The sequence below is a fragment of the Calidris pugnax genome, unplaced genomic scaffold, assembly GCF_001431845.1.
Source record: "Calidris pugnax isolate Ruff unplaced genomic scaffold, ASM143184v1 scaffold63, whole genome shotgun sequence".
Taxonomy (NCBI): domain Eukaryota; kingdom Metazoa; phylum Chordata; class Aves; order Charadriiformes; family Scolopacidae; genus Calidris; species Calidris pugnax.
The window spans coordinates 5,438,444-5,508,223 of NW_015090852.1; the positions used below are offsets into that span (position 1 = coordinate 5,438,444).

At 37.7% G+C, this 69,780-nt stretch overlaps 2 protein-coding genes and 1 long non-coding RNA gene across 5 annotated transcripts; all 3 read left to right on the plus strand.

Moving 5' to 3' along the window:
• The first annotated feature begins 5,749 nt into the window (after positions 1–5,749).
• LOC106888867 lies at positions 5,750–11,033 on the plus strand. 2 transcript variants are annotated; one of them, XR_001412211.1, is made up of 3 exons: positions 5,750–6,059; positions 6,719–6,820; positions 10,494–11,033. It is a non-coding gene; the product is annotated as an uncharacterized LOC106888867 (long non-coding RNA). The 2 variants fall into 2 exon arrangements; XR_001412210.1 differs by having other exon boundaries at positions 10,497–11,033.
• Positions 11,034–13,989: 2,956 nt separating this feature from the next.
• On the plus strand, positions 13,990–23,866 carry LOC106888909 (regulator of G-protein signaling 18-like). 2 transcript variants are annotated; one of them, XM_014943449.1, is made up of 5 exons: positions 13,990–14,309; positions 14,970–15,071; positions 18,923–18,984; positions 20,044–20,210; positions 22,686–23,866. In XM_014943449.1, exons 1-5 carry the CDS (start codon positions 14,191–14,193, stop codon positions 22,938–22,940), a joined length of 705 nt encoding a protein of 234 aa, XP_014798935.1. In that variant the 5' UTR covers positions 13,990–14,190; the 3' UTR covers positions 22,941–23,866. The 2 variants fall into 2 exon arrangements, with proteins under 2 accessions (XP_014798935.1, XP_014798934.1); XM_014943448.1 differs by having other exon boundaries at positions 14,000–14,309; positions 18,920–18,984.
• Positions 23,867–30,895: 7,029 nt separating this feature from the next.
• LOC106888913 (regulator of G-protein signaling 21-like) lies at positions 30,896–38,020 on the plus strand. Its single transcript, XM_014943453.1, has 5 exons — positions 30,896–31,098; positions 32,206–32,280; positions 35,014–35,075; positions 36,307–36,473; positions 37,443–38,020. Exons 2-5 carry the CDS (start codon positions 32,270–32,272, stop codon positions 37,644–37,646), a joined length of 444 nt encoding a protein of 147 aa, XP_014798939.1. The 5' UTR covers positions 30,896–31,098; positions 32,206–32,269; the 3' UTR covers positions 37,647–38,020.
• Positions 38,021–69,780: the final 31,760 nt, after the last annotated feature.

The window sequence follows — 69,780 nt, forward strand, 5'->3', positions numbered from 1 at the left end:
TTCCTAAATCATCTGACTGGAAGAGCAGAGTGAGGACATGCCTGACATCCAACACAAGAGCTGTGCTTCAACCACGTGCTTAGTTCAGGGATAGCAGACCCAGTGCTGATGTTGCTTCAGTGTAAGCATGGATTGATAACATCTTTCTCTCGGGGAAAAAAGCAGGCTGTCACGTGGGAAATCCCTCTGGGTTTCTATAAGACGGAAATAAATACAGTAGCACATAACTCCAGTAGAATATTTTGGGCAGGATTTAGAGTACATTCCTGCCTTCAACATTTCCTGTGAACGCCACACTAAAAAGCACATTTTAAAAGGCATGTGAGTGTCCTTGCTCAGCACTTGGGGAAGCTGGTCATTAAAACGCAGCTGTCTGATGAGCACTGATGTCATTGCCACACGCTTGTGGAGAGCTGGTTGTAAACACCGAGTGGTTCAACTGAGAAACCAGCTTCCTGTAGATTAATTGTGACAGTGATGTATGTAATATGTAAATAGAACTAATCAGAGATGCCGGCCATATAACCATGGGGCAGGCAGGAAATGAATACAGCTGAGAACTTTGCAGCCTCACTTTCTTATTTTGACCTTTCAAAAGACTAAATAAATGAATTTAGTTTAGCACAGATGTAAACATTTTCCACAGCAGAAGTTCTGCAGAAACTGCAAAGAATCCCAAGCCAGCCACAAGCTTGTGTTTTCATCATGAATGCTGTACAAAATTATTTTGAGATCCTTGACTGACGAGACCTACAGACCCCAAATACAAAACGTTACGTTCCTGTTGTCAGTGATCCATATCTGAAGCAACACCATTTTTTTCTCCTTCCTTTTAAACAGCAGCAACAAAAGGGGGTTTATATGAAGTATGTGTTGACGTTATAATGCTTCTCTTCCACTAACTCTGAAGTATCGCATGTGTCAAGTTCCTCCACCAGGATAAATCTTTCAAGTGCACCACTAAAGAAATTCACTGAATTAGCAGACTGAAAGCCCCTCTGCTTGAGATTTACAATAAAACTATTTTCCTTTTGGTATTGCTTCATGGAGCAAATACCGTTTTTTATCTGAAGATAAACAAAACAACCATATATCGGATCATATGATTATCACACTGTAGGTCTAATTATGGTTTCCAATAGGGAATAAACAACATAAATATTAAGAGGTGATAAATTGTTAAGAAGTTACTGAAAAGCAGCAGAATTATTTATTAAAGCCAAATTAATTCAAAACATGTAATTTTAATTTTCAACTCTGCAAATCCCTTTACAGGAAAGAGAAATATGGAAATACATCTTTTCAGCCCATGCTCTTCAGTGAAGTTTATTTCCATGCTTATTTTTCACGAAACAGTAAAGAGACTGCGTTACTTTTTCTCTTCTTCCCACAAAGATGACTATCACTTCCCTTCAGCAGAAACTAAAACAAATATAACCCTACAAAAGCCGTACCAGTAAAAGTGGATTTGAATAAGAACAATGGTGGAGCTCGGTTGTGGAGGAGCCTGGGCAGTGCTAGAACATGAGCATGGACATGGAGATGGCAGAGTTTACACTTACCTGGCAAGCAACAAGAAAAGAGATGTGGTGGGATTACTGACAAAGGATACCTTCACATTGTGCGCTCGTTCTTTATGCTGAGCTGAACCACTCGATCGCTTCTGTTCAGTCTGAACCTTTCATTGCTTACCTTTAAAAATGAAATATGACATTTTCAGTGTATGTCGTTATTGCTAATGATATCAGTCACTATTTTTTTCACAGAGGGCAGCTGTTGGTTCTACACAGGTCAAGCATGACTCGATCATCAGCTGTGATAGGACCTTATCAAACAGTAGCAGAAGCCAGTATAGACACTGTTCAACTGAAGAACACGCCCAAAGAGATCACAATATCATCTCAAGGAACTTTCTGCACTTTACGATCTATTCAATTTTGCTTTTTTGTCACATAAAGACTGTTTTGGAAATACATATTCTATTTATCTAACTATGAAGGCTCCTGAAAAATGTATTTATTCTTTTCTACAAATAATACTGCTCTCACTTTGCAGAAATGATCTTGTTTTGAAGGCTTGAAAATCACTAGTCTCCTTCCCAAAAGATTTGTGGTATGTTTCAGTGATTAGAGAAATGTCTGGGAATCAGGACATTTGGTTCTCATCCCAAATTTCTTTAGAGCTTTCTAGGTCTCTAGTCATGTCTTCATTATGATATTCTGGGTCTGCTTTTTCTGGCTTAAAATAACTTATTCATTTTTCTATATCGTCATCTTGCAGTATACAAAATGGCCCAGAAGCATTTATAGGTTCATTAATACTGTTGCTATAACTACTGTAGCCTGCAGTGCAAAACAGAAATAGTGGTTAGCACCAGTGCCATCGTTGACAAAACACAGACTGATTTTCATGCAATTTGGCTACTTCAGGGTCTGGATTTATTATTAGCTTTCTATTAATGGAAAAAAAAAAAAAAAAAAAGCACTGATACTACTGTCACAGTACAGTGCACCAATATTTCAAGTATCTAAGGCATAACGGCTGTAGCTTTAGAGTCATTTAAGAGTGGATTGGACAAGCCATTCAGATGTATGCTGGGGAGAGCCCACTGCTAGTGGGTGCTGAAAGAGATGATGTAATGGGTCATTTCATAGAATCACAGAATGGTTAGAGTTGGAAGGGACCTTGAAGATCATCCAGTTCCTACCTCCCTGCCACAGGCAGGGACACATACCACTAGACCAGGATACTCAAAGCCCCATCCAGCCAGGTCTCAAACACTTCCAGAGAAGGAGCATCCACAGCTTCTCCAGGCAACCTGTTCCAGTGCCTCACCACCCTCACAGGAAAGAATTTCTTCCTAATATCCAATCTAAGTCTTCCCTCTTTCAGTTTAAAACTGTTACCCCTTGTCCTATCACTACACTACCTCAAAAGAGTCCCTCCCCATCTCTCCCGTAGGCCCCTTTTAGGTACTGGAAGACTATAAGGTCTCCTCAGACCCTTCTCTTCTCCAGGCTGAACAACCTCAACTCTCTTAGCCTGTCTTCATAGCACAGGTGCTTCAACCCTCTGATCATTTTTGTGGTCCTCCTCTGGACTTACTCCAACCGGTCCATGTCCTTCCTGTGCTGAGGGTCCCAAAGCTGGACACAGTACTCCTGGTGGGTTCTCACCCAAGTGGGGTAGAGGGGAAGAATCAACTCCCTTGACCTGCTGACCACACTTCTTTTCATGCAGCCCAGGATGCAGTTGGCTTTTTGGGCTGCAAGTGCACATTGTCAGCTCATGTTGAGCTTCTCATCCACCAGCACCCCCAATCTCAATCCATTGCTGCTCTCAATCCATTGTCCACTCAGCCTGTATTCGTTCTTGGTATTGCCCTAGCCCACATGCAGGACCTTGCACTTGGCCTTGTTGAACTTCATAAAGTTCGCACAGGCCCACCTCTCAAGCCTGTCCAGGTCCCTGTGGATGGCATCCCTTCCCTCCAGTACGTCAATCAGACCACACAGCTTGGTGTTGTCAGGAAACTTGCTGAGGGTGCACTCAGTCCCACCGTCCATGTCGCTGACAAAGATGTTAAACAGCACTGGTCCCAGTACTGACCCCTGAGAAGCACCACTCATCACTGGCTTCCGTTTGGACACGGAGCCATTGACCGCAACTCTTTGAGTGCAACCATCCAGCCAACTCCTTATCCACCAACTGGTCCATCTGTCAAATCCGCATCTCTCCTATTTAGGAGCAAGGCTGTTTTGCGTGACAGTGTCAAATGCTTCACACAAGTCCAGGTAGATGATTTTAGTTGCTCTTCCCTTATCCACGAACACTAACATTGTTGTAGAAGGCCACCAAATTTGTCAGGCATAATTTGCCTTTAGTGAAGCCATGTTGGCTGTCACCAGTCACCTCCTTATTTTCCATATGCCTTAGAATAGTTTCCAAGAGCATCTGCTCCATGATCTTGCTGGGCACAGAGGTGAAACTAACTGGCTATTTCCATCTGTAAGTTACATGGTATAGTGTCAAGGCTACCATAATTCACTTCTGAGAGATGTTTCATGCTACAGATCTTTTTTCAGTCAGCTTGAATGAACTATTGAGGCTACAATTAACAACATTTTTCCGGAACTGAAATCACCAGGTAATAAAAATATGGTAGATGAACACAAACAGTATTGTATACACATAACAGGTGAAAAAAATGCTCACCTGACTACCACCATTTCAGAAAAAGGAAATAAGATTATGCATTTCATATTTATTTACTTATTGGTAAAAGGTAGAGTATGTTACTAAATACAGCTGGGGTTAAAACCAGTTTAAAATAAGCAGGATGTAATATAGAAGCCTACTCTGAAACTGAAAATGCAATTTAAAACCATAACCCTGCTTCTTAAAGGTCCTTGGGTCATAAAAGGCATTTTTGCACTGAATTTTTCCCATTCAGTCTGATTTTAAAGTTTGTGTCACATGTGTGACACATGTAATACACATGAGTTTTCTTCCATCTTTTCCTCTCTTAAAAAAAAATCACAATAGATAACACGTTTTTTTTATGTTGCAGGAATGCGGAGTCCCAGCACAGTGGGTTATTTTTAGTTCTTTTGAATATTAGTACGTCCTGTCCTCCTCAGCTCTGCAAGCCACAAGGAAAAGGCTGTGGTGGGACTCTCACCAGAACTTACCTATCTTGCAGTAATTGTGCAGAACTTATTGCACAGAAAATTACAGAAAGGTGATGAAGCCATGTCTTCCCCCCAAGGCTCGGTGTCTTACCTGAATAATTAAAATGAGACATTGGCATTAAAAAAGGGAAGGCTATTTAATTCTTAATCAATTAATCACTGTATTAAGATTAAAATATCTTTTCCAGCCCCTCATTCAGCTACCACTAAAGAAGTTTCTTTGGTAGGTGTATTGTTTTGGTAGATTGTATTGTGTTCCAACACAATTTCTACTTAAAAACAAGAAACTTGTTTCTTATTGATGTCTTAATTGATATCAAGCTGGTATGTGAAGAGGCAATTTGTGCTGATCAGCCTAAAAACTGAATACATTTTTACATTATGCAAACTGAAATGAGAAATTTTGGGTTATTTACCGTCAAAATAAATTTTAAAAAACCCACAAATTTTTATGCTGAACTAAAAACTTGTTATTCTGGGAGATTGTAAATGAAAATACAGCCACAGTTACAAAAGAGAAAGGAGGAGCTTTAGCGGACAAACTTGAAATTAGAAATAGGTGGTCATTATTTCGGAAATACAGTGCAAAAATTAAAATTTCCACTTAAAAAAATATCTGATCAGCCACAGTTTCATCTGGCTCTGGCAAGAGACTCTGAGAAACCCCAAGTTTCAAGTTAGCATACTGCAGATAGAACTGATGTTGTGCCCAGCATATGGCACCTGACGCTGTAGAAGGCAATTTAAGGTCAGTTAAAAGTTCTTTTAAGAGCCTAAGACAATGTTGCATGTTATTTTATGCAAAATGATTCTCAGTAGAATTCATTTTAGGGAAACTATATACACTTCTCGCAGGTGTTTTGGGGAAAAAAAATGGCATCATCCTAAGTCTAGTAAAATGCCAAGTTCCACAAGCAGAAGCTCAGCGGTTGCTCTCTGCTGAGAGCTGTGTTTGTCTGGAGGATCAACAGCCATTTTGCAAAGTTGCAATCTCACTTCCCTAAATGACGACTGTAAAACCAGAACTCTACTTAAAGCCCCAAGTATACGTGCAGCTGCAGTGGCAGTGAAGGTGGAGAACCTCCTTCTTCCCACTACCAGCTCTGGAAACTGCTCAACGGCCCATGGGGGGCAACCCAACCCGATACAGCATGTGAGAGCCCTCCCGAGCACATCAGTTACCAGATGCAGCTGCTCTAAGGAAGTAAAAGAAACATTTTCTGAAACTGGGAAGCTTTTTTAGAGGAAGATGGAGAACCCACTTCTTTTATTCCCTCAACTAAACATTTCTGCTTCAAAGGATAAATCCTATTACAAAGTCATGAAGTCAGCGATTAAAGAAGAGCCACATAAAGCAAGCAAGCCTGGGTAAGTTTTAAGGTCATGGTGACATTCTGAGTGTTCTTGTTTACATAGAGGAATCTTCTAACATAGCTTGTGGGTATGAATTTAGGGCACAGATTGTTTCATTTTTGACTGATACATGTGAAAACTCATGAACTGCAAGTCTAGGAATTGTATACATAAAAATATTAATTATCCTGGAATTATTTTTAAAGAACAGTAACCAAAGCAAATCATAAACAAAAGGAAGGTTTCAAGAAGTTCTGATAAATGCTTCTTTAAAGTCTGAATATGTTCCGGGAAAGTTTCTTTTTAACATTTCAAATGACAGGAAGCAATACTTCCTTTTTCTTTGCGAAATATTAAAAGTAGAAAATGCTGAGCCAACTGTTTATGTTCTCTAATGTGAAATTTCACTCCCTCATCTTTAAACTAAATATTACTGAAAATGAAAAAAATTCTATTTCTCCTTGCCAGTTCTTCATATGTAAATTTGTGCTAAGCTGTAAAGAAAAACAATCATTAATGAGAATAATAGATGTAGAGTTAACATCAATATTACTATACCTGAACATAGGGGGATCTATGATACCGAAGCAGAGACATTAGTTAAAGGAAATGTTTAAGAAAAAAACCAACAAACTTTCAAGGTTCCTTGAAAAGCTACCCTAATTCTGTTGTAGAGCTAAGCAGAAGAGAAATAGGTTCAGCCTTCTACTGCAGAAACCTGAATTCCATGAAGGTGATCATCTTGGTAAACCTGGAAACTTGACAAAAGCAGCAAGGTAAGCATTACAGACGACTGAGTCAGTGGGGATTCCTTTCAGGAAGTGCCTGTGTGACTCAGAACATTTCCTGCATTTATGTGTGTGCATTCAGACTTGGCAGAGAAGAATGCTTTCAATATCAGTTTAATTTAAAAGTTAATAATCTAACCCAAGCGTACAAGCACTGTAGAATTACCTGGTATGCATCAGGGTAACTCATCACTACTGTTTTCACACCACTAAGTGTAGACTGGTCCCCATACACTTGCAGGTGCATTTAAACCTTTACTCATGCCAACAGCATTTTTATTAGTCCCTGACTATGTTGAGCAAGCATCAGCTCAGAAACGTAGCTGACAAACTGCTGCTTACAGGGAATTCATACGGGTCCTTGGAAAGTCTTACAGGTTTTCCAAAGAGTTTTGTAACGTACAAATGGCAGATACATGTCAAATACCAAATGCATAGTTCCTCAATAATTGCAGAAGTTGTTTGAACACTCTTATCTCCAGAATTCAGATACCAGTGTTTAACCACTGTTGTAATATTGTCCCTGTTAGACTTTTTCTCATAAAGATGCAGGTGGTTTTGTTGATTTCAGTAAGAGCTAGTTGCTGGCTTCAGTGGGGTACCAAAATGTCACTGATACATTAGGAACAGCATTATTAGGTCTTGACTGAAGAGAAAGAATGTATTAAGTACTGCAACTCCATGGCCTAGAAAATACGCTTCCCCTTTCTTTCCATCACAGATCACTTCAGAACAGTTTAGTGCTTCCCGTGCTCTTTTGTCTTGTTAAGCTTGATGAACCTTGTTTAAGCAGTTACTGTCTTTGGGACCAGCATGCCTGCTTTGACCAGAACTGCTTATACACGCCCTTACTAATTGTGAACACACAGTAAAAATCACATAAAGACCCAAACTCTGTTTCTAGAACCCATGAAATAGTGGTTGGAAAATGGATATCTAAACATTTGCACCTACGCATCTGGATAATTAGGCAATGTTTGTTGCTTACACGTCCAAATTCATGCCCATCCAAATGACAGGATGATGTACTTATGATCTGGAAGATTTTCCATTCCACAATCACAGGTGGTTTCATTACTTTCTTTTTCTCTTTCTTTCTTGTTTGCTGCTGGCTGTAATCTTAGTTCAATGGTTTTACAGTTCACGACCTTGCAATGTTTGAAAAAAGGTAAAACAGTGCTGAGAGAACCTCCACAATCACAGGTGGCTTCATTACTTTCTTTTTCTTTCTTGCTTGCTGCTGGCTGTAGTCTTAATTCAATGGTTTTACAGTTCACTCAGAAATGCAAGACCTTGCAATGATTGAAAAAAGGTAAAACAGTGCTGAGAGAACCCTTTTTCCATGTCTCAGTTCCAGCCATGTAAAAGCATGCTAAGATTGCATCTAAAAAGAGAAAGCTCAGCCTCCCTGCCACCTGTATGCAGACACTGTTGGGTGGCTGGTTACCCCTGGGTATGCCATACAAAGTACACAGCCATCAGTGCATTCTTATCATCTGTGAAAAGGCACTTTCAGAGACAGATACAATAGTAACAGATAATTCTCTGAAGAATTTCCCTCTTCCACCAGACCATCACTTCCTTGCTCAGCCAACTGCCTTTTATCACGTTACTCTAAGCCAGGTGCTTGACTAACAGGGATTCTGCTGTTCTTATTGTATAAAGAGAAATTGGTAGTTTTTTGATTATCTTTCCCTATATATAGATATGTAGATTATTATTATGTGTAGAAAATGGGGAAATAAAAGAAAAAAGCAAATACACTTTTTCAAATAATAAAGTGAGGTAGTAGTTTGGGGTTTATTATTTAAGTGATTTACTTAGTTTTTATAGTTTCCAGTCTTCACAGGGCTATTAACTAACGTAGAAACAGAATTTAATTAAGCAATGCAGATGGCTAGTGTGGTGCTAGTGAAAATGCCTATGACTTGTTAACTAGTTTCTTCTCACCTTTAGAAAGTGGCAAAGCTGAACAAATCTTGGTTTCTGTCTATTATTGCAGCTACTCATTGCTGCAGCCAGGTCTTGGGGATCTATGAGGCTACTGGGTTGATGCAGTTTTTAAAAGAAAATTAGAAATTCACACTAGGGGTTTCCAAACCCAGCAAAGAGCCTGTGTGGCATTCTGTGCAGTTGTGGTCTGCATATGCTGCCTGAAGCCATCAGGGTTTATCTTTCACTATGAGCAAATCAGTTTCTGTAGCTATGGGAACCCACTGTTCCCAGACTCACAAGTCCACACAGTTCAGAGAACTGCACTTTTTGTACTTCTCATAACTAAAAAACTCTGTATAGGATTAAAGTCTCATTTTCCCTGACTCAAGAACTCACCTACTTTACTGGCCTATGTTAATTTCTTGAATTTCAGTTCTCCAACATTTTTAGCTGAGAGAACTGTTTGTCTCTCCCTAGTGAAAAATTTCATTCCTATAAGCAATGACTTCAGCTAGGAGACATATGACACCTATTAAAAAAAAATATTAAATCTTCCTTTTAGTTTTGTGCAAACCCAGGATCATTACTGGCTTAAATTCCTTCCCAAAGCAATTGGAATTTCCTTTCACCTAAACATATGCCAAGGGAACTGAAACTATGTGAATCAGGAGACAGAACAGCAAGTGTCTGTGAGGAAAGGGGAATCATATTCAAGTAGTTGTTCTAACCAACGAACCCTGGACAAGTTGCTTATTGATACTTTCTGTGTACTGGGCTTTGCCCTTGAATGAAAATGGTTCTAAACATTAATATTGATAAAGCACCTGATAAAAATTGACTTCACCTTCAGGTTTGAAATTTAAGTCCCATTCCTAGCATGATATAGTTAATCTCTGGGCCTACTCCAGTTCTAGTCTACTAAAAATTAAAGTACTGTTCAGGGTTAATCTATACAAAACCAAAAAAGAGTTTCTCCAAAATTCTATTTGCGTGACTGAAGTAGGGTGTTCTTTCTTCCTTTCTGAATTATTCTTTAGAACAGAATATTTGAAATCAAAGTACAATACGTGCAACTTGACATTTATGATGAAGAATACATGGAATTTTATAAATGGAGCGATGTGTTTCAGAAGAACATGACCTTTGAAATACGTTTGTGGTAAACAAACTGGGGTACATGTGCTATTACCCTATAAGACTATCACCTAAACCATATTGCTACAACTTTGTCTTCAGGCTATAGAATTTCCTGTATTTCATTAAAAACAGACTGTGGTAACACAGCTTCAAACTGAGTGCATTCAAAACCACATCTCTGCAAGAGTATTTTTAAGGTTTAAATAGGTGAATGACCTGGTTCCCTTATGAGTTTTACCATACTGCATGATCTCAGTTCCCTTAAAGATTAGTAGTGCAACACGAACACTGAAGAGAAAAATCTCTGATCTGATGGGTTTCTTTTAAGCAGGGGAAAAAACTACAACTCTGCAGGAAAAATGTCAGAAAAAAATTAAATCAAATGTTTCTGAAGTGCCTAAGAGAATGAGCTCCTTTAGTAATGTGATTTAATCAAAGGCTTTGTGAAACAGTCCTGAGCAGTAACAGCACTAACAGTAACAACATTATGTTACAACAGCTGCTACAACATGTAATGTTGTATATGTTACAACAACTTCATAAATACACAATATGCACAATTCTTCAAAACCCCTTTCTGTTTCTTAAGCAGTGTGTCTCCTGAAGAAGCAATGAAATGGGGAGAATCTTTTGACAAACTGCTTTCTGAGAAAGGTTAGTATTTTTTGCCTCTCTGTGCAGACTGTTAGGATGGAAAATTGATGAAAAATGATGGACAATTTAAAAATGCAGTTGTGCACTTGAACAGACCTGGCAGTTAGCTAAACAAGGTATGATGGGTCATTTATAGCAGCATGTGTTTCTGCTCTCCTCACATGCTTAGGCTATAGCATGCTGTCAACTACTGAAACTACTTGAAAATAACTCTTAAGTTCCATATTTTATTAAAAAAAAGTAATAGACAGGAAAGAGTTCCTTCAAAAAACAGCAGAATTTCATTTAAATATTGCTCAAATATTCCTGACTGCAAGACCAAACCTTAAAAATGAAACCATGTTCTATGTACATAAGAAAAGACTTTGTCACTTCTGATAGTTTGTTTCTAAAGCAGTGATAGGATCAAAGCTGGCCATCATTTGAGAGGGCCTGTTGCTTACCTAAGTATCAAATGCCCAAATGTCCTGCCTTCCATTTTGGAGGGACACACGAGCTTCTCCAGGCAACCTGTTCCAGTGCCTCACCACCCTCACAGGAAAGAATTTCTTCCTAATATCCAATCTAAGTCTTCCCTCTTTCAGTTTAAAACTGTTACCCCTTGTCCTATCACTACACTACCTCAAAAGAGTCCCTCCCCATCTCTCCCGTAGGCCCCTTTTAGGTACTGGAAGACTATAAGGTCTCCTCAGACCCTTCTCTTCTCCAGGCTGAACAACCTCAACTCTCTTAGCCTGTCTTCATAGCACAGGTGCTTCAACCCTCTGATCATTTTTGTGGTCCTCCTCTGGACTTACTCCAACCGGTCCATGTCCTTCCTGTGCTGAGGGTCCCAAAGCTGGACACAGTACTCCTGGTGGGTTCTCACCCAAGTGGGGTAGAGGGGAAGAATCAACTCCCTTGACCTGCTGACCACACTTCTTTTCATGCAGCCCAGGATGCAGTTGGCTTTTTGGGCTGCAAGTGCACATTGTCAGCTCATGTTGAGCTTCTCATCCACCAGCACCCCCAATCTCAATCCATTGCTGCTCTCAATCCATTGTCCACTCAGCCTGTATTCGTTCTTGGTATTGCCCTAGCCCACATGCAGGACCTTGCACTTGGCCTTGTTGAACTTCATAAAGTTCGCACAGGCCCACCTCTCAAGCCTGTCCAGGTCCCTGTGGATGGCATCCCTTCCCTCCAGTACGTCAATCAGACCACACAGCTTGGTGTTGTCAGGAAACTTGCTGAGGGTGCACTCAGTCCCACCGTCCATGTCGCTGACAAAGATGTTAAACAGCACTGGTCCCAGTACTGACCCCTGAGAAGCACCACTCATCACTGGCTTCCGTTTGGACACGGAGCCATTGACCGCAACTCTTTGAGTGCAACCATCCAGCCAACTCCTTATCCACCAACTGGTCCATCTGTCAAATCCGCATCTCTCCTATTTAGGAGCAAGGCTGTTTTGCGTGACAGTGTCAAATGCTTCACACAAGTCCAGGTAGATGATTTTAGTTGCTCTTCCCTTATCCACGAACACTAACATTGTTGTAGAAGGCCACCAAATTTGTCAGGCATAATTTGCCTTTAGTGAAGCCATGTTGGCTGTCACCAGTCACCTCCTTATTTTCCATATGCCTTAGAATAGTTTCCAGGAGCATCTGCTCCATGATCTTGCTGGGCACAGAGGTGAAACTAACTGGCTATTTCCATCTGTAAGTTACATGGTATAGTGTCAAGGCTACCATAATTCACTTCTGAGAGATGTTTCATGCTACAGATCTTTTTTCAGTCAGCTTGAATGAACTATTGAGGCTACAATTAACAACATTTTTCCGGAACTGAAATCACCAGGTAATAAAAATATGGTAGATGAACACAAACAGTATTGTATACACATAACAGGTGAAAAAAATGCTCACCTGACTACCACCATTTCAGAAAAAGGAAATAAGATTATGCATTTCATATTTATTTACTTATTGGTAAAAGGTAGAGTATGTTACTAAATACAGCTGGGGTTAAAACCAGTTTAAAATAAGCAGGATGTAATATAGAAGCCTACTCTGAAACTGAAAATGCAATTTAAAACCATAACCCTGCTTCTTAAAGGTCCTTGGGTCATAAAAGGCATTTTTGCACTGAATTTTTCCCATTCAGTCTGATTTTAAAGTTTGTGTCACATGTGTGACACATGTAATACACATGAGTTTTCTTCCATCTTTTCCTCTCTTAAAAAAAAATCACAATAGATAACACGTTTTTTTTATGTTGCAGGAATGCGGAGTCCCAGCACAGTGGGTTATTTTTAGTTCTTTTGAATATTAGTACGTCCTGTCCTCCTCAGCTCTGCAAGCCACAAGGAAAAGGCTGTGGTGGGACTCTCACCAGAACTTACCTATCTTGCAGTAATTGTGCAGAACTTATTGCACAGAAAATTACAGAAAGGTGATGAAGCCATGTCTTCCCCCCAAGGCTCGGTGTCTTACCTGAATAATTAAAATGAGACATTGGCATTAAAAAAGGGAAGGCTATTTAATTCTTAATCAATTAATCACTGTATTAAGATTAAGATATCTTTTCCAGCCCCTCATTCAGCTACCACTAAAGAAGTTCCTTTGGTAGGTGTATTGTTTTGGTAGATTGTATTGTGTTCCAACACAAATTCTACTTGAAAACAAGAAACTTGTTTCTTATTGATGTCTTAATTGATATCAAGCTGGTATGTGAAGAGGCAATTTGTGCTGATCAGCCTAAAAACTGAATACATTTTTACATTATGCAAACTGAAATGAGAAATTTTGGCTTATTTACCGTCAAAATAAATTTTAAAAAACCCACAAATTTTTATGCTGAACTAAAAACTTGTTATTCTGGGAGATTGTAAATGAAAATACAGCCACAGTTACAAAAGAGAAAGGAGGAGCTTTAGCAGACAAACTTGAAATTAGAAATAGGTGGTCATTATTTCTGAAATACAGTGCAAAAATTAAAATCTCCACTTAAAAAAATATCTGATCAGCCACAGTTTCATCTGGCTCTGGCAAGAGACTCTGAGAAACCCCAAGTTTCAAGTTAGCATACTGCAGATAGAACTGATGTTGTGCCCAGCATATGGCACCTGACGCTGTAGAAGGCAATTTAAGGTCAGTTAAAAGTTCTTTTAAGAGCCTAAGACAATGTTGCATGTTATTTTATGCAAAATGATTCTCAGTAGAATTCATTTTAGGGAAACTATATACACTTCTCGCAGGTGTTTTGGGGAAAAAAAATGGCATCATCCTAAGTCTAGTAAAATGCCAAGTTCCACAAGCAGAAGCTCAGCGGTTGCTCTCTGCTGAGAGCTGTGTTTGTCTGGAGGATCAACAGCCATTTTGCAAAGTTGCAATCTCACTTCCCTAAATGACGACTGTAAAACCAGAACTCTACTTAAAGCCCCAAGTATACGTGCAGCTGCAGTGGCAGTGAAGGTGGAGAACCTCCTTCTTCCCACTACCAGCTCTGGAAACTGCTCAACGGCCCATGGGGGGCAACCCAACCCGATACAGCATGTGAGAGCCCTCCCGAGCACATCAGTTACCAGATGCAGCTGCTCTAAGGAAGTAAAAGAAACATTTTCTGAAACTGGGAAGCTTTTTTAGAGGAAGATGGAGAACCCACTTCTTTTATTCCCTCAACTAAACATTTCTGCTTCAAAGGATAAATCCTATTACAAAGTCATGAAGTCAGCGATTAAAGAAGAGCCACATAAAGCAAGCAAGCCTGGGTAAGTTTTAAGGTCATGGTGACATTCTGAGTGTTCTTGTTTACATAGAGGAATCTTCTAACATAGCTTGTGGGTATGAATTTAGGGCACAGATTGTTTCATTTTTGACTGATACATGTGAAAACTCATGAACTGCAAGTCTAGGAATTGTATACATAAAAATATTAATTATCCTGGAATTATTTTTAAAGAACAGTAACCAAAGCAAATCATAAACAAAAGGAAGGTTTCAAGAAGTTCTGATAAATGCTTCTTTAAAGTCTGAATATGTTCCGGGAAAGTTTCTTTTTAACATTTCAAATGACAGGAAGCAATACTTCCTTTTTCTTTGCGAAATATTAAAAGTAGAAAATGCTGAGCCAACTGTTTATGTTCTCTAATGTGAAATTTCACTCCCTCATCTTTAAACTAAATATTACTGAAAATGAAAAAAATTCTATTTCTCCTTGCCAGTTCTTCATATGTAAATTTGTGCTAAGCTGTAAAGAAAAACAATCATTAATGAGAATAATAAATGTAGAGTTAATATCAATATTACTATAACTGAACATAGGGGGATCTATGATACCAAAGCAGAGACATTAGTTAAAGGAAATGTTTAAGAAAAAAAACCAACAAACTTTCAAGGTTCCTTGAAAAGCTACCCTAATTCTGTTGTAGAGCTAAGCAGAAGAGAAATAGGTTCAGCCTTCTACTGCAGAAACCTGAATTCCATGAAGGTGATCATCTTGGTAAACCTGGAAACTTGACAAAAGCAGCAAGGTAAGCATTACAGACGACTGAGTCAGTGGGGATTCCTTTCAGGAAGTGCCTGTGTGACTCAGAACATTTCCTGCATTTATGTGTGTGCATTCAGACTTGGCAGAGAAGAATGCTTTCAATATCAGTTTAATTTAAAAGTTAATAATCTAACCCAAGCGTACAAGCACTGTAGAATTACCTGGTATGCATCAGGGTAACTCATCACTACTGTTTTCACACCACTAAGTGTAGACTGGTCCCCATACACTTGCAGGTGCATTTAAACCTTTACTCATGCCAACAGCATTTTTATTAGTCCCTGACTATGTTGAGCAAGCATCAGCTCAGAAACGTAGCTGACAAACTGCTGCTTACAGGGAATTCATACGGGTCCTTGGAAAGTCTTACAGGTTTTCCAAAGAGTTTTGCGACGTACAAATGGCAGATACATGTCAAATACCAAATGCATAGTTCCTCAATAATTGCAGAAGTTGTTTGAACACTCTTATCTCCAGAATTCAGATACCAGTGTTTAACCACTGTTGTAATATTGTCCCTGTTAGACTTTTTCTCATAAAGATGCAGGTGGTTTTGTTGATTTCAATAAGAGCTAGTTGCTGGCTTCAGTGGGGTACCAAAATGTCACTGATACATTAGGAACAGCATTATTAGGTCTTGACTGAAGAGAAAGAATGTATTAAGTACTGCAACTCCATGGCCTAGAAAATACGCTTCCCCTTTCTTTCCATCACAGATCACTTCAGAACAGTTTAGTGCTTCCCGTGCTCTTTTGTCTTGTTAAGCTTGATGAACCTTGTTTAAGCAGTTACTGTCTTTGGGACCAGCATGCCTGCTTTGACCAGAACTGCTTATACACGCCCTTACTAATTGTGAACACACAGTAAAAATCACATAAAGACCCAAACTCTGTTTCTAGAACCCATGAAATAGTGGTTGGAAAATGGATATCTAAACATTTGCACCTATGCATCTGGATAATTAGGCAATGTTTGTTGCTTACACGTCCAAATTCATGCCCATCCAAATGACAGGATGATGTACTTATGATCTGGAAGATTTTCCACTCCACAATCACAGGTGGTTTCATTACTTTCTTTTTCTCTTTCTTTCTTGTTTGCTGCTGGCTGTAATCTTAGTTCAATGGTTTTACAGTTCACGACCTTGCAATGTTTGAAAAAAGGTAAAACAGTGCTGAGAGAACCCTTTTTCCATGTCTCAGTTCCAGCCATGTAAAAGCATGCTAAGATTGCATCTAAAAAGAGAAAGCTCAGCCTCCCTGCCACCTGTATGCAGACACTGTTGGGTGGCTGGTTACCCCTGGGTATGCCATACAAAGTACACAGCCATCAGTGCATTCTTATCATCTGTGAAAAGGCACTTTCAGAGACAGATACAATAGTAATAGATAATTCTCTGAAGAATTTCCCACTTCCACCAGACCATCACTTCCTTGCTCAGCCAACTACCTTTTACCACGTTACTCTCAGCCAGGAGCTTGACTAACAGGGATTCTGCTGTTCTAATTGTATAAAGAGAAATTGGTAGATTTTTGATGATCTTTCCCTATATAGAGAGATATGTAGATTATTATTTTGTGTAGAAAATGGGGAAATAAAAGAAAAAAGCAAATATACTTTTTCAAATAATAAAGTGAGGTAATAGTTTGGGGTTTATTATTTAAGTGATTTACTGAGTTTTTATAGTTTCCAGTCTTCACAGGGTTATTAACTAACGTAGAAACAGAATTTAATTAAGCAATGCAGATGGATAGGCCTTTTATCACGTTACTCTAAGCCAGGTGCTTGACTAACAGGGATTCTGCTGTTCTTATTGTATAAAGAGAAATTGGTAGTTTTTTGATTATCTTTCCCTATATATAGATATGTAGATTATTATTATGTGTAGAAAATGGGGAAATAAAAGAAAAAAGCAAATACACTTTTTCAAATAATAAAGTGAGGTAGTAGTTTGGGGTTTATTATTTAAGTGATTTACTTAGTTTTTATAGTTTCCAGTCTTCACAGGGCTATTAACTAACGTAGAAACAGAATTTAATTAAGCAATGCAGATGGCTAGTGTGGTGCTAGTGAAAATGCCTATGACTTGTTAACTAGTTTCTTCTCACCTTTAGAAAGTGGCAAAGCTGAACAAATCGTGGTTTCTGTCTATTATTGCAGCTACTCATTGCTGCAGCCAGGTCTTGGGGATCTATGAGGCTACTAGGTTGATGCAGTTTTTAAAAGAAAATTAGAAATTCACACTAGGAGTTTCCAAACCCAGCAAAGAGCCTGTGTGGCATTCTGTGCAGTTGTGGTCTGCATATGCTGCCTGAAGCCATCAGGGTTTATCTTTCACTATGAGCAAATCAGTTTCTGTAGCTATGGGAACCCACTGTTCCCAGACTCACAAGTCCACACAGTTCAGAGAACTGCACTTTTTGTACTTCTCATAACTAAAAAACTCTGTATAGGATTAAAGTCTCATTTTCCCTGACTCAAGAACTCACCTACTTTACTGGCCTATGTTAATTTCTTGAATTTCAGATCTCCAACATTTTTAGCTGCGAGAACTGTTTGTCTCTCCCTAGTGAAAAATTTCATTCCTATAAGCAATGACTTCAGCTAGGAGACATATGACACCTATTAAAAAAAAATATTAAATCTTCCTTTTAGTTTTGTGCAAACCCAGGATCATTACTGGCTTAAATTCCTTCCCAAAGCAATTGGAATTTCCTTTCACCTAAACATATGCCTACAGATTTTGCCAAGGGAACTGAAACTATGTGAATCAGGAGACAGAACAGCAAGTGTCTGTGAGGAAAGGGGAATCATATTCAAGTAGTTGTTCTAACCAACGAACCCTGGACAAGTTGCTTATTGATACTTTCCGTGTACTGGGCTTTGCCCTCGAATAAAATGGTTCTAAACATTAATATTGATAAAGCACCTGATAAAAATTGACTTCACCTTCAGGTTTGGAACTCAAGTCCTATTCCTAGCATGATATAGTTAATCTCTGGGCCTACTCCAGTTCTAGTCTACTAAAAATTAAAGTACTGTTCAGGGTTAATCTATACAAAACCAAAAAAGAGTTTCTCCAAAATTCTATTTGCGTGACTGAAGTAGGGTGTTCTTTCTTCCTTTCTGAATTATTCTTTAGAACAGAATATTTGAAATCAAAGTACAATACGTGCAACTTGACATTTATGATGAAGAATACATGGAATTTTATAAATGGAGCGATGTGTTTCAGAAGAACATGACCTTTGAAATACGTTTGTGGTAAACAAACTGGGGTACATGTGCTATTACCCTATAAGACTATCACCTAAACCATATTGCTACAACTTTGTCTTCAGGCTATAGAATTTCCTGTATTTCATTAAAAACAGACTGTGGTAACACAGCTTCAAACTGAGTGCATTCAAAACCACATCTCTGCAAGAGTATTTTTAAGGTTTAAATAGGTGAATGACCTGGTTCCCTTATGAGTTTTACCATACTGCATGATCTCAGTTCCCTTAAAGATTAGTAGTGCAACACGAACACTGAAGAGAAAAATCTCTGATCTGATGGGTTTCTTTTAAGCAGGGGAAAAAACTACAACTCTGCAGGAAAAATGTCAGAAAAAAATTAAATCAAATGTTTCTGAAGTGCCTAAGAGAATGAGCTCCTTTAGTAATGTGATTTAATCAAAGGCTTTGTGAAACAGTCCTGAGCAGTAACAGCACTAACAGTAACAACATTATGTTACAACAGCTGCTACAACATGTAATGTTGTATATGTTACAACAACTTCATAAATACACAATATGCACAATTCTTCAAAACCCCTTTCTGTTTCTTAAGCAGTGTGTCTCCTGAAGAAGCAATGAAATGGGGAGAATCTTTTGACAAACTGCTTTCTGAGAAAGGTTAGTATTTTTTGCCTCTCTGTGCAGACTGTTAGGATGGAAAATTGATGAAAAATGATGGACAATTTAAAAATGCAGTTGTGCACTTGAACAGACCTGGCAGTTAGCTAAACAAGGTATGATGGATCATTTATAGCAGCATGTGTTTCTGCTCTCCTCACATGCTTAGGCTATAGCATGCTGTCAACTACTGAAACTACTTGAAAATAACTCTTAAGTTCCATATTTTATTAAAAAAAAGTAATAGACAGGAAAGAGTTCCTTCAAAAAACAGCAGAATTTCATTTAAATATTGCTCAAATATTCCTGACTGCAAGACCAAACCTTAAAAATGAAACCATGTTCTATGTACATAAGAAAAGACTTTGTCACTTCTGATAGAGTTTGTTTCTAAAGCAGTGATAGGATCAAAGCTGGCCATCATTTGAGAGGGCCTGTTGCTTACCTAAGTATCAAATGCCCAAATGTCCTGCCTTCCATTTTGGAGGGACACACATGAGATCCAGCATCCAGGCACAGTGCTGGACACTGTGTGCTTTTCAAATCCAATCCTAGAAGAGCTGACCTCAATACGATTGCTTTACTTCCACAGATTGAGCATACTTGGGAACAAAAGTATCTTCAGCATAACAATAGGTAAAGCAAATTTTAAAGATGCTTAAAAGCCATTAATTTTAAATTGTTACTGGAGAACAATCTGCTTATGAGCAAAGATTAAAATAGTGTTTCGGTCAACCTAAACTGATACTCAGCTGGAATAAAGTCTCACTTCTACATACATCCATATGTTTTGATTGTTTCTATTTCTAATCTCACAAGATCTTGGTAGTGGACTTCTACAGATGCTGAGAATTCTGTAATGGGAGTTACAGCACTCAGGATCATAATGAAAGAACTGCATTTCTTTAAAAACCTTTATGTATTTTAAATAATTATCTATGACGTGATGTAATACAAAAGGAAAACAACCTATTTTGTTACCTTGCAGAGACTGTGTGAGAGAGTAGCTGTCTGATATGGATATGCTTTTTTAATGAAATTCAACATTCCTTTCTGTAGCTGGGTTGGATGCCTTTACGAAGTTTCTGAAAACTGAGTTCAGTGAGGAGAACATCGAGTTCTGGATAGCTTGTGAGGATTACAAGAAAAGCAAAACTGCACATGAACTTTTGCCAAAAGCTAAGACCATTTATGAAACATTCATACAGAAAGATGCTCCAAAAGAGGTACAGTAAAAAAGTTATTCGTTTGTACACAGTACTTGACACAATTGCATCTGATGAAATCTGCTTTTAAGAAGCGCGTGCCCAGAAGCAGGGGCAGCAGTTAATCATGTAGTCACTGACGTAAGAAGGCTGTATCTTAAATGTCAAAGCTCTGGAAGGAAATCTGGAAGCAACTGCATAGATTATTCTCGATGTCCTCCATAGTCCTTTCTATAAACCCTCCGCGTTAACTTCTTAGTGTAGAGAATGAGTTTAAATATTATATCATACAAATGAGAGATTCCTAGTGGTCTGTAAAGCCAGGAGATATATATATACACACATATACACAGGGTATATTTAAGAAAAAATAGTGATGTTAAATTTTAAAGCTGCAGTGAGACATACCAGCTAACATTTGTGAAAAAGTATTATCTGCCTTTATTTAAAGCTACCTCCAGAACAATAGATTTATTCTTCCTTTCTCTTAAGCTAGTAATTACCTATTCAATGATTACATAACTGAGATTCAGAAGCTTTTATTTTAAATAAGCCAAAAGACTAAAAGAGACTAGAAGAAACTGTTAAATTAAACATATCCTTAAAAATAATAATTGTGTTTTAAGCATGGACTTTTCTTGATTGATCCCCCCTACTTCCACCCCCCAGCTCTAATTGCATATGCTTGACATGTCACTCTCAGCACATACACAAAAATATGTTGATATGTCAATCCTCACCAACACTAAGGCCTTTTTATATTACTGTAATAGTGAAAAGTTTTCATATTTACAATTTTGTGTTACTGAAGTGATTCGTAAGATTCATAAATGAGCAAAAGGAATATTTTTTGCCTGCTCTAGGAAGGAGGTGAACAGGTTGGGAGATGAACTCTCACTGAAATCACAATCAGCCTCTTCAATAGGTCTTTTGGACTTACAATTTCCTGTAATCCTGTAATTCTACCAGGCTTGAGCAGCTCAAATATGTCACTTAGCAGCCCTCCTTTTCCCCTGTACTTTTTTTTTTTTTTTGCTTGTCAGAATAGCAAAAGTTAAACATTAACTGCTACTTCCCTGCAACGAGGGTGAAAAAGGTGTAATTCTCATTTTAAGAGAATTGAGAATTGAAAATTGGTGCAATTTCCACCGGTAATTCCCACAGATTATATTTAAGATTCAGATCTGCTTTTTTCCTGTGAAACATGCACTTTGAAAGACTTATGTCCCTTTTTATTTCTTTCCCTGCTGCATGTCTTTGGGGTAGACCTTACATAAAAAGAAACCCTTTGAGTTGTTTGAGGCAGAACTTGTCATTGCCAGTTGATCAATCTATAAGCAGTTGTGGCAGGGCACCAAGTGTTGATACTGTCAACACTTATGACATTGACTTAAGAAACAAGAGGAGCAGGAGGAAAGCTGGGCAGGGGACAGGGTGTGGAAGTCATACTTTGACTAACAGTAATTTCTTTACCTGTCATACTTTTGATTTGGTGCACGTAAAATGGGTGCTGCTGTTCACCTTAAGCAGTTGGCTTTGGTGAAACTTCCTTCCCTGGGTTCATCAGAGCAGCTGAGACCAGCCAACAGCACCTCATTTCAGACCACGCAGCTCCAGAACTTGCATCTTCTCTCTAGCTAACTTCCTGTCCAGCAGAGCTCTTTTACACACAACTTTCTGAGCATACGGTTCAATAGGATCATAAAATGTTAGGTTTGATGAATGGAGCATTTTATCATCACTAATTGCTCTTCAGTTCTTAGTTCTATACTATTGGCTTTACCTAGCTCTATGGAAATGACAGATGTATCTCAGTGAGGAAAAAAACCCCATGTTATAGAAGTCACTGGCTGGATCAACAATATTTTTTATATCCATTCTATCTTATTTTTCAAAATAGCATGCTTAAATTAATAAAATTATCATACTAATGAAATCTTCCCGGGATGAATTCAATGGTACATGGAATAAATGATCCTTTTGATATGCTTTTCCCATCTAAAGCCTCCAGAAACCCACTAAAATAATATTTATATTTTAATTATTAGAGTTTTCTCACCTTCCTACTATTAAAACTCTACACAGAAATCAGAAATTTTAAATATTCACTAACATATTCTAATGAGACAAAGTTCCATGTGAATCCAAAATAGTAATGGAGGGAGTTCTGTATTAGCCTGGTGTTGCAAAGCCTGACAGCTGCAACTATGCCAAGATCACTATGAGAAAGTAACTTTTAGTCAAACGTCAGTCTTTATCTTCTATTTTACCAGTTTTCCATTGTTCCAATGATGTATTTGTGAAGACTTTCTGACAGCCATTACTGAACATGAACATACTAACTAATTCTGTGGTATTAATAGCCTGTTGTATCAAGTATTTAAGGTCCTCTTATCAGAAAAGACTTTCACCAAAGTACAGTATCATTGCTATGGATAATAGCAGAGAATATGCTTGAATGTTCATTAAAGAAATACAATTCTCCTCATTCTCCAGGTGAATTTGGACTTTCAAACCAAAGAAGTCACAAGTCAGAATATTCAGCAGCCCATCATCACTACCTTTGATGCTGCACAAAACACAGTCTACAGGCTGATGGAGCAAGACAGCTACCCGCGCTTCCTGAGATCTGATCCTTACTTAAATTTGGTTAAGGGAAGAAATCCTGGTCGTCCTACCCTTAGGAGACGATCAAGGTCTTTTACTGTCAATGATTTCCAGGGTGTACGACCAGACTTTACCATTTGGTAACAGGGAAACTCAACCCTCATAAATTCTAGCTACTGCAGCAACTCAGACGTGTCTTAAAATCTAAATCCTTAGCAGGTGTAAATGAGTGGAAAGCAGAGTGACCTGAGCTTATACCAGGTCAGAGTTCTGTAGCCGCTAATTAATCTCATTTATTACAGGGAAGTAGGCAACTTATTGGCAAGACATAGCATGTAAAGTTTTCATACAGTATTTTTTTTAAGCTCAAGCGAAAGCTGTATTGATATTTGGAGGAAAAATGCGAGTTTCCTGCATAAAAAATGTTGTATGAAATGCCATTTGATAATATCCACCATGTATCCTGGGCCTGTATTATTCAGTGCAGAGTTTCATCACAGTTAGAATCTATATACCTGGCCTTTGCACGTATTTACGTTTCTGCAATATTTTCTACACTAAGCACAGAGTACTTTTAGTAGTTTCTCATACTGCAAAACACGTGGGAACATTATAAGGTAGAGCGTAAAGTTGCATAGATTTTAACTACAGCCACTGCATAATTAAAATTTAGCTAATGCATGTTTTAAGAGGAATATAAGAATACCTATTTAATTTTGCGGGGTAATACATTTTGTACTGATTTCTTATTTCATATGTCTGTTCTTTGTATTTAAGTTATACTGTATAGATTAGCTTTGCCATCAAATACTAATTTTTTGCAACCAAATGAGTAGCAACAAAGAGCCAAGAATGCAATTTTAACACAATCTGTGTCCTTAAATATCAGGTCTTGTGTATGTATGTGTGTATATATATATAATGTTTTTACTTTTATATGTAAATATTTATGGTATACCGACTTCTTACTAAACTTTGTTCTTGATTATTATTTTTTTTCTGCCTTTTGTTTTGAAAAAGAATCAGAAAATAAATGACTTTTGGACTCAGGTAGTGTCCAAGACTCAGAACCTTCAGTTCTACTGATCTTTAATATACTCTCTATAGTTATAGAAGAGGAATGAAAAATCTCCCCTTTTATTTCTTTACTATTAAAGTCAGGCATATCCTTTTCATAGTCAGTATAAGCAATTATCCTGTCCTTTTCTTTCAGAATTGAGGTAGACATACTTTGAAGCGTAGGGCAATTCTTAAAATCTTAAACATTGGTTCAGTTTAGCATGTGACTGCAGGATTTAGTCATGACTATGACTCGTATATTCAGTTGCTTTGTATGGAATTTAAGCTTACTGAAAGGGGAAGAAAAGGCAGAAAGTGGTCAAAATGAGAGGTACAGTTCCTGAGGGTGGGACTTTATGCTTATTACTAATTCAGGGTATATATGAACTGCATATGAACTGCTTGATCAGAGAGTTTCCTTGTCTGCCTTACTAACTTTCAATAAATCTGACGTGATCTACTTAAAAAGTTGTCAGGATTCACTTTATCACTAGTACATCAATGAGTAAAACATGAAGGCTTCACTTCATTTAAAATTCAATACTGTAATCATTGTCGTTTCAATCAGAAGTCTTACTGTAAGGAAGCAGAGACCAGAACTCACCAGGGAATGCTGCTGAACTGCAATGACCTGGGAACCATCTCCAAGCTCTTAGCTTTACCTGAGGAATAGACAGGAAACACATTTGTAACTGTAAGGCGGTTATGATCTTCATTACCTTTCCCCAAATCCAAAAACTCTAGGAATGTTCTATTTCTAAATGTAGAAGTGGGCAGAACCTGGGCACAGTGATTCAGGAATAAATTGAATGTTTTTAGTAGGGTTGATACTGCATTTCAGTCACCTTTATCTATATAAAATGCAGCTTTGGAGCTTGTCAGGCTCCTTTTTTTAAGAACTGTTTACAATTCTGTTATCATTGTCAGAGGTGTCACATGAATGAGTGAATGCAGCGAAAGGCAACATTCTAATCCAATTTCATCGCTGAAGTCAGTACATTTTTCTGGATAGATCACTTACTCTTGCTCTTTGACTGTCTCTCCCTTAAACACGAATCATTTCTGCCAGAAACAATCCTGTTTCTGATTAGGGAATCTCTAATATCACCAACAATGTCTGAATACCAGAGTTCTCATATTTAACATATGGATTTTCCTATGCTTTGTATCACTAACTTTGTTAGGGAAAGAGAACAGATTTGAGAACAGACCTTCATGAACATTAACAGCGGGTCTGTTGCAGCACAGGCATAAGATCCATATATTTGCAGTGAGATTCTCCCCTGGTGTGATTATTTTCCTTCATACCAGCTGAGAATCCACACCTTTACTCTTGCCATAGATGAAATAAATGGAAAAAAAAAAAAAAGTGTATATTTAATACTGTTGCAAAATCCAAACAAATGACAAATATAGCACCTTGAGTAAGACTTTTTCTTCTTAATAGAAAAAAAAAAAGAGCTGTTTGTCAAAACTGTAATGATAAATGTAAGTCAGCAGGCACCCTTTGTTTAATTTCACAGACACATGGAAAATTTTGCTTATCTCCAAGGAGGCCTTCCTCAAAAACGTCAGGCTGTAGTACTGACAGTGCTAGTCCCTCTTACGAGTTTTGTAATGAAAACAAACAAATATGATATTCCTGGTTGCTATTTATGCATGTATGTTTTTCAAAGATAATGATAAACCGTAGCTGAATTTACAGCAGACTAATGCCATGGGAACTACTGTAAGAAGAAAGAAAAGATAAATTCAGAGAAAGGAAGGCAAAGGGCACAAAGATAAACTAAAATGACATAATTATCTGGGGAAGGTTTTTTTCGAAAGAGGCTCCTTTCAGTGAGAGAAAATGAGTGCTCTACTATTTAGTGCTATACTGTAATTCTGGGAGGTGAACTAAGCATAGATTTAGAACACGTCTGTGATGCTGTTCCAGGATTGATCAGGCCAAGGGCTAGCCCTGCACAGATGTATTTATAGTATGAAACTTAGAGTAGGGCCAGAGAACGTAACCGGGCTTCTCTAGTTTTGGCAGACTCAATGCCATAGTTATGTCTATCCTCTCGTTTACCTGACCTACTGCAAATAATACATATATAGCACCTATCAGGCAAGTATTTTTATTGAGGAATTACTTTATGTAGTAGCTTTTTAGATTTTTATGTGCCATTCAGCATTCAGTAAGAGCTCTCAAAATATTCCTCTTACCAACACAATAATTTACCCTACATAAACACCTTACTTTACTCCTTACATACACAAAGTCTCCAGAACCAAAGTACGAGGGAAATAATCTGCTGACTTGTATAGCACTAAGGTTTGTCTCCTGTTTCAACACTTAGGTCTAAGTGGAGACTTTAAATATGCTGAATTATTATCTGCTGTTCTTGTTTAACTTGAGGGAGATGGAAATACAAATAGACACATATCTTCTTCGGCTTCTGGGATTTGTTATTGTGCAAAAGACAACTTGATTAATGTTTTAACTGACAAGAAACAACAGGAATGAAGTGGAAGATAAAGAATCTCAAAGAAAAAGATAGATTTCCATCTTCTAATATAGCAGACAATGGGTAAAAAGGCACTTACATGCTTTTACATGCTACAGCTTATAAGTGACTCACAAAAGGCAGATCATTTTTCTCTCCTCCTTGTCCCCAGCTGCTCTTCCTGCCTTAATTAACTACTGCTTTGAATGCTGTTCCCTCTCCTTTCCACGCACTGTCAAAAGGCCTCAACTGAAAAAAAATTGCATGAAATCATCTTACTCTCTTCAGTGATTCATATGCTCATAAACTGATGCCTCGCTCAGATGCCTGTCCCACATCCCGCTCTGTTTTTTGCATTTTAGTCAAATGCCTCAATCAAATGCCCTTTCAGCTCCTGCCATGCTCTGTGCCAAAGATAAAAATATATTTCCTCTAATCACCACCCAGCTTGCTTCCATTCCTGCTTTTTTCTTGTTAATATCTTGTTGTCATCTTCCTTTTTTTTGTACTCTGATCATTTAGGGCTGGTCTCATAAAAGCTCTCTCTGTTTTTATACCAAAGCTTTTCTCTCTCTGTTCCTAAACGGCATCTATTTGCGTAACCTCCTCGTAAGTCTCTTTGCAAGAGTTTATCTAGATACCAAGATTTACAATCTAGCCTCTATCTTCGCCCTCTCTGTGAAACATAACTAAAATTAACTAGCATGAAATATAATCCTATAGAAGACAATTTAGAGTTTTCAAACAGGGCAGAAGATTAAGCTGAAGCCTAACATTAGGACAGCCCTGAAATGTTTCTTCACCATGCAATTTACTTGTACTTTAGAAACTCTCATTTCTTCACAACTTTCCGGATTTGTTTAAAATTTCTGCATTTAACACTGCTTCAGTTTTTCCTTAAGGATGAGAAGGCTTCTCAGGATTAAATCTTCCTGCGGACTGTCCCCCCGTGGGGGGCTCAGTAGGACCTCTCCTACATCATACACATACTTTGCCCACATTACTGGCACACTGGGGAAGTCAGAAGTACACTTCCTTTTACAAAGAGACAACCAAGAACATGGGTACATCGGTTTTCCCTTTGATTCAGTACCTAGCACTGCTTGGCTCGGGACGGACCACCCACAAGGCACTACTCAAGAGACAACTGATATGGGGAATTATGGTTCAAGAGCTTTCCAAGGCATAATGCCTACCTTTTTTATATTCTTATGCCAGTGCAATTTATACCTGTCTCCAAGGACAAGATCAAAATATGGTCTTATGTAAGCTTCTTGTGCAAATCGTAAGTTTTTGTGATGCTGTGTAAATAACTGTATTCATCCAGGACACCAGCTGTGCCAAACACTCTACTGGTTAGCGCTAAATGAGACTCTTCAAGGTTGCACATTTCCTTGAGAATTGTTTCCAATTCTCTTCTAATGTAGGTTTAGTGCTTGTATAGTACTTGGAAATCCTGTATATGAGGAGCCCAGAATGCTGTAAAACATTTTGACAAATTGTTCTTGAAATCAAAACATTTCACCTGAAGGGCATACTTTGCTTGGGTGGAAAATAACGGCTCATTTTCTTATGCAAAACAAATCTGTGGCATACTGAAGACACACAGAGTTATTTATACGGAAAAAGTGTTTTTGAGAGTTGCCCATGCTGTGCAGTGCTATTGGAAGGTAGGCATTTACATAGTGCTGTGATTAAAATGTATTTGCATCCCGTGTGACAGGCGTTTCCATGTTACTGGGATGCCGGCAGTGCTCAGATCATCTTGGCTTCTCCCAACATAAGAAATGCAGTCAAGCCTCTGTTTGCTTGAATTGCTTGGACCAGCAGAACACTAACATTTTTCTGCTGAGGTTACACTATAGAAAACAACACTATTCAAGCAAACGCAGGTATGAGATGGATTTAGCAGAGGCCAAATGCCTAATGGCAATAATATATTGAACGTGATCCAGGGGAAACAGCAGCACACCAAAACAGCTGTTGGAGAGTGTGGCCTTTTCTCACATTGCCCTCAGGTGAGTACAAGGAAACCCATTTAGGGACATATATAAGTGAAAATGATTTCTTAGGTTAATACACCAATAGTTTGAACATGAAGAGTCATTTTATACTGTCTATTGAGATTAGTATCTAGCTGAGGTGTGGGTCAGAGGAACAAAAAATCACATGCCTTATTTCCCTAAACAGGCAATGGCTTTTCATAAAGGGAGATAACTCAAACACCTAAAGATAGCTAAAGAAGAGTATCAGTTATAAGGAAAGTAGTAAGCCTAAAAGTTCAGGAGATTTAAATATTTAATAAATCAGTGGTCCTTAGCAAGCAATATTGGCAAAGGAGGAAACCTTCAATCAATAGGTGCATAGTCTGTTTTCTACAATTCTAGTTCTCCTATGGCTTGTCAAAGTCAGAGGACTCAGAACAAAAATCCAGGGCACAGCCAGCAGAGTTACAGAAATGTTAAGCCAGAGACGTCACTGATAAAGTTTCTAAAATACACAGAAATTAGCTGAGCAGATAAGAGCGTGAGCTACTCTGCAAGCCCAGTCTGGGTTATTAGTGAACTGAAGCTGCAGACATCAGCAGTGTCAGCTGGATCCAGGTTTCCAAAAAGTTTAGAAATAATTCTATGTGCAATTTCCAGCTTATCTCCAGCACATATTCATATTTTTTTGTTTGCTTGATTCTCTTTATTATGAATAGCTAATACATTTGCACAAACAGAAGATGCATTTATTTTTATAAGATCACTTTTTCTTTTTATGAAATTTCACTAAAATATTAGAGGTTTTTTTCAGAAATTAAGTTCCAAGCAGAGCAAGTATATGAATATACGACCAGCTACTTTTTTTTTTGGGAAGAGGTGACTGTGCTTAAGCTTGGTTAGCATATGTGTGATTTTTCTACTGGGACAGTGATAACAACAACCACATTATTACCTGCTGTGTATCTGAAATAATATCAGCTTACGTACCTAAGCAATCACTGAGCAGCAGTTACCCAATAGTGAAAATCCCTCATAGCTTCTTTGTGGTTTTGTGAATTGTGATCAGTACCCCATAAAACGCAAGCAGAAATTGGAATTGCATCCGTTACTCTGTGTGCTAGACAAGAATACTCATGGCTTTTAGCATCCTTCTGTGTCTGCTAAGATTGACTTAAAAATATCTATCAGCACTTAAAATCTTAAAGAAACAGTCATGGCTGTCTGTATCATGAGATAGAAATTTTAAAATATGCATCTGTTGTACAGTTTGGAACTTTTTTTTAATTAAAAATGCATATCATTAGACGATAATTTAAAAAAAACAGGCACAGATACTGCAACCCTTCCTCTCATAAATAGTCTCACAGGAGTTAATGGGACTTTTATACAACAAGAATTGTATTACCTCTTCAAAAACATAAACTAGTCAATTTATAATCACAATTCTAAGGTGGGTGAATAGTAAAGTCATTGGGATTAGACACGGGGTGAACACTGAGAAATGAATGGAGTAATCCCAGAATGATGTGTTGCTTATTTTGGTGTCATCTCTGTCCTGGATGGAAATAGCATCAGGCCTATATGTAGAATTTTTTTTGCTTGGCTGAAAATAAAGCACCTATTTTGAACTGCTTCTAAATCCTGGCCACTTCTTAGTGACAAGGTACGCAAAAGTTAAGTCCCTTCCTAAAATTAGCAAAAGAAAGTAATGCACGGAAAGGCCTGAGCAGCTCTGCAGAACTTCCTGTTTGCTACCTGAGAAAGGTAGACCAGCAATCACAAACCACTAGAAAAAAAAAAGGAGGATATTTCAACAGTAACTGAAAGAGACAGTCTCACTGTTAGAAAAATCCATGTTGTAGCTATTTACAGTCTGCCAGGCCAGAAACTCTACAAATAAATAATGTTTGGATTTTGTATTATGTTTATCCTCTTTTACCAGAGCTCAAAGCTTGGACTGAATCAGACACAAAGGATTTAACGTAAATCCAGGTGCTGCAGGTTTTTTCTCCACCTGTGAGATGCTGAAGTTAGTCTCACTAGCACAATGCATGGAAAGGTTCAGGTTCTGTCTGGCACAGTGTTACAGTCCACAGTACGTATTCTGTGGAAATAAGAGGTGTTAAGGGAAATAAGAAGCACTGTAGAGAATCAGGATTATAATTCACATTTCTCTCCTTCTATTATGGCTTTCAGAAGCGAGTGGTGCAAAGGTAAGAAATTGCAGAAAGGATTTGTATTTTGCTGCCAGGAATCTTTTTTAGTAATATGTAGGACTTAAAGGGCTGTCTTGGGTCATCATTTCCAGTTTCGTATTATCAAAGGTGACAATTTTAAATAATGTCTTTCATAAATATATGAAGCTCTATCTTCGAAGTACAAGCAGAGAGGAGAAAAATTCTACTGGGAGACTGTTAAAACTGACATTTTTTCCAGAATAAGCTTATTCACTGGCTGTTTTTGTTTGCTCTTTTGCCAATATGATCCTTAAACTAAAATAATTCGTTTTTCTCTCTGGGTTACTCCTCCATATTTAGAGAGCAATCATAGCTCCTCTTTGCATTCATTTTACAGACAAACTGAAGTCTTTTATTTTTCTCCTGCAAGACAGTTTCATTCTCCTGATCATCCCAGTAATCCACCTCTATATTGGTTCCCATCTGATTTCAACTTTCTCAAGCACTGTTGACCAGATTCACTATTTTTGTCGCATGTGAAGTTCATCAAATAGTTTGGCCTGAAACTCCTTTAACAGATCCACAAAAGGTGAGGATGAGGAATAATCCCCCAATATTGCTATGGTCAAAATGCGGCACGTGATGCTTGGGTTTTGCTTTGTTTTCTTAGACATAGCTAAAAGAAGCAAGATCGTGTCCTCAGTCAGGCAGAAGGCAGCTTTGTGTGTGACTATACTATAGAAATGGGACCTAATGGGACCTACACTCTTGAGGCTGCTCTACTTGGTGTAAAATATTTCAGCTGAGAAGACAAAAATCCCTTATTCTGCAGGTTGGGACAGCTGGATCCTAGTTCCTGAACCACTGGAAGTTTGTTTATATCAAGTGGAGACACTTAGACCCAGGAAGCTGGATAGGGGGGGTTGTGTGAACAAAAGATTATGCATCAGGATAAGATTTGGAGGGAGGGAAGCAGCTAATCAATAAGCCTGTTTGTTCAGGAGAGCAAAGGACAGCAAAGAACATAGAAAAGAGCTGGGGAGGAAGCAATAATTATCACAAGCAAAAGACAAAACTATATGAAAAAGTTTTGGGGGTGGAGTGATGCTCCTAGAAGATACTATATAGAATGAAATATTGATAAGAGTAGAAAAAAAATCAGTGCACTGGAAGTATCGAATGCTGCATGATCCCATTATTTGTAACTGCATCAATGTGCAAATGGCCATCACAACTTGGTCTCATTGTGATAAGTCTTGTGTGAGTAAACAAGAGACAATGGCTCAAGGGCCTTAGACCTTCAAGATGTATAAGGTGATGGATAAACTTTGCAGATACAGTGTGAGAGAAAATGATTACAGTGAAGAATTTTCTAGTTATGTGCACTAAATCCATTTTCCTTTTTTCTTTTCCACAGTCAGTAAGCCAATGGTCAATGAGAAAAATCACGAGATGATTTCTCTGTGAAGATGTAGTTCAGAACATAAATATATTTTCACAGATATTTGCATATAAACTGTTTTTAATTAAAATTATTTTTGGTAGATTAAGTTAGAATGGCCACTGTTAAAAAATAAGCCATGTTTCTAAAAGAAATAATTTTAAAGGAAGCATTAAAACAGTTTGTCAATTTGCATTGTACTGTTTGGTTATTCACATGCTAATTGTATTGTTCCTGCTGTCACATTACCTTCAGCTTGAAGATCAATCAGAAAAAGAAATTCTGCCCTACCTGTGACAATCAGAGAGTGGAACAAAAAATGCCAGTGAAGTGAGTTGTTGTTTATGGCTATTTTAATTGTAAGAGATTTATGGGGTGGGATGATCAACTTTTGAATAATCTGAACAGCTTTTATTTTCCTCTTTCACATGGATATGATTATTTTAATTCCTTGCTGTCAATTACGCTTGCCATTCCCATTCAAGTAAATCCCATGAGGCCGTTGAGATAATTTTCTGAGTGATAAGTAAATATAAAACCAAATAATATTAACCATAAGGAAGAGAAGCAGAATTAGATTCATGCTGTCTGTTTTAACCTGGTCTTTCATTTAGCTTTTTTGTTTGACAAGAAAAGTAGCAAATATTTACTAAACAAGCTGAAATTTGTTATATATTTGATAAAAGTTTATTACAGTTACTAAAACAAATTCTCTGCTGATTCATTCCATCAGCACATAATGTCTCACAAAGTTCTACGTAATGGTTATGTACAAAACATTTAGTTTTCATTTGTGTTTTCAATACAGACTGACTATATTTGCACTGCAGTTTCCCTCATGTATGTGTGCATATATATGTATAAATATGCACATTTTTATTCTTTTTGTTTAAATATAATTCTGTGCAGCCTGTATACAAGTAAACTGACTGCTACAAAAATAGCTTCTTTTTAAAGGTGTCAATGCCACAATCTATTGTAATAATTATAACTACAGCTACATGATATAGTGACACTATCATTTAATCTCTTTATAAATTTACTATTAGAAAATACCATTACTGATGATGCTGAGAAATGTCTCTGTGATACAGGTTTCAAACTAACCTGTATGCTACAGAGAAGGGTTTCAACAGTCAAGCTCTCAGAGTTCCTGCAGGAATATCAAATACTTTTTACAGAATTCTAGGGTAGGGTTTTTTTGTAAACTAAGAAAACATTTTATATTTTATACAGAATTAAAAAAAAGTGTTTGGTCCATTTATCTGACTCCAGAGCCTTTTATCTCCTAAAATACCTGTTTCTAAGTCAGTATATACAGTGGCAGAAAGCCAACAGTCAGCATAAAGGTCTTTCCATAGGTGATTTCAGACACAGCTTGGTCAGACAGACAAAAGCATAGTGAACTTCATTTCAAAAGTTACTTTAAAATGTTCTCTTTGGGCATGTTATCAGCCTTGAGAATACATGCTCTTATAACAGTAGCCTAGAGGAAAGAGCAGCACAGCATGTGCAGGCAGGTGCTCTGTTTTAGCAGAAACTTTTCTGCCCTGTTACCACTCACCCCAATTTCCCACCCCTCAGTATTGTGGACGCTGTTTGTGGCTTGTGATTCTTTGCTGAGCCAAGGGTGGCCTGCTCTGCTTTTAGTGTGCATGAACTCCTGCCTTCCCTAAGGGATGTGAATGTAAGACCTAAACATGAGGTAGAAAATAATTATCCCCCGTGAGTTTGCACGTCTGAAACCAGAAAGACCAACTGAGAAAAATCTTTCAGTACAAGACGATTAACCTCCATGAAAATTAAGTTGCGAAGTTTTTTGAATGGAAACAGGGTCTAGTCAGAAAATAAGATTTCTGTTTCTGTCAAAAATCCTGGAATTCATTTTGATTTTGCACTGAAACAGAACATTTCCAGATTTTCCCATTACCCCTTTCTTACCACCAAAGGAGAGAGGATGCACAAAAACCATTCCAGAACTGCCAAGATGTTGAGTGACTACTATATTCACCTAGAATGTAAATTCAGTTTCAAATCCTCCTGCCTACCATAACCTAGACAAGATACACAGCTGGAGGATTAGAAAGTTGGTTTCATTTGTCTGGTTAATACATCTCTACTATTTGTATAAAAAGTAACAGTTTCAACAAAAGCAACATGAGATACCAATCTACTTAATTATTACCTACCTCTTGAGGTATTCTTGCAGGTTTTCTAGAGTTGATGTGTCTCCTTGTCTCCTCATAAGAAAATCTGTATTGAAAATGGGAAAAAAAAATAAAAACCAACTGCTTACTCTGCTCTGGCCTTACACTTTGAACTACTTGTTTTATCTCAAGATATTTCACAAGTGCAAAATTGTAGTTAAACATTCTTCATTCCCTTTCAACTTTTATGTTTAAAAAAATTTGTATGCATTAATTTTACTAAAATTTAAAGTAAGTTGAGATAAAACCTCCTGAGTAGATAATAGGGTAACAGTTTAACAAAATTCTTCATCTTTTAGTACCTGTCTTTAGAGGTTACAAGAGGACCAGTTAACACTTGAAATTTCTACCTTTTTTTCCCAAGGACATTTATAGGATTTGCTTTTTTTTTTTCAAAATTTTACTTAAAAAAAAAAACTATTTCGAATTTTCAAATTTTAGTTCCAAACCACTAAACCGAGGTTTATTGAAGAAGTGTGCTCCTTATTCTAAACCAAATATGAGCTAGATGAGCTAACAGATTTATTCCTGCTTATCACTGAGTCCAAGATATGAGACTAATGTTCATTTGGAGATGCCTGAGGCTGCAAACTGACTGCCAAAACCCTGAGAAAAATCAAATTGAAAAGCTGGCATGCAGGAAAGCAGGTAGACACATGCTGATATCTCCACAGGTGCCACTAACATTCCCACAAAATATTTCATTTTCAAGAAATCATATTCTTCCAGTGCATAGGGTGACATGAATTACTCGCCCTGCTCCCTCAAGGAGATAGCCAAATAATAGATTAGCTACCATAGATGACACAGGCAAAAGATCACCATGCTATTTTCAAGATAGATGTTGTTTCCACAGGTCAAACACTGGGGAAACAATGGCCTGGTCTGAGTCTGTGGATACTCTACTGGCCAATAAAGGTAAGAAGTGAAAATTATCTTTTTAAAAAAATGTGTGCCAACCCAGTTCACAAATGTTGCTGTCAGGTTTTCACACTGCTCTCCAGTTGAACTCTCCTCATGCTTTGAACCACAGCAGTGCCACTGTTTCTCCAAGCTACAAACACCATATACTTTCTGGCCAGCACAAAATGGGCATTTAAGAAGGCAAATGTGCTCTGAAAGTGTTTTGTTTTATGAAGATAATCCTTATTAAACTGTCTGCACACTGGTTCTGTTTTCCCTATTTTTTTAAACAAAAAAAAAAAATAATCCACAAATTGTTTCTTAGGTATTCCCGTTACAAAGAAATATGTGTTGTACATTGACTTTCAGTCAAACAAAAAATTATTATTTCTAATATATCTAAAGTCCCATGATCATGGAATCCCATGTCTACTGACCTGAAACCCCAAATCATGTGTAGCTTAAAAATTTCCTTGCCCTGGCCCCATTTTCCTGCAGTAACTTTGTGGACTGGTTCTTGGGGTGCCTCCCTGATTCTCAATATCATTAACTATATCATTAACATATCATTGACTAACACAACTAAATTTGGGTGCTGTTGGCTTTCTTTTCTAAGAGCTTGTGACTTGGATTAATTTTAAAACAATTTCTTCCAAACAAACCTTTCTTTTTAACTTTTAAGAGAAAAAATGAAACAAAAAGTGCTGAACAAGGGAGTAATGAAGAGTCCATCTCTTCATCCAAGTCTTAATCATTACTCGAAAGGAGATGGAAGCGCTATTTAGGCCGGCTAACCTCAGTTCTGAGAGGAGCACACTACCACAATATGACTTAAATTTCTGCTTGCTTCTTAGACCAGGGGTCAGCCTCAAATCCCTAATTTCCTAGTCACCACAAATCCTCTTGAAGAGCAAAATCTCCAGCATCCACTTTTGACTAGTATGTCAGTGCTAGAGAGACCAAACCATGGCAGGCAGGTGTTGGAAGCATTCCTCAATTATTAACTCTCTGAAAGAATTCCTTTTGTCACCTTATCATGGCTGTAGTTTCATCTCCTCTTTATTTCTCTCATAACTGCCTCTTAAGACTAACTGCTGGCTGACAGGAAAACAGTATCAGGCATATAAGTTACACTATATATACTGCATATATATATATACACACACACGTATGTATAGACATACATATAATCTACATCGATCTTTCAGTTTTCCTCTACCCATCATCTCCTGCCTTTTTCCCCCAGATGGCTTGGAAGCTTTTAGGACATTTTTGAAGTCAGAATTCAGTGAGGAGAACGTGGAGTTCTGGCTGGCCTGTGAGGACTTCAAGAAAACCAAGTCCTCCACTAAGATGGCCTCAAAAGCCCAAAAGATTTATTCTGACTTTATACAAGCTGATGCTCCCAAGGAGGTAAATAGGTTTTTTTGTGTACTTTGGGTACAGAGGATGGGAATAAAGTGGAAAGTTTGGATCCAAACTTCCAGGAATGACAGAAAATAAAATTCAACATGGCTGTACTTCCGTTTTCATGTCAGTTATTTACCAGGTAGAAAACACTGTGTGGAACTGAGTGAAGAAAAGAAAGATCTCTTATGGTTTATACTTCAAATACATTCTTCAAACAGGGCACTGGTTTATCTCATCTGAAATACCTACCTTAAGATTTTGGGAAATATATAGTCAGTATCATTTCTTTTGTCTAACCATTTTAATAAGGCAATGAGCACCATTTCCTCTGTATTTTACGTACCAGTATTTTGGAATGTTAATGATTGTATTTGTTCTTTTGTACAGGTATTTTTGATGTGATGAAAATTAAAATGCAAACTTGCAAAAATTTCCATCACAACATTCAATTTTATCATTATTTAAAAAATTCTTACTGTGAAGGAAAAAAATTGCTAATTATTATTCACATTCTACTCCCTAACAAGCTTTTACACTGATGTTTTTGCCCTTGATAGTGAGCATGCTTTGAATCCCCAGATGTCTTACATATGACTGAAATCCATTTTATTGTTATTAAAAACAAAATAAATCCTTACAAAATGCATAGCGGCAAAACATAAAATTATGCTGAGTACTTTCATCTCTAATTTATTCTTTGGTGATTGGTACTTCATAGGATTTGGTTTGGCAAAAAGATTAAATAATCATTACCAAGTTTTTCCTTTCTATTTTCAGTCATGCCATCTTTTCAAAAGCAACAAAAAAATCAATAATTCAGTATGCTAGAAAATGAAGGGATCACCTTCTTCTTATTTGTATCAGCCAGGGTAGCTGGGAGGAAATTCAAATGCAGACTGTGTCCTGTACACGAACAGACCTCAGTTTTCCAATCAAACTGACATTGGTTTTATGCCTCCTTTCTTCCTACAGATTAACATCGACTTCCATACCAAAACCCACATCTCTCAGAACATCTCTGAGCCCACCCTCAGCTGCTTTGATGATGCTCAGAGGTCAATCTACAGCCTCATGGCAAAGGACTCTTTCCCCAGGTTTCTAAGGTCAGAAGCGTACAAGGAACTAGTCAAGAAGCAACAGAATGGAAATCCGAAGAGATGGCTCCCATTTTTGTGAGAGACTTAAGGGATTATGAATTAGTAAATGTCTGCCATTGCAACTCAGTACAGACAATATTTTATTAAAGTGATTGTACAAACCTGATCTAAGAATTGCCTTTGCTGGCTTGTTTTTAAGTACAATATGTACATGACACTTTCTAAGAATGGTGGAGAAATATTCAAGAAACAGGACAGAATATACTAAGGCATTTGAGCTACCTTCTCAGTAAAGAAGTTTGCCGTTGATAATTTTTCCAGTGCTTGCTTTATTTGGCGATGTGTTTTCACATTTTTGAGCAGAATGTTTTGGTTTTCTGCTTTGCCCTTGATTTTTCTTTAGAAGGATGGCCTCAAAAATCAAATCCTTTCAGGGGACTTGAATATATTTACTCATGCATTCATCATCTTATTTGTAATTTGTAAAAAAACATTAAAATCCTCTTTTAAATATGTTTTATACCAATTCAAAACAGGAGAAGTAGAAATATGGTAGATAACATACTGTGATAATATTTAATAAATAGGCAGCTGCTTTATAACAAATGTTCCTGGCATTCAGAGCAAATTAATGTTTCATAACACAGCTGTCTTCAATATGATTCCCTTCAATTTTCTTTGTGTTTATTTAATTTAAATTTTTATTGAAAAGTCTCATTTATTAGTTGTGTAGGCGTTTTGGAAAAAAGCCTGAGTAAATCTTCCTCTGTACATTTTCAATTAATAATTAATTTTCTTTGCTTTTCTGAATGTATCCGTGGTACTGTCCCCATGCACTCATGAAGAAGTAATGTCAATAATCATTACCACTTTTCAATGAAACACAGATAAACAGAAAAGTAGGCATCAGATAAACAGTTTTAGGCAAGTAAGCATGTAAATCAGAATTTAGTCATGGCATTATTTTTCAAACAATATGACTTTTCAAAAAAAATATGATGGGATTCTAGTGCAGTCTTCAGGTGCCTCCAAATGCACACACTGATCTTGTTCATGGCTATCAGAGAATTTATTGTATATATTTAGGTGAAGGAAGGAGCTGTGGCATAGTATTGAAGAAAAAAATATTTTAAACCACATAGGGCAGAAAGAAACTTCACTATAGAAAATAATTCTAAATACAAGATACAGCAATAAGATTTTTCTAAAAGAGGAAAAATGTTTCATTTGATATGAATTTGATCCTTTTGATTCTTTTGCTTTTGAGCTGCTCTAAACCTCCAGGAATCTCTCCCTGTTTGGAACTCTGTTTATGCCTTCTACACATTGTCACATCCTCTATGCAAAAGATCCTGTCTATTTTATCAAACTCCATTAAGGAACAAATTCATGTAGCCAATGAAGGATATTAAGTAGTCTGAAAGCCCCAGTATGCTGCCTTTGGTTATGTACAGCTTAGGTAGGTAGATAGGGCATAAAATATCTATTTTTGATACCCAGCACCTATTCTATCTATCACCTAGTATTTTTCTTGCCATCTGCATTTCTTTTTCTTTCTTTCTGCTCCAGTACTAGTGGTTAACAAAGAAATGCAGACGATCGCTGAGGTTGAGCTACAAGGAGGATGTGGGTTTGTTTTGCAGTCCCACAGCTACCATTCATTTTGCAATGATACTTCAGTGGAAAATTGCAACTTCCGCCTGCAGCCCAGCCTTGGTATCCTTCCTGCACCAGGGGATTTCTGCTGGTTAAAGTCACAATAAAGACAGCAGTCAGGACTGCTGAAATCACCTCATTTACTCAAAAACGTAGCAAGTCATTCTCCCTTCCTAAATCTAATTCTCATTTTCAGAAGAGAAAATTCCCACGTGTAGGAAGAAGTGGGATCACATCACCTATCTTAGTAGGGCAAGCAGAAAGCCAAAAAATTCTGCTCTACGAATCTTTTGGGACCTAAAGATGAAATAGTACCTTGAAAATAGGTGCGTGCTCATGAAATCTCACAACTCACTCTGTGCTCCTTTAAAACTTGCACAATTCTGACTTATCCCATCAACAGAGAGAGCTAGAAATTGCTAGAAAGATGGCTGCCAGGGATCTCTAGTTCCTGACCGTTTAAAAACAGAGCATATGGAGAAGTTAAAAATATATATAAAATAGTCAATCATGATAAAAATCATGCCTGTTATTATTCTGATAACTTTATAAAAACAATTGTAGGAAGCAGAAGTCTGGCTGATTCTCTATGGTCACCACCATAATTATTGTCAAAAAAGTAGATCATTCTCTGTAGGAAGCATCATGTCCACATGATGTCTGGCTGATTCTCTATGGTCACCAGCATAATTATTGTCAAAAAAGTAGATCATTCTTAACATATTAGCATTTGACATTTGTTTTAATAAATGCATAATAAAGTGACATGAATGGCTTTAACACATTTTCAATTAATTTAGAATGTCTTAAGAGAAATGTAAAATAATCGCACTTTTAGGAGTTATCACAGACTCAAGTGAAAAGTAACAGTTATAATGCTTTCATAACCCCCTAATTAAAAATACGCTAGCTATAATTAACTACAGTTAACTCAAACTTTTGTTGTTGATCAAGCCTTCCAACATTTTTGTTAATTAATCTGCTTCAGATGCTTAAATATGAGATGAAATTTTACAGTTTAAATAATCACTATAAATTCATAACTATCTAATGATAATTGGATGCAAATTCACAATTATTTTTTTAAAACCCTCAGAGCACTATCTGGCTATATGATATGCAATGAAACAAAAGAATCTACAGCATATTTAAGTACTTTGAAGTTTAACAATTAAATTTCTGAAAACTTCTATAATGTAGTTTATTCTTAAAGCATTATTAAAGATCCACTTCAGAAACTGAATCTGAAAATGCCCAGATATAAAAGATGGAAGCCAGTAGTCTTTATTTATCTTTATTTTCTAGGTCTAAAACTGATGTTTCATACTTCTACAGCACCAAAAAAGGTCACAGCCTAGCATTTAAGCTATGAAAATTTGACATAGGAAAAGGCCAGACACTGAAGTATGATTTAGAAGATTTAAACTGAACTTTGCCAAAATCCCAGAACTTTACAAAGGGCTTCCAGCATGAGCTTGGCTCAATCGTATAACCTGTTGTGCAGCAGTTATGAAATTGAGAATTTACCTCCATCTTCCATCAAAATGTAGTATATTTATGCCCTTTAATATTTGGCGTGCTTGCAGACACTCCAGAAGGCAGGAACTATGTTCAGGCTTCTGAGCAATCCTTCAGGGTAAAGCCACTTAATATCAGACTAATATCTTCATTGTTAAAGCTACTGAAGTTGAAAAACCTGGATATAAATTTTGTGGAGAGGAGTCACCACTATTCTTACAAGTTTGGACGTCACCCATTCCTGTGGAACCTAAAGCACTAATACATTACCAGAATTATTTATCCTAATAACCACTCTAGGTTCCAATAGGAAAAGAAGAGAAGACTACAGTGTCATTAATACTTAATATTACACATTCAATATTTATCTTACAGAAGTTATAGTGGAATTTTTAGGGAGGTTTTGTTGAGGGTGTTTTTACTAGCCCATGATAAAAAGAAGAAGAAAATGCTGTCACAGCTAAGTAGAAAGCACTTGTAAAAAGTTGCATTAGAAAATATGTTGGCACTCCAAGCCTCACACTTGCTATTACTGAAAAATAAGAAGTGGCTGTTTAGGTTTTTTTTCCCATATGTTTACAGGTCTAAGCCAGGCAAAAATGTCAATTCTGAGAAGAATTTTTTTTTAAAGGACACTACTTCTTTCAGCACAAAAATGTAAATTTGCAAAAAAATCCTACCAAATAGAAATGGTAGAAATAAATGCAAAGTGGACACCACATTTCTTAAAAAAAAAAATAATTAAAATCTGACTTCCTGCACATGGTGCCAATTCTAAAACTCTAACAACATCTAAACTCACAGACCACTTCATATCCATCAATCTCACATTATGACAGGACTGTACCAGAATTAAAATCAAAGGCATAATAATACAATAATATATAAAATACTATATGATATATTAGCTTTATATATTTAACATATAATTATATAATATATAAATAATAAGCATAAACATGAATATAATAAATGCATAATTAGTCCTCAGCACAGAACTGAGATCAGGATTGCTCTGAAGTGCAGGATCTCAAATTCCAGGCAGCCAGGTATATTTTCAGTGGCAGCCACGACTTTGAGACTTCTACCTATCTTTTGCAAGGGGTGGTTAAATTCAGCACACTTCTGTAAATGTCGGCAATGAAGGCTCTATATCTTCTGTTTCATCCGAAAATTCTCTGCTAACACTGTCATGCAAAAATGTACTTGAGCAGACACATATAATCAGAGGCTTTGCACAAGAATCTCCTGGACTTTTGTTTTGATCTTGTTCCAAACAAAAAAAATTCTGAATACAGAATCCCTCAAGCAACGTCTGCCACTAAATAAGACAACCGTTACACTAAGAACCTGCACTATTTAAGAAGAGTTTTGCACCCATTAACCCTTACAGAATAACAGCTTTGCTCATGTACCCAAATCTGCAAGTCTAGTATTCACCTCTGGTTACAGAGTTGTCAAAACAGATTTTCAATTAGCAGTTTTCAGTGGCTGATGTCAGACCCAAGAGACCTGTCCCCATTCCACACTGGCACCCTGCTCGTCCTCTCGGCCCTGAGCTCTCTCCAGCCACTGGGGCAAGAGTGCACTTCTTAAAGTAGCCTTATTTTCTTTTTATAAGATCACCCTCTTGATGAGATGTCTATGGGAGATTCCCTTCCCGGCTGTCCTAGTTTCAGCTGGGATAGAGTTGATTTTCTTTCTAGTAGCTGCTAGTTTAGATTTAGTACAAGAATAATGTTGATAACATATGATGCTTTAGTTGTTGCTAAATAATGCTTATATTAACTCAAGTACATTTTCAGCTTCCCATCGAAGCTGAGAGGGAGCACAGACAGGACAAGCTGGCCGAAGGAATATTCCATACCATAGACATCAAGTTCTGTATATAAATGGAGAATGGTTGAGGGGACAGGGATCCATGATTGCTGCTTGGGATGGGATGGGCAATCAATCACTAGGTAGTGAGCAATTGCATCACGACAAGAATAATGTTGATAACATATGATGCTTTAGTTGTTGCTAAATAATGCTTATATTAACTCAAGTACATTTTCAGCTTCCCATCGAAGCTGAGAGGGAGCACAGACAGGACAAGCTGGCCGAAGGAATATTCCATACCAGAGACATCAAGTTCTGTATATAAATGGAGAATGGTTGAGGGGACAGGGATCCATGATTGCTGCTTGGGATGGGATGGGCAATCAATCACTAGGTAGTGAGCAATTGCATCACGTCACTCATTTTGTATTCTCTTGTACCGTTATCATTATTATTATTTTCTCTTCCATTACTGTTCTATTAACTGTCTGTATCTCATCCCATGAGGTTTTTTAAATTTTTCTCCCTCTTCTCCATATTCCACAGCAGTGGGGAGGAGTGAGCGAACAGCCGTGTGGTCCTAGTTGCTGGCTGGAATTAAACAACATTGATCCAGTTAAGCTGTTTTAGGGGCTACAGCGTTAGAAATGAAATTCAATCATAGAAAGAGGCAGTAACAGCTTTAGCAATTGCTGCAATTTATCCAAACGTGAATGATACCAGTGTGGCCAAAGTATTTCAGCAAGCAGCAGCCAGAAAACATGCAGTTTGACAACTTCCCCACATATGCACGTCAGAGCTGGATTATTATGTTTTAGATTTTTATCTTTTTTCTCTACCACACAGCTTTAGTCATGCTCCAGCCTGTGTAGAATCATGTGAAGGGAGGCACGTAAGTCAGTGGAAGGGCCCCTGCTCACCTCTGTAAGCAAGATAATACAATCCACTATCTGAACTATAAAATAAAATACCCACAAGTTCTGAAGACTAGAGGCCAAAAATAGCTGTTTTTTACCAGAAAGACTCCCGCAATTTTGGGAAAGACTACCTGCTACATCTGGACTTTACTGCTACGTTTAAGAAAGGGAAACCTACCATATATAATTTGGCTCCTGCAAAGAATGGGGAGGTAGATTAAATAAATGAAATCAGTATAACATCTGTATTTCTGAATGACAATTACACTTTGTATTGCTGGTGGAACTTTAAAGCACATTACGGATCTGAAAATGAAGCATACTTTCTGCCTTCCAGTATGCTGAAAAACAAGGGGGACAAAACCATGGAAAGAGGCATTGCCACATTTGTTGACACTGGTTAAAGGTCTCACATAGCTCAAGAAGCAGCCCATGTTTGTTAAGGAAAAATTAAATTGAGTAATGCAAATGAGATCCCCGTGCATATTCAGCTTCATTCAGTAAATGCAGCATGATGTGCTGTCTCTTCACTGACTAGGAACTGTAATCATTTGATATTGTAATTTTGAAATAACTTAATTTGAAATAATCAGTAGCAGAAAGTATTTTGAAGAACTGACAGCTGATGCTATAATTATTGCTAAAAGCTCTACTTTAAGTATTCTTAGCTGTTCATTTTGAGAGAAAATACATCCCAGAAAAGTTTCTGTTCCATTTTTTCCCAGCTTTTCAACTGCTATAATACTAGGCCTTGGAAATTAGACTCAGTGTATTCTTACACATTTCAGAGGAGGCCCTGGATGCTTTGATCTTTGCCGAGAAAAATGAGATGATACTAGAGCAAATGATCCCCTGCCTTATTTTCTTATATTGTTGCTATGTTTTCTGGCTGCCATGTTATCATTTCTCTGTCTTAAATGAGACAGTGTGTTGTATTTTTTTTTTTCTATATAACATGGGTTTGGTTATTTGCATATAAAATGAGTAGAACTAGATTTGTCTCTCAATCCATATCTGTTTCCATTTAGGTTTGCATGTAGGTTATTTTTAGTTCTAGGAATAGCTTCCCTACTATGCATAACAGTCCTGGAAAGGCAAACAACAGCATGTACCCAGTAAAAACTTTAAGGAAACTATTTTTTTCTAATTCAGTGGTTATAACTTAAAGGCTCATAAATCAAAAAAGAAAGGAAAGGGAAAAAAAATAATCCTTAAATAAGTTATGTTTCTTGAGTAATTTCAAATGCACTGTCTTCTAAATATCATATTTTAGAAGAGAGAAAAGGGCAGGAAGAGAAGAAATCATTAAGATGTATGATTTAGTATTTTGGATAGAAACCTTATCTGTGTTGGCAGCAACATCTCCATGCCTGCACAGCATGGGGAACACAGCAAGGCAGGATACAGAGAAATTACACAGCTCAATCTTCTCCACTGGTCAGTGATCCCTAGGTTGAAGCTTCTGCAGTGAGCTGCACTGTGTTCACCTTTCAATTCTTCACTAAATTCCAGTGACAAAAAAAAACCCTCATTAAAAATGTATTATCTTTTTCTTCCTCTGAAATATAGAATAATTGTACTATGTGAACCAGAGGCTACAGAGTCTCTAATCTTTACACTACTGCTACACATAAATAATGTTATTAATAGTTCTGATCTAGTTATAGATATTTCTGCCACAAACCTAAGCTAATATCCGATATCCAGAGCTCAAGGGGCATTTGCTTCTAAAGAGATAAGAGAAAGAATGTAAAGAAGTATGAACATTACAAACTCGATAAAGTTGACATAATATAACAGGGGATGCTCCTTTGAAAGGTTGAACTAGTTTGTTATTTAAAACATTCTATTCAATAGAGAAGAAGCATAGGCAAATTCAGGATGAATAGGCTGACAACAGAAAACCTCTGAAATGCTTTTGACATGTAAAATGACACTACATAAGCTGGGAGATAGCAGATAAAATGCCATGGACTGACACTATGACACTACTGCTTGTATTGCTAAGAATTTTCGAAGTTCTGCACTCTGTCTACCTGGTCTTTTAACAAGCTCCTCACCAGGAAGGAACTTCTCTTTCTTCAAGTCCATTCTAGATTTGTACAGTGCTATCACTTGTCTTGAAGCACCATCAACAGCTACTCAATATGAATAGTTTCAAATTGATTTGAATTTAATTTCCAGAACAAATAGACTGGATTTTGATCTAAATCCAATAATTTTACCTGTTGTAATGAGATAAAAAAAACCAGTAGTGGAAAGCTCTTTTATTTATTGAGTTTCTTACCAGAGCTGAGTCTTTTAGGGAAATAAAATGAAAAATGTGGCTCGTTAAATGGCATAAAGGGCAGGGGGGGAGGGTTGTGACATGGTATCTTTTTATGTCAAATGGTAAGCATAACATATTCCAGACTGGACAGACTCATTATTACTGACACCTTTTACAGTCTCAAATGTTTTTCACTGTTGATAGTGAGTCACTATTGGAAATTCTATATTCTGAGTCAGGAATTATTAGAATAAACTACTTGGATCACACTTAATACTTGCTGATACTTGTGCTATTTTTCAGTTATTCTCACACTTTATGTAGATCTCTCTGCAGTGACAATGACATACCACGTTATAGCTGACTTCTGTTGCCAGGAATACATTTGTTTTCTTAGCAAAATTACATTTTTGCATAAGTTTTAAAACAAGAGAATTGGCTATTTTAAAAAGATGCTTGCTGCTTGCAGTCATTTCTTACTGGCAGCTCTCCAATCTTATTCTAACATTTTTATTAGGACTAACCTTTTTTTTTTTGCCACACATGACTAGGTAATGTCTGTATTCTGAATTTAAATTTGAATTAGAAGAATGGTAAAGAGAGACAGAGATGGAGGATTCCAGTTTTAAAAAAAATGTTCCTCTGGTCCCCAAAAAACCTCTACAGGTTTCTGTGAAGTGAATTAATAAAAAAAGAAAGCCTACCAGCATTAAGTACTTTATACCCTTAAAATACAGTTTCAGATCAACTCTCTCTATGGATATAATAATTATGTAAATAAAAAAAAATCTGTTCCTTTCCTAAACAAATGTTTTGGTTGGTTGGTTTTCTTTTAGAATGGACAGAAATATGAATTAATTCATACTTTACTGTCCTCTGTGAAATTAGTTTTTTATGCATTGGTAACTGAAGTCCTTCAGACAATTCCCATGAGTTGTTGCTTACCAAAGTGCTTACAATAACACTGCAGTCTATGCTACGAAATTATCTGTTTTCATTTTTAAAGAAAATTATATTTTTTGTCTTACTTTTGTAACAAATTTCAATATTCTTGTGGTGTTATTATTCTTTTTCATGTTAAAGATGTATTTCAAATGATCCCATGAACTGATCTTTTGCTGACAGTTCATATGAAAGGAGAGAAACAATGAAAGGAATTACAGCCCATTAGAGATCCCCTTTAAGTTCTTAAATTGTATAAAAGCAAGGGAAATTCATATGCAAATGAAATCTGCAGGCATTAAAAAGGGAGGTAGCACAACGTAATTGCACAGAAACTGAACGGAGGCAGCAGAATAATGATAGGAAAAAATTTAATGAGATTCAGCTTCATAATATATTCATATATATATTTAAGGGAAGACAGCTTGAAATGCAGCCTGTTGGGCAGGTGACATCTAGCGATATTGTTAAAGGACATTTTGCACCTTAGCATGAGTTTTTTTATTTAGATGTATGTATTATCTCATATCAAAATCACCTTTCAAAGATCTGAACCAACAGATAATATCTGTACAATGCCCCTTTAGTCTTTGGCTACAATGGGCAGTATAGAAATTGAATTCCGGGGGTATGGCCTTGCATTAAGGGCAACCTGCTCCACTAAGTTTTGATTCAAGGATTGAATGCAGTACACATGGATCTTGAATGTACAGGTGCAAATGCAGTCCTGGAATTCAATACATGCCATGAAAGTTACAGCTGGAACTATTTAGAGCTCACTTATTTTTCAAAACACTGTTAATATTCACAGGGCAGAGAACTGTTCCTCTCCAATATTTTCATACATTGGCATTCTGACATTGGAGGCACCTCATTTAGCCAAAAGATACGAGTGAATTGGCAGGAGCTCAGTGACTAGGAAATTAGGGCAACAGATGTTTGATTTATGAAGAAATATTAAAGAGATGAGCATAAATACAGTGTCTCAGTCAAGGAGATGTGAACCACATGTGTTAAAGCAGCATAAAACCAGAAGACATGGAGTCTGATTCAAGAAAACAGAGTGAGGAGATTACAGCTACACAATTCAGATTGAGGCTTTATTAGGAATTTTTCTTTGTTTATCCTGAGGGAAAAGAAACAATTCCCATGAGATGGGATACTCACTAGAATAATAAATATATAACGGACCATAAAATATATAATGTGCCTCACCGGCACAGCAGATATGCTTTACCACTAAATAATTATTTTCTGCCCGTAATTCACTTCAGCCCGACACTGATGCTACCACTACAGCAGACACTGAACACAAAATTGGTGCTTAATTCCCCAAACTGCTCAGGTTTCTTTTTCCCTTAGCTCCTACGTATCCTGGCATTTTCACAGAAATGTTTGTATATAATTCAGGTACAACTGTCCTTACCAAAGAAATATAAATTGTTACAAAGGCTAACATATGTGAGAAGGAAAGTGACAAATCAAGACAGGCATCAAGATTAATTTGCTTATTTAGGCAGTAATTTAGGAAAATATTTAATCTGCTTAACTTTCAGCACCTAAGCAATCTATCTTGAGTAATTATGGCAGGAAAGCACATTGCAAACGTCAGTGTCCCGTTGAATCAGCGTTGGCAGACAGACCCAACTGCTAGTCCATTTATAGCAGCAATTCAAATTTATGTCAACAGTACTTCTGCAGCACTAAGGGGAAAGGGCATTATATTAAAATAAAAACATGTTTTGGATTCACATCTATTTTACATCACACCTATATTAAGAAAATAGTTGTTTTGATGCTGTAATTTCAACATCTAACAAAATACTGTGGTACCACCTTGTGGCAGAGTTTTAGATAGCGCTGTTGGCATTAAGATTGGGAATTACTATTTTAAAAAAGAAACTAGAATAGCTAGCATTTGCTCTGATTCAAGTTTTGAGCTATGTTCAGAACCATCTTCATTCTTCTAGCAATTAGAATACTTTATGGATTTGTGGGTCTCTGTATTATAGAATATTTGAAGTAAATTTCAAATGTATTTCAGTGGAAGCTAGATATCAGTGTTCCAACACTATTAGAAAATCGCTTCGAATATAAGAACTCACCTATTGAATCTTCTCAGTCTGGAGTTATGTACCTACTCAAATACTGTCAAACTTGGGAAGCAAAAAGACACACAGAAGGACATTTTCTGCCTCCATTGAGGCTGACAGATCAGTGACAGCATTTCCAGCTCTGGGCTCCACAAACAAAACAAAGCCTCTTTTAAAGCATAGCCATGGGAGAAGTCACCAGGCAGATCTGTCAGGTAAGACTGATTGACAGCTCCTGTAACTGCATCCCTGTCTGTGCAAGCTCAGGAGGCTGCTGAGAGCAGGACACCATCAGCAATACAAAGAGAACTAACAGACATGGAGGAGCCCAGGTTGTCCCTGTTGTCTCACAGATCTCCAATGAGAAGGAAGCCACTAAGAGGTTCGGAGAGGTGACGCAGGGAAGACAGCAGCTTCTACTCTCATGATGTTAAGATTAGAGAAAGACAGGGACAATTCAGGAAGGCAAATAGGTATATAACTGAGCTGCTATGGTAAAGACGAGCTTTTGGAAAGAAAAACACACAAATCCGGATACTACTAAGTGGATTGGAGACATAAGACTGAAAAAGCATTTGGTTTACATGACTTGGCAGGGTCAGTAGCTAATTAGTCCCTCTGTACTCTTCTGATTTTGAATCTTTTTAGAGACACCAAAGTATAACAAACAGTACTGTTTCAAGGACCTTTTGGTCTGCTTCTCCCATGGCCATCTTCATCCGCATTTCCACATCACTGCAGGAAATGAGGTTTCTGCTCTTAAACAGATGTACCATCTGTTTAGATTTTGTGCTTTGGTTTAGGTGCATCCCAGGGTACTGAAGTTTAGGTACAAATTTGTCTCTTACAGCTTTGACTGATTTGAAAACACAGAGCAGGAAGGAAAACTTTTCTTGTTTGAAAATGGTAGTTAACAGGTTGCTTATTGTGTGCACAAGGAAGCTCTGGGTTCCTTCAAACTAATGCTTCAAGTTTGAAGCAGCTTGCCACATTCCAGCTCGAGCTCATACGTGCTCCTGTTTTGTTGACTAACTACAAGCATCAGTTTAGTGTGAAAAAGACTAAAAACTGGCACAGAAATTAGGCATAAATGAGCCAATTTGAAACAAGGGTTTGTGGCTCTGTGAGGTCTAGTTCTCCTCCAGCATCCTGCTTTCTAGTTTCCAGCTGAATCCCAAAGGGAATAATACCGGCATTATGTTTTACACCTACCGATTAAGGTTGGCAATGAAATATGGAAATGCAAAAAGATCAGATGTTTGGGTCAATCTGAAGAGAAAGCATAAGACTAAAATATAAAGCATTAGAAAATGTAAGCAAAGGCTCTTACACCCTCCCAAGGACGCTCTATGTTTAGATATCTTCCTCTCACACTTTCTCATCTCTCTACCCAAACCTCTGTGTTAGCTCTCTACCTCAGACTCGGATTGAAAAAGATCACAAAAGAGTGCCTGCCTGGTGATTAGAGGAGTAAAAATACTTTCTCCGGAAGCTGTCTCATGGATACTAGTTTCTAACAGAATAATCAGATATGTACTTTTTTTATTTTCTTCATTTTTAAAAACTACCCTTTAAGAGCGCACACTATTGGGTTACCAGCGAGTGTCACAGCCTGATAATGTAGTAAAACATTTTTGCACCAAGTAGGCACTTATGTACCTGGGACATTTGTTTTCCAAACTTTCGCGTGCATACTCTATAAGGCAATGTTGATTGTAACCTGTCAAATAATCTTTGCAAATATTCATCATTTATAGTAGCTGTAGCCCATGCCTTGATGTTATATTAAATAAGTCATAACTCATGACAAGAGAAGCAGCAGAAAGGAAAAATATATAGAACTAATTAAAGGAAAGTTTCTTAAACAATTTCTTTAACCTTAACACGCTAAGCTCCTATTTATCATTTTATGCTGTATACTTGTAATAGACCACATTACATTTCATCCCCAAGAAAGAAGGCCAATTCAGAAAGTATTTAAACATGTGCTCACCTCACAGTGAGCAGAAAGTCAAGTGCCCCACTGTTACGAAGACTGAGGAAGAGAAGGAACATTAGGAGAAAACATGAGCATGACTGCCTAAGGAGAACATAATGGAAGAACAACAGAAATACAGATTTATTCTGAAAATATCTTAGACATCAGTTTAGATCTAAGCAAGAAGATGAAGGTGAAAACTCCACTTCCTTAAGTTGTGTTCCGGCAGTTATAGGATTAGTGGTAAGGGTATGATCACAAAGTTGATCCTTTTGTTGTGCTTTTTTTTTTTTTTTTTTTTTTTTAAAATAAACACACAACAGGATGCATCCCATTTAGTAAGATTTTTTTTGTTTTTTTTTTTTTTTTTTTTTTGCTACAATACAGGCAGAATAATGCCTCAGTGGACTGGATAAGGAAGTTGTAAACTGCCATACACAAACCATCTGCAAAATGGAGCACAGAAAGGTGGCTGAGACACAAAGTTGGAGGAGCTTTCATCAGATGCATCTACAACAGTGGACGTTTTTGCTCTCAACTTACTTGTACCTCATTCCTCAGCTTTGTATGCAAGATCCTTTCAAGTTCAGATCTTGCAATCAACATAAAAAGAAATAACCTGCAAATCTTTGTTTCTATATGTCAGGTGATTACATGTGGCCAAGATTTTTCAACAAAAGCTTTCTGATAGGAAATTCCCGAGTGAACCCCCAGATTTTCTAAAGAAAAACATGTTTCAAAACGGTTGTCAGGAAATTTTCTCAGGACAAGGTTGGAAACAAAAGAAGAAGAAGAAAAAATAATCTATTTTCTTCATCACCGCAACATTTCCTCTGTCTCTTGAAAATAACCAGTGTTTAACAAGCTGATTTGGGACATGCAGAGCACAGGAAATGTATCTCAAGTCTCCCTCACTCCAGATGCTGCCTATCTTGTGACTAAGGGGTGTCTGTCTGACTAGTGTAAGTTCTTCTGTAAAAGCAGCAGTTTCAGTTCTTCCATAGTGAAGTTGTTACTGACGTGGTTTCTTTTTTTTTTTTTTAAACCCAGACTATTTGTCCCCACTTCCCATTCCACCCTCTTGCCTTTTTTCTTAATTTGGGGTATTTTGGTTTTTGAGGTCCTGATGATGTGATGTGCTGCCTGTCTCTCTACCCAGAGAAGACTAAATGCTAAATGTGGGGATGGACTCTATGGCCTTGCGTGCTGTTTTTAGTTCGTCTGACTTGTGGGAGGAGGATGAAGATAGCACTCTGGCCCACATTTGAGCCTCTTCATCTATATATAGATGTATAGATGTGATGTTTCCACAACAGCTGGTTTTAAGGGCCACCTCAAAAAAAAACAAAAACCAGAAAGAAGGTGGTGACTTGCACGGAAAGTATCTGCCAATAGGTCCACCTATTAATGAATGCCTGAGTCAGCCTGCTGTGTTCTCCTTGCCACTCCTGAACTGCCCATCCTGACCAAGTCTGCTACACAAACCCTTTTTCTGCTCAATATCATCTCCTCCTCAGACTAAAAAGTAAAAATCTAGCTATTGCATTTAAGACTGCATCTTTTTAAGAAGTTGTGGTGAGAACACTGGAATCAGTGAAGCCCATTTTCCCTATGGAAATTTCTGTCTGCTACTCTCAATAGCACAAACTCTTGCCCTGCTGTCACCTACAACGTCACCCTTACACAAGACTCCATTTCTTACACCCAAAACCCTTACTGTCTTCTCCCTCCCACTGCCTGTAGACATCTGGAAAGACAAGAACAGCAGAAACAGCACGTAGTTCAGAGACACCATGTGCTGTTTGTCAGCACTGTATCAAGGCCCAGCCTCTTCTACCCAGTCACCAGGTTCATAAAGCCAGAAGGACTGTACCTGCACCCCTCCATCAAGTTCAGTTACAAATTGGCTCAAAGCTTAGAGTTACTGAGCAAGGCGGCCAGGCAGATGGAAGACAACATGACAACTTGGCTTCATTTCTTTAGGAAACACGTTCGATAATTCATTAATCTCACTCTATTATAAAGAATAGATCCATCCAGGAAGAGAAACCTGTTTTCAATCCTGTTTACCCAGTTACATACAGCAGCAGGTACTGGCAGAACCACTAGCTTTGAGGACTCTGCCTCAAGGACCCAAATCACTCAAGCACAAGCACAAAAATAAAACAAACAAACAAATACTTTACAAACTTCTAAAGAGACGAAAAGAACCATAGTTGCAGGAAAATGCGTTCAGCCAAGAGTCTGTAAAAGGTGTTTGAAAAAATTAAAACTTACTTCAGTTACCAGCAGGGGACAGCAAGTCTTTACACATACACAGAGATTTATCTGCTGTTCTGCTCCGATAAAAGAGACTGTTCAGTCTTTAGATACCGTTGGGCAAAGGCTTCTGAAAAGAAAGAGTCAAGAGTGCTCAAATTTAGACTGAATTATAGGATAATAACAGTAAAGATGTGGAGTACTGATCTCACGACTCAGTCTTCGATTAAAAAGACGACGACCATCACCTTATTTTACTTACCAAAATATTCAGGGAGATATTTAAATTTTATATAAAGATATTTAGTTCTATTTTACATGCTGAAGGGGATCCTACTTGCCCTTAGTTGCTATTTCAGAAGGGCAGAGACCTTCAGGTTCAACGTCATAGCTGACAGCCCTATACCTTCAATATTTTAGGGTATCTACAGTGACAGTATACACCTATATTTAGTCCACTGGCTCACACTGTCTGGTGCTTTGGATGGGAAAGGTGTTTTGAAATGCATGTAATCATTTCTGATTATAGCTGTCCTTCCATGACTTGCCTATATTTAGTTCACTGGCTCACACTGTCTGGTTCTTTGGATGGGAAAGGTTTTGAAATGCATGTAATAATTTCTGATTATAGCTGTCCTTCCATGACTTCATATTCCACAACATTTGATGACACTAAGGAATGACAGCATTTATGTGGTCCCTCATCACAAATTGACAAAAGCCTGCACTAGGTGTCTTAAAAACATGGACAGGGGATTTCTTATTTAAAGAAGTAGTAAGAATTGCGAAATCGTCTTTTCAACTTTTACTTAAAAGAAAAAGCATCCTGTTTGAAAAAGTATCAGTTAGACATTTTCAGTTTGTTAAAAATGTTTTCAGTCCTGTTTGAAAAAGTATCAGACATTTTCAGTTTGTTAAAAATGTTTTCAAAAAACATGTGCTACCCTGTAAAATCTCCAAATGCTAAAAAAATTAATGGGCCCACCTCCAAATAGCTATCAACGTATGCGTGTGCTGAGGATAACTAAACTGCAGTTTCCTTTGAAAAGAAGTCTGCAAATTAAAAAAGGAAAATTATTCCTGCTCTTCATATACAAAACTACACTCTTTCTAATTCAGGAGCTGTTCACACACCACCTGTAGTGAGTGGTGTGTGAGATCGTAACCCAAAATTTTATGTTATATTAAAAATATATATTATATACACATACAAATATTTTCTGCATTCCAAATGTGATTAGGAAGTTAATTTTTGTATTTTGATTATTCATACAGAGAGGTATTAAGGTCTTTGCACACGAAGTGGGCTATAAATACCATCCCATACTGAATTTTGATTCCCATGTTTTAAAACTACCATTTCCAAATTTAAAAGGCTTATAAAAGGAACCAGAGTTGAGGTTTAGGAATCTCCTTAGTAGTAAAAGAAGAAAGAAATTCAATCTGTTTAATTTGTCAAGCAACAAATCAACAAATAATTTCATCACAGCTTATAATCGAAATAAAAATCCAAAATCAAGACAAGATCAAACTAGAATGAGACACACTTTTTAATGACAACACCACACTAAGACACATTCTAGTTGAAGACGTCCCTGCTCATTGCAGGGAGGTTGGACGAGGTCACCTGTAAACGTGCCCTCCAACCCAAACTAGCCTATGATTTTAATAGACTTATACTAAGACACCACCTGTAAAGGTGCCCTCCAACCCAAACTAGTCTATGATTTTAATAGACTTATACTAAGACACTAAATCCAAATTGGAAAGCATTCTAAAAAAATGTTTTACTTGCACACGATTCTAAAGCCTTTATTTTGCAGCAGGTCAAACAAGGTCAGCAAGGTCTTTTGGGGGTTTAAAATCTCTGAATCTATTGTATGCATTTCTTTTGCAAGTTTTTTTTAAGCCCTTTATAATCTTATCGTTACCTCTGTGATCTGACAGCTGGAATTACTATAGGGCCTACTATAAACCTCATGAACCTCATAACTACTCACATGGACTTCAGAATCAGCAGAAACAGTTATTTTATTGCTATTCATGAGGTACATGAAATTGTAGAATTGTGCCTGTTATCTGTTTTTCCATCAATAAATCTTTTTTAGCACAAGCTGAATATACTAACATTAATCAAATACTACTCAAAAAGAGAAAACACAGAACACCCTGGCTGTTGGACATTTATTCTATGATATATACTGGTTGCTATTAACAGCCAGAAACAGTCTTAAGCTTCTGGCAATTGCATTGTTTCATTGTCAACAGGATTTGCAAGGACTTGAAAATCATACCAAGGATTAATGAACTTGATTAAGAAGCATTCCTAGAGTTAGATTTTTGCAGATCCCAGTAAAGTCAGTTGAAGGTCAGAGGGCTGAACAATTACAGGAACATAATGAAGTCATATTACCAAGGTATTTTATGTTAGAGACTTTATCTTTCCCCTATTAACTGAGATGAGAAATTAAACTATGGGTTTAATATAAACCCAAGTAAAGAAGACCAGATTATGGTGCATTCAATACGGAAGGGAATGCATACACATAATTTTAAGTTCACCTACAAATGGAGTCATAATTCTATTAACCAGGACAGTCTTGTCCCCATCGTGTCTAATTTTAAAAAAAATCTACCAATAATGCCTGTTTGACACTGTCTTTAAGCCTTTACGTAGTCTTGGCACAAGGCAAAAGTTAGTAAAGTTAATAGTGTCTATAGACATATTAGTAAGTGATTTTAAGATATGAGATTAGTAAGATTAAAATCCATGTGTCTAATTTTAAAAAAATATACCAATAATGCCTGTTTGACACTCTCTTTAAGCCTTTACATAGTCTTGGTACAAGGCAAAAGTTAGTAAAGTTAATAGCGTCTATAGACATATTAGTAAGTGATTGTAAGATATGAGATTAGTAAGATTAAAATCCATATCAGTATATTGACCATCTTTTCTTAGCCACTTGTGTCATCAGAGGTAAGTGCTCACAGGCACGTCTACAAGTCTGCCTGTGCAACTGTGTGTGTAGGAAATGCTTTATACCCTTCCCTAGGTAGCAAAGAGGTTTGGTACATGGCAAATATAGTATCGAGAGAGACAGGAGAGAAAAAATAGGGCTTTTTTGACTTGGTGAAAAATCTGTTTTTAACCTTTCAGTAATTCTGCAGGAAGGGAGACTGGAGAAACTTATGAGGGAGGCATTAATTTCGAAGTCCAAGAACTGATACTGCAGTTTATTTGTTGTCTCTTATTTCTCTTTTTCTGGAAATTATTGATCTTCATCCAAATGCTAGAATAACTGAGTTAAAAATTCATTTGATCAGGTCTTTAACATGTGTTAGAGCGTGCTTTCCTCAGTATTAACTGTTGTAATATTTGCTAAAGTTAATCAGGGAATGGTATTTTCATTAAAAATTGAATTACATATTCTGAAAATACACACTCTAATTGCTTTAATATCTAGCAGGAACTACAACCTGTCACACCATAAGTAAACAGAAGAATACCCTTTTTTTTAAAATGACTTATAGCGTAATTGAAAAAAGTAGTATCAAAAGATGCAGTGACGCTCTATTAAACATGTTGATTTCTTCACATGAGGGGACAGTGCGTAAAACCAGATTTGGGTCTGTCTGGCAAGAGCGTGTGGTTATGTGGGACGTATGTCTCAAACGCAGTTTTTCAGACTGCTTGTCCCCAGTTTCCTTTTTTATGTTTGGTCTCCTCTGTAGCGTGTTTCTGGGTGGAAGTCTTCTGCTTCCGTTTTAAAAGATTGACTAATCAGTCAGGACTCGTGTTACTCATTTCACTTGATATTCATTTGATCTCATGGTGAGCTTGAAAAAAAGCTGTGTAGGCAGAAGACAGTCAGGACCTCTCTGATATTCTATTTTAATGATGTGAAATGCAGAAATCCTAACATTGTGATAATAAAACTCAAAATTAGTCTTTGCTCACATGAAACTGTGCCAAGGATCATTTTACATTTTCTCCTTAACAACTTTATTTTTGGATCTAGGTTGTTCTACTATCTACAGCACCATTGCTAAATCCCATACAAATCATTTCTTCTGACTTCTGTTCTTGTCACTTAGCTTATTTGTCACCAAAACAGGTGTAAGCATGTTTACTTTTTCATTCACATATATGAATGATTATAGGTTCTGCCTTCCTTGCAATGATTTACAAGATTGAGGGCTGTGACTCTGTTGCCTCACTATGCCCCAGACTGAAGGTGGGAAGAAAGGTTTCTGTGTGGTTTGCAGAAGAGGTGTTCAATGCCTGTAAAAGGCAGAGCACAGCCCTGGAGCCTTCCAGTGTCTAAAGCAGATGGAAACAGGACAAAACCTCTCACTGTACTGACCAAGAATGGCAAATCATGACTCTCTTAAGTTTGAAGAAAAGGATTTCTTTTTTCGCCACTAATAAAGCTTAATTTGATAATTATTAAAGAACTTAAAATAATTATATCTCTTTCAAGTGTATAAAGTGACAGCCCATGTTCACATCCTGTGACTCTAAATTTAATTTTTCTTGAATGTAACATTACTATTCTGCCTTTCAAACCTCTGTTAACAATAACAAGGTTGGCAGGTTTTTTTTCTCTGCTGTTACTCAAGAGACAGAATTATTTTTGTGAATGCTCAGGAGAAGACTGCTGAAATGTTAAGGTCACCCAGCCTCTTCATGTCATGTATAGCTTCTGAAAAGCTTATTTTACAGCCTCAGTAGGGAGAACAGGAATGAAATGGAGTAAGAAGCAGCTACTCCTTCCCTTATTTTACAGGTCCCCAAAAAAGATAGACAATTCAATTCAGTTTCCCACACATAGTGATATAATGCCATTTGACATCCTCTCTTGTATCACCTGATCTTCATTCATCACCTCAGAAGACCACAGGTCTCCCACAGGTCCTGTGTCATACTTGCCAGTGCTTCCTAGACTTTCCGAAGACCCTACTATGTCTCATACAGAAGTAGACATCTATGCCCTGGCGACTGATAAGAACCCAGAAAGGCTAAGTTTTGCTCTAACTCACACCGGAAATCCATGGCAGACCCAGAAATTAGACTGAGTTTGCTTAAGTGTCATGCCATAACCACAAGACCCTTGATACTGCTGGCAATGAAACTTATTTAGACAGATCACCACTTTTTGGTGGTGGGAAACCGCCTTCATTTTATACACCCTTCAACACCAAAAAAACCCACGCACTATCTTCCAATCACTCTGACATGACTTCTCAGCTATTTTTGTCCCTAACATTTGATCTACTTCCTTCTCCTGTTCTCTGCCATGTACTGTTCTCACTGCTGTAACAGCAAATACTGCTGATATGTGACCAATATACAGATTAAGATCCATTGAAGCACTAAGCTGCATATCTGCCAATCTAATATTCTAGTATGATACACGCAGCGTGCTCTTCAGAAGTTGTGTCTAGCTGATACAATGAAACTTTATCTGTAGCACAATAGTTATAAAACAAATAAAAAGAGGGAAAATGTATTTGAATGTAAATATACAAGTTTGAACCCCTCTAATCGTTTTGAGATGGCAAGCTGATGTACTTTCCTCTTTCATGTCTCCACAAGGCTGTATTTTCAACAATTCCAAATGTTTTTAATCTGCTTTGATATTTAGTCAGGCGCATGGCTGCATTTAGTGAACTGATAGGAGACTGAACTCAACAGGTTGTAGAATACTGCTAGTTGGTGTTTTCTGTGAGTCAAAAGAGAAGCACCAGGAACAGCAGGCAACTCTTTGTGACAAAGCAAAATAAAAAAGCAGAAGTATAAAGGAGGAATATAAGTCACGTGTTAGAGAGCACATTACCAGATTTTGGAGGCTATTCCATGCTAAAAACTGCCAGTTAGGATCAAAACCTCATCTTAGAGGCAAGTAACATTCTTCAAGTCTGTCTAGTTCCAGTTTTGAGCAGAAAAGTCAAATATCATATAATGATGTTTGGCAAAGGCTGACAAGCACACATCTGTAGGTTTCTATAAGTTGGCCCATATAATTTTCCTTTAATTGTGTAAATGTTTAATGTTAAAGTAATTTCTAAAGAGTCAATAAAGTTAAGGGCTATGAAAGCATTTGACAAAATCTCTTTGAAAACAGAATGGGATCTGAGATGATATTGCAGCCTCATGTGTGACAATGGGACCCTCAAAGCCCAGCCAATTTGAGATTACTACTATATGTACAATCTATGACCCTGTTTGTGCAAGAATCTTCACTTTTGGACGCTTGTTTCTACACAAAACTTGAAAGATATTATGATTTAGAGAGAAACTCAATCAAAAAGCAACTGAATTCAACTTCAGCAGTTCCAAGGCGCAAAGAATACAGCATCATCTAGCATTTTGGGTTTTGTGCTTTTTTGTTTGTTTGCTTTTATCTTAAACCTGTAGCAGTCACACTGTAAGTGTCCCATGTTATCACATCAACAGATGTTCCAGGAATTCACAAACTACCTCTGTGCATGACAAATGTAGACAGGCATATGTTGGGATTTAAGATCAATATGTCCAAGAACATAATGACCAAAATCCAAACCTCTTTGCTATGAATCCTTTAATATTTCACTTAAGTTATAGTCAAGAATATAAAAAAAAAAAAAAGATGTTTTTCCTCTCTTTCCACTATATAAAATATGCATCTATATAAATAATTATCAACACCTAACCAGAACTCTATGGTAAATAAATTACATTAATTGTTTATGGCTATCCAGCACTCACTGCTCCTCTTCCACCTCTACTGTGCTGAAACTAACTCCTGTTATTCCCAGGCCTTGAGGACTCAGGACTACCCCTGACCAGCACCTTGGAATGGAGAAAGAAATCACAATGGGTTTGTACATCACTTTTTACTTATGTAGGTGTGCTAACAGCAGTAGCTACCACTATGTCTGATAGTACTGGATCAAAGCCTGTGTCCCAGATTTTACGACAACAGAGGCAGCCAAACTGAGCAAATTTACCTCTTCTCTCACAGATGTTTGCAATTTCCTCATGCTTGGACCTAAAACAAGACCATAACAGTGTAGCAAGGAGCTTAACAAAAAAGCATGTCATCTCTCCACTGACATTGGCTTCTGAAATTCTTCACTGTCTACAAGTACTTAGTGAACTTAACCTCTGTAATCAGGAAAGCTTATTCATGTAGTGGCTCTCAGAGGGTGCCATTCTGCCTTTTCTCAGCAAAATTGCTTCCACTTCCCCATTCTACTCAAGGACAAAAGTAATACTATTTGGTGTTCCTTGTGGGGGTAGTCTGCATGGCCCACCCTTAGCAAATGGTCTGGATACCATGATAAAACAAGAAAGTCTGCACCATCAGCCAGGTTCAACAGTGACTAGGGAATTACAAAGAGACTTTTGAAACAAAGGAGCAGTCGTCCTGAAAAAAAGGCATGAAAATTTGTCACTGGGAGAAAAGAGACCTTTAAGCATAAACAGCAGCTGTCAAAACCTGGTTAATACTGACATGGCTTCACTGACACCACAACCTCTGCCTAGGCCAGGCAGAGCACCCCCCTGTTGGCATCACCAGCAGCCTGCACCCAGCTATGGCAGTGACAGCACAGGGTGCAGCAGCAGGGACCCACACCTGGGTGTCTGGATGTGACCTTGGTGGTTTTCTCACCGGGACGTGGAGGTATAGGGAGGAGTAAAGATATATGTAAAGTTGGGGGACCCACAGCAAATAGGGAAATCCACACCTGAGAAGGGAGATGTGTGCTTGTAATCCACATGTCTATGTTGTTAAGGGAATATTAAAAAAGAAAAAAAGAAAAAAAAAAGGAAAGCAACAAGCAGAGCAGGGGCACGAGGATGAACCTTGCAGAAACCTGTGATGAGCCTGAAGTGAGAGGTCATTGACTGAGCTGGATCTTCGATAATGAACCAGAAAGTTTGTCTCAACTTAAAAATGATGTTAGGAGAGGTTTCTCATTAATATAGGTGCAATTCTGTGAAGTACTGATTTTTAATTTGAATTTTCTAATGAAAATATACACTGAAAAATTCCAAGTCTGTCTACTAAGAATGATTAATAACCTTCCTAATGCTACTCTAGCAGCACCACAGATTTCTCAGAGTCCATGGCCAAGTGAACTTCCTTTTACCTCCTTTTGAAATAAGATCAGTGCTTCTTGGTCTTGGGGTGAGGACTTAACAGTCACTAATTTGCATTTACAGAGCATCCTACAGTTCTGTGAAAGCTGCATAAAACTTCCTCACCTGCCCCATGCCAAAACATATTCTGCAACAAGCTGGCTACTCAGCAGAGATCCCAACAAAGGCAGGTGGGCTCACTTATGTAGAAGGAAGTAGAGAAGGGGAATATGAATCAGCAAGATACTGCTATGCAGATGCTCTGTATGTGTGACAGATTTCCAAGTTTATTCCAAAGAATTGCAGCTTTGGGTTTATCCTAAATTTCAGGCATGCCCTCCCTACTGCATCTTGTTGGCTATTGCAACAGTCAAAAGAAACCAGTTACCTTTTGAAAAAGGCTGATAAATACTGCACAGACAGAGGAAAACCACTCATTCTGAAGTGGTTTCCTTTTGCCAGCCCCTAGGGATAGCAGCTGCATATGCAGTGGTGGCCACAATTGTTTCAGGTGTTTTTGACACTCAAGCAGGACGCCTCAAATCACATGAAAAAGGAGAGAGGAATGCCTTACAGCTTTGGTGTTAACTCCAGGACAAATAGGTTTGTTCAGGCTGGGCTTTCTGTGTCACTCCTGGAGCCGATGTATAGTAACAAGTAGATCTTACTATCACTCTCAAAAGACTGAGAAGTTTAAAAACTATGAGTCATTTGTTTCTAAAAATTCATTTTACATATCCTTGGCAATTTTTGCATTTAGGACAGTACTGGGCTTTCTTAGTTATTTTCATGGAAAGCTTCTGTGAACATGAGGAAATTTCAAACCAAACTCTGCTATGAAGATAGGGAGAAAATGAATGTAACAGCTTCTTCTTCCTCTCAGTAGCTGACCTGAGAAAGTACAGGATTTGGACTCTCATTCTACAGCACAGTTGCAAGTTGTATGAAAAGTGCCCTCTTGCTCTTTTTCCTTTATTTTTTCTTTCTTACCAGCTCCTTTGTTTCAGTCACTTGTTACCATTACCTCACCCACAGTCCTGCACACCACCATTTTCTTGAAGTTCACATGCAGTCATAACACAATACAAAGGCTGAGCTAAATAATCTCTTTAGCACTGACAGAGATGCTTCATAGAAAGAATAGGAGGAAAAACAAGATTTGATAATTGTAAGAGAAAAAAATCCAGATAAACCACAGGTCCAGAGTGATACATATATAAAATCAGGGTTTTTTAGGCAATTATGTTATTTGCTGCTTCATCTTAGCATTAGCCCTTACTTCATTTCTTAAAAATACAAGAAGCATATACAGTACTGAGTTAAGTTTTGTGGTTGTCTGTCTTCAGAGAAGAAACCCCTAAAGAGATTTTTTTTTTTTTTTTTAGATTTCATGTGGTCTTACTTTATGAATACAAGGTATAACAAATGTTAGGCAAAAAGGAAACAGGTGTGAGTATGAGCCAGTGAAAGCAAGAAAGTACAATTCACAGAAGTAACATTTGAAGAAATAGCAGAATAGTCTGAAAACACGTCTGGTCTTGAACTGAGCCTGTCAACTGACAGATCAGGTAAACAGCATCCTCATTCAGTAATACAACTATAGCCATTGTAAACTATATATTCCGTGTATTGTAATGTTTTGAGCTCTGTGATAGTCTCTTGGATTCTGAGATCATATTTTTCCAATTGTTGTGCTCTGTGACTGGAAACCACAGAGAGCCTTGGGCTCTGTTATAACGCAGGTCCCTAATATTTGGAATGTGCCATAGCAACACACAGTGAGACCAAACCAGATGACAAGTGAAAGCGGTGCTGGTTATTCAATGAACGTAAGAGGAATCAAAAATAAAGGGGTTGGCTTGTAAAAAACAAATCTTGCTACAACAGGAGACAAAAGCAAGTTAAAAAGACCCACAATATGCAAACAGTATTCTGAACTTCAAATGATGCAAGTAAACTTTGTTAGGTCTCTCTTTTATTATGACCTCACTGCTGTAGAGGTTGATTTGCATGAAACAAGAGAATATGGTAAGCATGTATTAAATATTCATCAGCTTCCCGTTTAGTATATTCTGCTTATATCATACTTGATGGCCAAAGTGAGAGTAGCCATATCAAGCAGAATGTCAGATTACACTTTTTTTTTTCCCCACAGTAATAAGATATCCTTATTTTGTAATTTTCAAAGCAGCAATATTTGTGTATGTGAGGGAGAATCTGCCATATTCAAGATCCTAAGCAAAATGTAATCAAACAAAATCATTACACTAGGAAAAATTTTCCCATTGGAAGGAATCCTTAAAAAAACACCTTCATAACCAATAATCATCTGAAAACTAAGTGGCATGACATGGCAATTCACTAGAGGAAGACGTCAATAAAGTAGGAAAAATAGTGCTATTTTCCAGTGGTAGGAGAAATTTTATCAATAATCTTCTACTATTTATGTGTGTCCTTCTGATGCAGGTGAAGAAGTGAGCTTTCTTATTTGCTGACTTGTTGTCTTTACTTATTTTGGCCCCTTGGTCCAAACCTTTTTAATATAAAGTCCAGCATGCCTTTGCTCCACACTTTTTTGCCTTTTAACAGAGCAAAAAAAGCCCCTGTAAATTTGTTATTGAGTTTCCTCCTTCTGAATAACAATAATGAGAGGAAGGAAGTGAGAATTAAAAAGAAAGAAAAAGCTTCCAGGTGGAGGGAAGTGTCTGTTACCATTACAATTAAAGGGGAGATTTTTGGCATTGATCAGTCTAGTTCCACTGACTTAAATTCAAACTGCATTATTGCCTGTTTTTCATTAAAAGTAAATAGGTGGGAAGGCTATTCTGCAGTTTTCAGAAAAACAAATACAGCAAGTGTTAGGATTTCCAAGACATTAACAAACATGAAAAAATGAGAAAGTCATACATGAAAAATTTAAGTCATCTTCCATTTCCTTCACTTGCTGTGGATATTCCTACATTAACTGAGCTTATGGTAAAACTGAAGGATGTAATCAGATCCTAAACAACTCAAAAAATCAGACCTGTGCTTCTGTACAGAATAGTAACCTATTACATTACTCTCATTTTCTAGGTACAATGCCAACATTGGTCCAGGGCTTCTGTGTCACTGAATACAATATGTTCCAATACATTGCTTAAGTGTTAAAGATGACAACCAAGGTTTAAGTGAAAACCAAGAACAAACTGTGTTTAAGTGGACTTGGGAATTGCAAAGCTGCTTTTAACACTAATAACAATACACACTTAAAGATCTACAAATATTTCCTAACAGCTATGTTTTCATCAGATCTGCTGCAAACATATCATGCATAGAAAGAAGAGAGCCATTATACTACCTTTAAAGGGGAATTAGAGATAATGTAAAAGTATACACACACATATATCCACATGTTTTTACAAATATCTTGCACTCTTAAGACAGAAAAGATGAAAAAAAAAAAAGTCTTTTTTTGTTTCCTTTATACTGCCTAGGCAGAGCCAACCTATAGAAAAGCTATCTTTATAAGGGAATTGTTACCCTGTGGTTTCCAGGCCCCATTTTTCAGGCCGAGGTTAAAAGAATGTATATCAAGCTTTGATGACTGCTTTCAGAGTAACTCAGAACAGCACAAAAAAGCTCAGCAGTTAACAGCAAAACTATTATTGTCATGAAACTCAGTGGGTTCCGTTTCCTGACGCTCATATGAAACCTTCCCTCCAGATTTGGTTATCTTGGTTTGTGCACTGAATTTTCTTCTGTTCATCTTCAAATTCATTTCAAAATTAAAGAGAAATGGTCACATTTATTAAAACTCACCTGGTTTACAGTACTGCAGTACTGACATGTACAGCACAGTCAATGGGGAATTCCAGACCTGCCAGCATACAGCCCACATTGCAGAAAGGAAGTCGCAGAAACAAGGCTGAAATAATTAGTATTCACCACCGGTGGGACAGGGTAGTTACATTGTGTTTTCAAAATGACAGGTATTAGGAAAACGCATTCTGAGGGTGTGACAACCCCTCTTTTGAATAAGAACTATTCAGTACTCATATATCAGCCAAGTTTTGTAGAATTCCAGATAGATAATTAGTAAGGAACTGCTTAGCAGTATTGAATGAGAAGGGCCCATCTTTAATTCTAGATATGAATTAAAGTAGAGTCATTTTCCAAACACTTTAGAGAGAAGATAGATACTTAGGGACCCAAAGTGGCAGACACACATTTTAGTAAAACCACAGGCACCTGCTTAGGCTCTGTTCCTAACTCTGCCAGGAAAAGGTATGTGAAGGATTAGGCTGTGCTTAATCAAACTCACGCACGAAAGGTTTTGCTAAGCATTTGGACTGGCATCCTGAAGGATGCCTGAAAATAGGTGCCAAACACAGGCACTGGAAATATGGGGAAGTATATTCAGGAATATTTTTCTTCTCAAATATAAAAACAATTGTTCATGAGAAATAACTTGTTTTAGCTAGAAATTATATAACCAAAGAGTAGTTCAGTTTCAAAGAAACATAGCAGTCTTGCATTATAACAACACCTTTCCCCACAATTTTCCCAGGAATGATATCCTAACCACTGGTAGCTGGATTTCCCCAAATGCACGGAGGTGCCACCAGTTCACAAGTAGCAGCCACTCTAGTAAAGACATTTAATAGAGTCATAGAATGGTTTGGGTTGGAAGGGACATTTGAAGGACTACATGGCTAGATGCACGGGGGCTGGAACAGATGAGCTGTAAAGGTCCCTTCCAACCCAACTGTTCTGTGATTCTATGATTCTATGATCTAGTCCAACCCTCTCGCAATAAGTAAGGATATCTTCAACTAAATGAGTTTGCTCAGAGTCCTGTCCAACCTGAACTTGAATGCTTCCAGGGACGGGACACCTACTGCCTCTCTGGGCAACCTGTTCCAGTGTTTCACCACCCACACAGTAGAAAATTTCCTCCTTAGATCTAGTCTAAATCTACCTGCTTTTAGTTTAAAACCATTTCCCCTTGTCCTATCACTACAGGCCCTACTAAAACATCTGTCCCCATCTTTCTCAGCTTCCCCACTACTTATAAACCCCCTTTATGTACTGGAAGGCTGCAATAAGGTCTGTCCAGAGCCATCTCTTCTCCAGCCTGAACCACCCCAACTCTCTGAGCGTGTCTTCACAGGGGAGGTGCTTCAGCCCTCTCATAATTTTTGTGGCCTCCTCTAGACCTGCTCCAGCAGGTCCACGTCTTTCCTCTACTGGAGAAAGCTGGACGCAGTACTCCAGGTGAGGTCTCACCAGAATGGAGCAGAGGGGCAGAGTCACCTCCCTCAATCTGATAGCCATACTTCTTTTGATGCAGCCCGGCATATGGTTGGCCTTCTGGGCTGCAAGCACACATTGCCAGCTCACGTCCAGCTTTTCAGCCGCCAGCAGGCCCCAGTTCCTTCTCCTCAGGGCTGCTCTCAATCCCTTCATCCCCCAGCTTGTATCGATACCAGGGTTTTCCCCGACCCGGGGGCAGGACCCTGCACTTGGCCCTGTTGAACCTCAAGAGGTTCACACAGGCCCACTTCTTGAGCTTGCCCAGGTCCCTCTGGATGGCTTCCAGTCCCTCAGCTGAGTCAACTGCACCACTCAGTTTGATATTTCCTGCAAATTTGCTGAGGATGCACTTGATGTCACTGTCTGTGTCATTATGAATATATTAAATAGTACTGGTGCCAACATGGATCCCTGAGGGACACCACTCCTCACTGATGTCTGTCTGGACATTGAGCCATGATTTCTCTGGATATGATTTATTACAGGCTTCCTTCCTCATTAAATAAACTGACACTAATAACCCTGCTAGCATGTCAAAAGCTTTTCCCAGACTAAATTAGAACTTCTTAGCATTTACATTGTCTAGTGTTAGCTCCATCTTCCTCAAGCATCGGAGACTCTCAAAATTCTCAGATCCCTCTTATTCTCCTTGTTTCCTCCTCCTCCCTTTCAGTTCTTCCCCTGCAGCTCTTATGCATGCAGCAGCAACTCTTAAAATAGCAGTAGTGTTATCAGCTCTTTCCCAGCCAGCCCAAGCTCTTCAGGGAGGAGTGTGCAAACTCATAAGGCACTGCAGCAGCTTTTGTTTCACTGTGCAATCAGCAGCAGGACTGGCTTTGCCTTAGAGGTCAAATGGATTGAGGGAGGCAGCATAGTTGGCAGGAAACAACCTTCTTGAGCGTCAGGGAAACCAAAGATTCAGCTGTACTATCACAGTATGTCAGGTGCAAGGCATATGGAAGGGCAGGGAGGTAAACTAATAGGATGGATGGGGTCTGTCTCTGTGGTACAGCTTGTAAAGTACCAAGCTGCCACATAAAACAGCAAATATGACACATATAAGGAAATTCAAGTGTTTCTGTTGCACACATTCTAATACCTGTTAATTCAAAGCAGACAGCAGTTGAGATTCAAAGTAAATGACAGGAAATTGAACTAAACTCTCTTCCTTCCCTGGTTCATCAAAACAGAGCTGGTTCTAAGAGAACAGCTCAGAAAACATATAGCTTTTAAATTTTTATGCATTTTAATGGAGAGTATGTAGATATCTTCCATTTTTCCATTTGTAGAAGTAACTTTCTGCTACTTCACCCATATACTTGGCAAGTATTTTCAGAGGGAGATAGAGGAAATGGTGATTTGCATGATGTACTTTCAGTATGCAGTTCTCATTCAAAAAAGTCAAGTTGGAAACCTGTATTAATTTCTACAATTACTAATCTTTCCTAAGCAGGAGTTTTCTAAATGGTTAAACTTCTATAGTGTGGCTTTAACTCATAGTTATAGATAAGATCTCAGGATCAGTCAGGTTGGAAAGGAACTCAGGAGGTTTTTAGTCCACCCATCGGGAGATGATCCATCCCTTCAAGCAGCCCACTCCACTGCCCTTAAGGGGGAAAACGTTACATCTTCTTCATAATTCCCCTATAAAGATGCTTTCCAACATCATCCCTACACACCTGGACAATGTTCCTAAATTCCTCCTTTGTAGCCTGTCTGCTCTTCGACGCCCTGTATGCTGCTTCTATGAATCTGAGCTCTGTTGTGAGTTTCCTACTTAGCCAAGATAGTCTCCTGATATATCTGCCTGTTTTCCTGAGCATCAACACCGACACTCCTCTCCAGACACCCTTCTTGTGTCTGGAGTGGCTTCCAGTAACAAGGCAATCTTTGGATGAACCCATCCCTGTGAGGATTTCTTTGGTCAACGTGAAAGCTTATCTGAGCCTGTACTGATGCAATAATTCAGCCAGGAAATTTGTAATGCTAAGTATAAAATACACACTTAAAACTGTTTGTGATTCTACAGAAAAGTCCTTATCACTAAGTAACTAAATGCTTCAGTAATACTTTGCCTGTTTAAAAGTGCCTAAAAACATTTTCAAAATGGAAACCAGGAGTTTTAGCTTGCTGTGTTCAATCAAACTGTTTGTTATTTCAAAAGTGAAGGATACATAATTTTACCATCTATTAGAACAGTAAGAGAGAAAAAGCCTCTTTTTTTTCCTCCATTAAGATTCAGACGGAACTGAAGTCTGCAAATTTTAAAAGCTAAACTTGTATTGTTCTCACATATCACATTTCCATGTTCACAATGAAAACACTCAGCAAACTCTGCTTCACACACCTGTACCTCAGGCCCTGTTCTCACATTTTTTTTTGCTTAATAACACACAAGAAACAATGCACTGGTTCAGTGCATCAGTGTGCGACTGCATAAAAATGTGTGTAGGTAATCAGAAATGTGTGCGTTTCCCAGATGGTGCATGATGAACACATTTCCTGCGCTACCGAACATCAGACACAGGAAGCATCACCATCAGCACCCAAAAGTCACTGTACTGCATTTTTTCTTTTTTATTTGAATCCAGGTGTCAGTCAGTCAGTATAGCTGAGAACCAAAACTCCCCTGATTTCACAGAAATTAAACAGTTAATTTATTTCAGATGGAAACCCCCAGAATGAGAAGGATCTGATTTCTGATAAACTGTATAAGCTTATTACACTCTAATTAAGAAATGGTTATAAGAAAAAGGAGACTTACTGGGTATGTGTGTCTCAGTGAAATGTGCTTCAGTATGATAAGGAAATATATATATGTATGTAACTCCTTGCACTGACTCTATACTATAAACACAGTTATTAATGCTAACAATATTTCTCATAAAATGTTGTTAATATTTTTCTGTAAAGATAAATCATAAACTCACATTCAGCAATGTTTTTTATTGGAGGCTTCCAATAGCTAATGGTGACTCAACAGCCACACGAAGTAACCGGAGAAACTAATAACATGACTGAAGTCACACAAGCTGGAAGCTCAGTGCCCATGGAAATATTTAGAAGTTGAAACAGACAAAGGAAAAACCTGATGTAATCTGTACCGCGCTAGTAGGCATACCAGAATGGATGCAGGGAATGGACTACATTTTAATCTCCATACGATCCATAAAACGGGGAACACTTCACTGATAGGCTCTCCACAGTGATTTAGAGCTCCTGCCTGGTCTCCTCTTCACTGTCACCATTTAAAAAAACTCCACAAGGTCGTCTACAGAAGTGAGGGAAACCCCTAAAAAAATTCCCCTAAAAATATTCTGCAGATACTTCAGAAGTAGAC

What these genes read in the sequence shown, in the direction of transcription:
- LOC106888909 (XM_014943448.1), top strand. Translation starts at nt 14,191, where the DNA reads ATGGAGAACCCACTTCTTTTATTCCCTCAACTAAACATTTCTGCTTCA. An exon ending in CATAAAGCAAGCAAGCCTGG is followed by an intron (nt 14,310 to 14,969) that starts GTAAGTTTTAAG and finishes ATTCTGTTGTAG; the next exon opens with AGCTAAGCAGAAGAGAAATA. An exon ending in CAAACTGCTTTCTGAGAAAG is followed by an intron (nt 18,985 to 20,043) that starts GTTAGTATTTTT and finishes TCCTTTCTGTAG; the next exon opens with CTGGGTTGGATGCCTTTACG.
- LOC106888913 (XM_014943453.1), top strand. An exon ending in TACTCTACTGGCCAATAAAG is followed by an intron (nt 35,076 to 36,306) that starts GTAAGAAGTGAA and finishes TTTTTCCCCCAG; the next exon opens with ATGGCTTGGAAGCTTTTAGG. An exon ending in AAGCTGATGCTCCCAAGGAG is followed by an intron (nt 36,474 to 37,442) that starts GTAAATAGGTTT and finishes TTCTTCCTACAG; the next exon opens with ATTAACATCGACTTCCATAC.